Raw genomic sequence first — 72,089 nt, 5'->3', positions numbered from 1 at the left:
GCAGGTTTCTTTGCCAGGCCAGAGCAGTCAGGGTCAGGGAATCACCAGTTTCGTAGTAGGAAACACTGCATCTAGGGCACCGGCGGCAACAATACCATCTCCCACCGTCTCTCAGTCTGCCATGTCCACCGGCACCCCCGCTAGTTCCACGATCTCCAGCTCTCCAGTCCAGCTCACCCTACATGAGACTATGGTTAGAAAAAGGAAGTACTTAGCCTCGCATCCGCGTACACAGGGTTTGAACGCCCACATAGCTAGACTAATCTCGTTAGAGATGATGCCCTACCGGTTAGTTGAAAGCGAAGCTTTCAAAGCCCTGATGGACTACGCTGTACCACGCTACGAGCTACCCAGTCGACACTTTTTTTCCAGAAAAGCCATCCCAGCCCTCCACCAGCATGTTAAAGAGCGCATCGTCCATGCACTCAGGCAATCTGTGAGCACAAAGGTGCACCTGACAACAGATGCATGGACCAGTAGGCATGGCCAGGGACGTTACGTGTCCATCACGGCACACTGGGTAAATGTGGTGTATGCAGTGTCCACAGGGGACAGCAAGTTTGGGACAGTTCTGCCTAGCCCACGGTCTAGGAAACAGTTGGCTGTAGCCGTTCGCACCCCCTCCTCCTCCTCCTCGTCCTCCTGCAGAAGTGAGACCTCGTCCACAGACCGCAGTCGCACAACCACTCCATCCGCAGCTGCCACTGTTGCACACCAGGTCTCCCATTATGGGGCAGCTACTGGCAAATGTCAGCAGGCTGTATTGGCTATGAAGTGTTTGGGCGACAACAGACACACCGCTGAAGTTCTGTCCGAGTTCTTGCAGAAAGAAACGCAGTCGTGGCTGGGCACTGTAGATCTTGAGGCAGGCAAGGTAGTGAGTGATAACGGAAGGAATTTCATGGCTGCCATCTCCATTTCCCAACTGAAACACATTCCTTGCCTCGCTCACACCTTAAACCTGGTGGTGCAGTGCTTCCTGAAAAGTTATCCGGGGTTATCCGACCTGCTCCTCAAAGTGCGTGGACTTTGCTCACATATCTGCCGTTCGCCCGTACACTCCAGCCGTATGCAGACCTATCAGCGTTCTTTGAACCTTCCCCAGCATCGCCTAATCATAGACGTTGCAACAAGGTGGAACTCAACACTGCACATGCTTCAGAGACTGTGTGAACAGAGGCGGGCTGTTATGTTTTTGTGGGAGGATACACATACACGGGCAGGCAGTAGGATGGCAGACATGGAGTTGTCAGGTGTGCAGTGGTCGAAGATTCAAGACATGTGTCAAGTCCTTCAGTGTTTTGAGGAATGCACACGGCTGGTTAGTGCAGACAACGCCATAATAAGCATGAGCATCCTCCTAATGCGTCTGCTGATGCAAAGTTTGACGCACATAAAGGATCAGGCGTCTGCAGCTGAGGAAGAGGAAAGCCTTGATGACAGTCAGCCATTGTCTGGCCAGGGCAGTGTACAGGACGAGGTAGCGGGCGAAGAGGAGGAGGAGGACGAGGAGGATGATGGGGATGATTATATTTTTAATGAGGAAGCTTTTCCGGGGCCACTGGAAATTGGTGGCGCGGCAAGGCCGGGTTCTGGTTTCTTGAGGGACACAAGTGACGTGGATTTGCCTGAAACTGCCCCTCAACCAAGCACAACCGCAGATTTGAGAACTGGAACTTTGGCCCACATGGCGGATTATGCCTTACGTATCCTCAAAAGGGACACACGCATAACTAAAATGATGAATGATGACGATTACTGGTTGGCCTGCCTCCTTGATCCTCGCTATAAAGGCAAATTGCAAAATATAATGCCACATGAGAACTTGGAACTAATATTAGCAACCAAACAATCAACTCTTGTTGACAGTTTGCTTCTGGCATTCCCTGCACACAGCGCCCGTGATCGTTCTCACACGAGCTGCAGGGGCCAGCAGACCAGAGGAGTTAGAGGGGCAGAAATCAAAAGTGGCGTTGGCCAGAAAGGTTTTCTGACCAGGTTGTGGAGTGATTTTGCTATGACCGCAGACAGGACAGGTACTGCAGCATCAATTCAAAGTGACAGGAGTCAACATTTGTCCAGTATGGTTACAAACTATTTTTCATCCCTTATCGATGTTCTCCCTCAACCGTCATTCCCATTTGATTACTGGGCATCAAAATTAGACACCTGGCCAGAATTGGCAGAATATGCATTGCAGGAGCTTGCTTGCCCGGCAGCTAGTGTCCTATCAGAAAGAGTATTCAGTGCTGCAGGTTCAATACTAACAGAAAAAAGGACTCGTCTGGCTACCCAAAATGTAGATGATCTAACCTTCATTAAAATGAACCACAACTGGATTTCGAAATCTTTTGCCCCACCTTGCCCGGCTGACACCTAGCTTTCCTATGAAAAGGTCTTGCCTGTGGACTATTCTGAATGCCTTTTCCAATCTCGTAATTTTCTGCACCTGATTGTCCAGCATACGACATGTTTACACCTCACTAAATGGCCAAACTCCCCACACGGGGCCGTGGTATCGACACTTGGCGGCAGCACCCGTGAGAGTGCACTTTGTCTGAAGAGGTGGGTGAGCCCGCTTTTGGTCGACGGCACTGCCACTGGGTCCCTCCTAGTACAATAAAGTGTCTCTGGCGGTGGTGGTGCGCACCCAACGTCAGACACACCGTTGTAATATGAGGGGCCCTGGGCCTGTACCGCCGGCCACAAGACAGTTCCCCCCCCTCAGCTCAAACAGTGCTCTACCACTTGCAAAATTATCTCACAGCTCCACCAATGTTTAGTCTATGCGCTGACATCCTTCAATGCCTGCCACTGACAATACCATTGTATTGACATTTTTGTTATGTTAGGCCTTCGATGCCTGTCTGTGGTCACTCCTTCCACTAGGCCTCCACTGACCACACCACTGCTGCCCGTGTACCCCTGGAACCAATTTAAAATTGCCTACAGCCATGTGTTATTATTTTAGGCCTTCGATGCCTGTCTGCGGTCACTCCTTCCACTAGGCCTCCACTGACCACACCACTGCTGCCCGTGTACCCCTGGAACCAATTTGAAATTGCCTACAGCCATGTGTTATTATTTTAGGCCTTCGATGCCTGTCTGTGGTCACTCCTTCCACTAGGCCTCCACTGACCACACCACTGCTGCCCGTGTACCCCTGGAACCAATTTAAAATTGCCTACAGCCATGTGTTATTATTTTAGGCCTTCGATGCCTGTCTGCGGTCACTCCTTCCACTAGGCCTCCACTGACCACACCACTGCTGCCCGTGTACCCCTGGAACCAATTTAAAATTGCCTACAGCCATGTGTTATTATTTTAGGCCTTCGATGCCTGTCTGCGGTCACTCCTTCCACTAGGCCTCCACTGACCACACCACTGCTGCCCGTGTACCCCTGGAACCAATTTAAAATTGCCTACAGCCATGTGTTATTATTTTAGGCCTTCGATGCCTGTCTGCGGTCACTCCTTCCACTAGGCCTCCACTGACCACACCACTGCTGCCCGTGTACCCCTGGAACCAATTTAAAATTGCCTACAGCCATGTGTTATTATTTTAGGCCTTCGATGCCTGTCTGCGGTCACTCCTTCCACTAGGCCTCCACTGACCACACCACTGCTGCCCGTGTACCCCTGGAACCAATTTAAAATTGCCTACAGCCATGTGTTATTATTTTAGGCCTTCGATGCCTGTCTGCGGTCACTCCTTCCACTAGGCCTCCACTGACCACACCACTGCTGCCCGTGTACCCCTGGAACCAATTTAAAATTGCCTACAGCCATGTGTTATTATTTTAGGCCTTCGATGCCTGTCTGCGGTCACTCCTTCCACTAGGCCTCCACTGACCACACCACTGCTGCCCGTGTACCCCTGGAACCAATTTAAAATTGCCTACAGCCATGTGTTATTTTAGGCCTTCGATGCCTGTCTGCGGTCACTCCTTCCACTAGGCCTCCACTGACCACACCACTGCTGCCCGTGTACCCCTGGAACCAATTTTAAATTGCCTACAGCCATGTGTTATTATTTTAGGCCTTCGATGCCTGTCTGCGGTCACTCCTTCCACTAGGCCTCCACTGACCACACCACTGCTGCCCGTGTACCCCTGGAACCAATTTAAAATTGCCTACAGCCATGTGTTATTATTTTAGGCCTTCGATGCCTGTCTGCGGTCACTCCTTCCACTAGGCCTCCACTGACCACACCACTGCTGCCCGTGTACCCCTGGAACCAATTTAAAATTGCCTACAGCCATGTGTTATTATTTTAGGCCTTCGATGCCTGTCTGCGGTCACTCCTTCCACTAGGCCTCCACTGACCACACCACTGCTGCCCGTGTACCCCTGGAACCAATTTAAAATTGCCTACAGCCATGTGTTATTATTTTAGGCCTTCGATGCCTGTCTGCGGTCACTCCTTCCACTAGGCCTCCACTGACCACACCACTGCTGCCCGTGTACCCCTGGAACCAATTTAAAATTGCCTACAGCCATGTGTTATTATTTTAGGCCTTCGATGCCTGTCTGCGGTCACTCCTTCCACTAGGCCTCCACTGACCACACCACTGCTGCCCGTGTACCCCTGGAACCAATTTAAAATTGCCTACAGCCATGTGTTATTATTTTAGGCCTTCGATGCCTGTCTGCGGTCACTCCTTCCACTAGGCCTCCACTGACCACACCACTGCTGCCCGTGTACCCCTGGAACCAATTTAAAATTGCCTACAGCCATGTGTTATTATTTTAGGCCTTCGATGCCTGTCTGCGGTCACTCCTTCCACTAGGCCTCCACTGACCACACCACTGCTGCCCGTGTACCCCTGGAACCAATTTAAAATTGCCTACAGCCATGTGTTATTATTTTAGGCCTTCGATGCCTGTCTGCGGTCACTCCTTCCACTAGGCCTCCACTGACCACACCACTGCTGCCCGTGTACCCCTGGAACCAATTTAAAATTGCCTACAGCCATGTGTTATTATTTTAGGCCTTCGATGCCTGTCTGCGGTCACTCCTTCCACTAGGCCTCCACTGACCACACCACTGCTGCCCGTGTACCCCTGGAACCAATTTAAAATTGCCTACAGCCATGTGTTATTATTTTAGGCCTTCGATGCCTGTCTGCGGTCACTCCTTCCACTAGGCCTCCACTGACCACACCACTGCTGCCCGTGTACCCCTGGAACCAATTTAAAATTGCCTACAGCCATGTGTTATTATTTTAGGCCTTCGATGCCTGTCTGCGGTCACTCCTTCCACTAGGCCTCCACTGACCACACCACTGCTGCCCGTGTACCCCTGGAACCAATTTAAAATTGCCTACAGCCATGTGTTATTATTTTAGGCCTTCGATGCCTGTCTGCGGTCACTCCTTCCACTAGGCCTCCACTGACCACACCACTGCTGCCCGTGTACCCCTGGAACCAATTTAAAATTGCCTACAGCCATGTGTTATTATTTTAGGCCTTCGATGCCTGTCTGCGGTCACTCCTTCCACTAGGCCTCCACTGACCACACCACTGCTGCCCGTGTACCCCTGGAACCAATTTAAAATTGCCTACAGCCATGTGTTATTATTTTAGGCCTTCGATGCCTGTCTGCGGTCACTCCTTCCACTAGGCCTCCACTGACCACACCACTGCTGCCCGTGTACCCCTGGAACCAATTTAAAATTGCCTACAGCCATGTGTTATTATTTTAGGCCTTCGATGCCTGTCTGCGGTCACTCCTTCCACTAGGCCTCCACTGACCACACCACTGCTGCCCGTGTACCCCTGGAACCAATTTAAAATTGCCTACAGCCATGTGTTATTATTTTAGGCCTTCGATGCCTGTCTGCGGTCACTCCTTCCACTAGGCCTCCACTGACCACACCACTGCTGCCCGTGTACCCCTGGAACCAATTTAAAATTGCCTACAGCCATGTGTTATTATTTTAGGCCTTCGATGCCTGTCTGCGGTCACTCCTTCCACTAGGCCTCCACTGACCACACCACTGCTGCCCGTGTACCCCTGGAACCAATTTAAAATTGCCTACAGCCATGTGTTATTATTTTAGGCCTTCGATGCCTGTCTGCGGTCACTCCTTCCACTAGGCCTCCACTGACCACACCACTGCTGCCCGTGTACCCCTGGAACCAATTTAAAATTGCCTACAGCCATGTGTTATTATTTTAGGCCTTCGATGCCTGTCTGCGGTCACTCCTTCCACTAGGCCTCCACTGACCACACCACTGCTGCCCGTGTACCCCTGGAACCAATTTAAAATTGCCTACAGCCATGTGTTATTATTTTAGGCCTTCGATGCCTGTCTGCGGTCACTCCTTCCACTAGGCCTCCACTGACCACACCACTGCTGCCCGTGTACCCCTGGAACCAATTTAAAATTGCCTACAGCCATGTGTTATTATTTTAGGCCTTCTATGCCTGTCTGCGGTCACTCCTTCCACTAGGCCTCCACTGACCACACCACTACTGCCCGTGTACCCCTGGAACCAATTTAAAATTGCCTACAGCCATGTGTTATTATTTTAGGCCTTCGATGCCTGTCTGCGGTCACTCCTTCCACTAGGCCTCCACTGACCACACCACTGCTGCGTGTGTACCCCTGGAACCAATTTAAAATTGCCTACAGCCATGTGTTATTATTTTAGGCCTTCGATGCCTGTCTGCGGTCACTCCTTCCACTAGGCCTCCACTGACCACACCACTGCTGCCCGTGTACCCCTGGAACCAATTTAAAATTGCCTACAGCCATGTGTTATTATTTTAGGCCTTCGATGCCTGTCTGCGGTCACTCCTTCCACTAGGCCTCCACTGACCACACCACTGCTGCCCGTGTACCCCTGGAACCAATTTAAAATTGCCTACAGCCATGTGTTATTATTTTAGGCCTTCGATGCCTGTCTGCGGTCACTCCTTCCACTAGGCCTCCACTGACCACACCACTGCTGCCTGTGTACCCCTGGAACCAATTTAAAATTGCCTACAGCCATGTGTTATTATTTTAGGCCTTCGATGCCTGTCTGCGGTCACTCCTTCCACTAGGCCTCCACTGACCACACCACTGCTGCCCGTGTACCCCTGGAACCAATTTAAAATTGCCTACAGCCATGTTATTATTTTAGGCCTTCGATGCCTGTCTGCGGTCACTCCTTCCACTAGGCCTCCACTGACCACACCACTGCTGCCCGTGTACCCCTGGAACCAATTTAAAATTGCCTACAGCCATGTGTTATTATTTTAGGCCTTCGATGCCTGTCTGCGGTCACTCCTTCCACTAGGCCTCCACTGACCACACCACTGCTGCCCGTGTACCCCTGGAACCAACATCAGAAAATATAAAAATAAGTATTTTGCTTATAAAAAAGAAAATACTGGAGAGATATCAAATGCAGACATTTTAACATTAAAAACAAACACATACAACAAAAATCTGGTACAGTACTAAAAATGGCCACCAGCTACAATAACTTTCTCCTGCAAGTAGTTAACTGAAAGGTTTTTTCAATTTTAAACACAGATATGGCATCCACCGAGTGTTGTCCTGTCGCGTCTTCTTTATATTATTGCCAAGAAGATGCAAAACAATGAAAATAATAAAATCATTATTTACCAAAAAAATAGAGTAAGTCAAAACCACATTGCAAATAAACATTCATTACAAATAAAGAAGCAGGGCGCGTCCGAGTGTGAGTATATACCTAATAAGAATATAATCACCCTCGGACGCGCCCTGCTTCTTTCCGACAGCCTTCCTTCCTAAGAATCAGCCCTTCCGTGGTGTAGAGAGAGGGTTTGTTACACTCCAAGGTGTTCCCCAGGTTGCCTTTCCTGAGCTTCGATCTTCCGGCTCTCGTTTAGTAGTTGTTGGAAACTACGCTGCATTAGGCCTACAAATTGGGTATGGGGTGTAGAGAGATGGTGTGTTCCACTCCAAGGTGTTCTCCAGGTTGCCTTTCCTGAGCTTCGATCTTCCGGCTCTCGTTTAGTAGTTGTTGGAAACTACGCTGCATTAGGCCTACAAATTGGGTATGGGGTGTAGAGAGATGGTGTGTTCCACTCCAAGGTGTTCCCCAGGTTTCCTCGCCAATGCTTCGATCATCATGCTCTCGTTTAGTAGTTGTTGGAAACTCCGCTGCATTGGGCCTACAAATTGGGTATGGGGTGTAGAGAGATGGTGTGTTCCACTCCAAGGTGTTCTCCAGGTTGCCTTTCCTGAGCTTCGATCTTCCGGCTCTCGTTTAGTAGTTGTTGGAAACTACGCTGCATTAGGCCTACAAATTGGGTATGGGATGTAGAGAGATGGTGTGTTCCACTGTAGAGAGATGGTGTGTTCCACTCCAAGGTGTTCCCCAGGTTTCCTCGCCAATGCTTCGATCATCATGCTCTCGTTTAGTAGTTGTTGGAAACTACGCTGCATTAGGCCTACAAATTGGGTATGGGGTGTAGAGAGATGGTGTGTTCCACTCCAAGGTGTTCCCCAGGTTTCCTCGCCAATGCTTCGATCATCATGCTCTCGTTTAGTAGTTGTTGGAAACTACGCTGCATTGGGCCTACAAATTGGGTATGGGGTGTAGAGAGATGGTGTGTTCCACTCCAAGGTGTTCTCCAGGTTGCCTTTCCTGAGCTTCGATCTTCCGGCTCTCGTTTAGTAGTTGTTGGAAACTACGCTGCATTAGGCCTACAAATTGGGTATGGGGTGTAGAGAGATGGTGTGTTCCACTCCAAGGTGTTCTCCAGGTTGCCTTTCCTGAGCTTCGATCTTCCGGCTCTCGTTTAGTAGTTGTTGGAAACTACGCTGCATTAGGCCTACAAATTGGGTATGGGATGTAGAGAGATGGTGTGTTCCACTGTAGAGAGATGGTGTGTTCCACTCCAAGGTGTTCCCCAGGTTTCCTCGCCAATGCTTCGATCATCATGCTCTCGTTTAGTAGTTGTTGGAAACTACGCTGCATTAGGCCTACAAATTGGGTATGGGGTGTAGAGAGATGGTGTGTTCCACTCCAAGGTGTTCCCCAGGTTTCCTCGCCAATGCTTCGATCATCATGCTCTCGTTTAGTAGTTGTTGGAAACTACGCTGCATTAGACCTACAAATTGGGTATGGGGTGTAGAGAGATGGTGTGTTCCACTCCAAGGTGTTCTCCAGGTTGCCTTTCCTGAACTTCTATCTTCAGGCTCTCATTAAATTGTGGTTAAACGGAACAACTGCATTTGGCGTACTAGTTCGTTTGGGGCCTACTATCGGTGTCTGCCGCTCCTTGCTGTTCTCCTGGTTTCCTGTCCTGAAATTCCATTTTCAGGCGCTCGTTAAGTAGTTGTTAATGTTAGACTGCATTTGGCCTACTAGTTGGGTTGGGGCCTACTATCGGTGTCTGCCACTCCTTGCTGTTCTCCTCCACTGAACAAAGCTGTGCCGCCTGTTTACTACTGTTGCCAATTTTGAACTGCATTTCGACTACTTACTGATTTGGGCCTACTCTCTGTGTCAGCCTCTCATTCCAGTTGTCCTCCACTGCAATGCCCCCTGGTTATTCCTGTGTTACCAATTTTGAACTGCATTTAGCCCACTTTATTCTTTGGGCCTATATCTGTGTTTCCTCCTCATCCTGCCCATTGCCCAGCCAGTGATAGATGAGTCTGCTGGTACATTGACCCATAACGCAACATTCCCCGTGCACGCTACACAACAACATTGTGACCCTGCTGAAAGTCAGGTTGCTCTTCCCGCATACCATACCACCTTACACGGGGACAAAGAGGAAGGTGCAGATGAAAGTGCAGGTTCCTTCATCAGGTGGGGGGAGGAATACTAGTTGGCGACGTCACTGGCACAGGGCCTCTCATAGTACGCAAAAGTGTTGCTGCTGGTGGGAGGCGCCCCCGCCGTGCAAACACACCGCTGTACTTTGAGGGGCCCTGTGCCAGTGCCAATGCCAACGAGTGGGCCCCCCTGCTTGCTCAGGTTCACAGCACTTGCAAAGTTGAAATACTTACCTCTCCCTGCTCCACTGCCGTGACGTGGTCCAGATTTCCTGGGCCCACTAATTACTTGAACCAGCCCTACCCACCACAACTTTAGCCAAATGACCCCCAATTTCAAATGCCTTCCAATTATTATAAGGTAAATTACGCTTGACAAGCTTCATTAAGAAGAATGGATGGTTTTGACATTAAAATGGGCACTCTAGGTGTTTTCCTGGCCCCCACTCACTGCCGACTATGCTGCCCCATTGACTTGCATTGGGTTTCGTGTTTCGGTCGATCCCAACTTTACGTCATAATCGGCCGATTTCACTCGACCCGACTTTTGAGATAGTCGGGTTTCGCGAAACCCGGCTCGACTCTAAAAAGGTCAAGGTCGCTCAACTCTACTCCTGACTACATCCAGCACATTTCCTTTTTCTCACAGTTCTTTCCAGGAGCCTCTACTATTGTCTACAGCGCGGTATCTACTCCTCTTATTTTTCTTTCCCTTAAAGTTCAGTTTCCCTGTTCACACCTCCCCTAGATATATGAGACATAATGTCTTTGTGCCATGTTTCTGACCACATGCATCGCTGTACATTTCCGTTTTTGCCATGTCAAAACCTACGCCTGCATTCCTAACACAGCTGTGATAGATCTATATACGTATTTTCTCTATGGGCATCTTTGTATATAATTTTGAATATATTTTTGTATTATGTATATATTATGTATAGGATTATTTGTATATAAGGGCACAACTTGTCACCACCCATTGCTTGAGAAAGGCTCAGTGCGAGCCGAAACGTCGCGAGATGTGGGTCTGAAATAAACTTCACAGCCTTTTTTCACCTTCATTTGTTGTTGGAGTGCTGCCTTCTTTTTCTGCTTGGCATATTACGTGGTTGGACATGTGGATGGTCCTATCCAGGAGGCTTGGCACCCACCGGTGAGCATTGTGCTGCTCTCATTTTTTCTTATCTATATATATACATATATATATATATGTATATATATATATATATATATATATATATATATATATATATATATATATATTTGAACATAGCCAATATATTCTGAGTTACCACTGACGAAATTCTTTGCGCACTATTTATATCTGCTGTACAACTACTCCACTTCTCTTGGATTTTAATATATTGTATGTTTATGGTTTTTTCAGTGAGGTTTGATAAAGACCCATCACGGGGTCGAAACGTTACCACTGGGTGCTTTCAATAAATCTCACCTATATTTTGCATATGAAAAATTAATATCTTGATTGCGGCTGTTTTTTCAAGCATATAGTGCTTATCAGTCACTGGATATAGTCCCCATCAGTCACTGTATATTGTGCCCATCAGTCGCAGTATATAGTGCTCATCAGTCACTGTATGTAGTGCTCATCAGTCACATTATGTAGTGCCCATCAGTCACTGTATATAATCCCCATCAGTCAGTGTATATAGTGCTCAGTCACTGGATATAGTCCCCATCAGTCACAGTATATAGTGCTCATCAGTCACTGTATATAGTGTTCATCAGTCACTCTATATTGTGCCCATCAGTAGCAGTATATAGTGCTCATCAGTCACTGTATATAGTGCTCATCAATTACTATAGTGCCCATCAATCACATTATATAGTGCCCATCAGTCACAGTATATAGTGCCCATCAGTCACGGTATACAGTGCTCATCAGTCACGGTATACAGTGCTCATCAGTCACGGTATATAGTGCTGATCAGTCACAGTATGTAATGCCCATCAGTCACTGTATATAATGCTCAAACAAAAAAGGCAGCATTCTGTGTAGCCATAGAATGGAAATATGAATTATGAAAATTGAATTGCATTGCTGCATTAGAAATATGAAAAATTGAGAAAGCTTAGCGCATAAGTTGGCCAATTCATGTGTACCAGGAATCCACGTTAAGGCATTTCTCATTTCCAAGACCTAAACAATGCCATTCCTCTCTTAGAATAAAATCTTCATCTGTATGGGAACCTAAAGTGTGTCCTCTCTTAGACTAAAATCTCTCTCTGTGGAGGGGTAGTGGTCCTGCTTAAAAACACCTGTGGCTAAAAGGCGGAGTGTGTTATGTTTGCTAATGACAGGTGTTATGAAGGCAATCCAGAAACACAGTGTGCTTAGCGATCAGAGCGCACACAGTGATCTGACAAATACCCAAAAATACAAGAACGAGCTCTGAGACGTGGAAACTCTGTAGACTGCACACCTGATCCTATCCTAAACACAACTAAAAGCGGCTGTGGATTGCGCCTAACAACTACCTAGGCAACTCGGCACAGCCTAAGAAACTAGCTAGCCTGAAGATAGAAAAATAGGCCTGACTTGCCCCAGAGAAATTCCCCAAAGGAAAAGGCAGCCCCCCACATATAATGACTGTGAGTAAGATGAAAAGACAAAACGTAGGGATGAAATAGATTCAGCAAAGTGGGGCCCGATATTCTAGGACAGAGCGAGGACAGTAAAGCGAACTTTGCAGTCTACAAAAAACCCTAAAGCAAAACCACGCAAAGGGGGCAAAAAAAACCCACCGTGCCGAACTAACGGCACGGCGGTACACCCTTTGCGTCTCAGAGCTTCCAGCAAAACAAAAGACAAGCTGGACAGAAAAAAAGCAACAAAAAAGCAAAAAGCACTTAGCTATACAGAGCAGCAGGTCACAGGAACAATCAGGAGAAGCTCAGATCCAACACTGAAACATTGACAAGGAGCAAGGATAGCAGCATCAGGCGGAGTTAAGTAATGAAGCAGTTAACGAGCTCACCAGAACACCTGAGGGAGGAAGCTCAGAAGCTGCAGTACCACTTGTGACCACAGGAGTGAATTCAGCCACAGAATTCACAACAGGAGTGCTGTCAGAAGGCTAATGAATGCAAATTTCAAAAATCTGACAAGTCACATACAAACATAAACTAAGTGTGAACAGATGCTGAACCTAGAGTCACCAACTAGTATACACTCAAACAAAAAAGGTAGCACTCTGTGGCGACTTTATTCTAAGAGAGGAATGGCATTATTTAGGTCCTGGAAATGAGAAACGCCTTAACGTGGCTTCCAGGTACACATGAATTGGCCAATTTATGCACTAAGCTTTCTCAATTTTTCATATTTCTAATGCAACAATGCAAATTCAATTTTCATAATTCATATTTGCATGCTATGGTGCCACAGAGTACTGTCTTTTTTCTTTGAGTGTATATGAGTTGGTGACTCTGGGTTAGCACCTGTTCACACTTAGTTTATGTTTGGATGTGATGGTCAGTTTTTTTAAATTTGTATATAGTTACATAGTTACATAGTTATTAAGGTTGAAGGAAGACTATATGTCCATCTAGTTCAACCCATAGCCTAACCTAACATGCCCTAACATGTTGATCCAGAGGAAGGCAAAAAAAACCCATGTGCAAAGAGTAAGCTCCACATTGGGGAAAAAAATTCCTTCCCGACTCCACATACGGCAATCAGACTAGTTCCCTGGATCAACGCCCTATCAAGGAATCTAGTGTATATACCCTGTAACATTATACTTTTCCAGAAAGGTATCCAGTCCCCTCTTAAATTTAAGTAATGAATCACTCATTACAACATCATACGGCAGAGAGTTCCATAGTCTCACTGCTCTTACAGTAAAGAATCCGCGTCTGTTATTATGCTTAAACCTTTTTTCCTCCAACCGCAGAGGATGCCCCCTTGTCCCTGTTTCAGGTCTATGATTAAAAAGATCATCAGAAAGGTCTTTGTACTGTCCCCTCATATATTTATACATTAAAATAAGATCACCCCTTAGTCCTCGTTTTTCCAAACTAAATAGCCCCAAGTGTAATAACCTATCTTGGTATTGCAGACCCCCCAGTCCTCTAATAACCTTGGTCGCTCTTCTCTGCACCCGCTCCAGTTCAGCTATGTCTTTCTTATACACCGGAAACCAGAACTGTGCACAGTATTCTAAGTGTGGTCGAACTAGTGACTTGTATAGAGGTAAAATTATATTCTCCTCATGAGCATCTATGCCTCTTTTAATGCATCCCATTATTTTATTTGCCTTTGTAGCAGCTGCCTGACACTGGCCACTGAATTTAAGTTTGTCATCCACCCATACACCCAGGTCTTTTTCATTGACGGTTTTGCCCAGAGTTTTAGAATTAAGCACATAATTATACATCTTATTACTTCTACCCAAGTGCATAACCTTACATTTATCCCCATTAAAGCTCATTTGCCATTTATCAGCCCAAGCTTCTAGTTTACATAAATCATCCTGTAATATAAAATTGTCCTCCTCTGTATTAATTACCCTGCAGAGTTTAGTGTCATCTGCAAATATTGAAATTCTACTCTGAATGCCCCCTACAAGGTCATTAATAAATATGTTAAAAAGAAGAGGGCCCAATACTGATCCCTGTGGTACCCCACTGCTAACCGCTACCCAGTCCGAGTGTGCTCCATTAATAACCACCCTTTGTTTCCTATCCCTGAGCCAGCTCTCAACCCACTTGCACATATTTTCCCCTATCCCCATTATTCTCATTTTATGTATCAACCTTTTGTGTGGCACCGTAGCAAAAGCTTTTGAAAAGTCCATATACACTACATCCACTGGGTTCCCTTGGTCCAATCCGGAACTTACCTCTTCATAGAAACTGATCAAATTAGTCTGACATGAACGGTCCCCAGTAAACCCGTGCTGATACTGGGTCATGAGGTTATTCCTCTTCAGATACTCCAGTATAGCGTCCCTTAGAATGCCCTCCAGGATTTTACCCACAGTAGAGGTTAAGCTTACTGGCCTATAGTTTCCGAGTTCAGTTTTTGTTCCCTTTTTGAATATTGGCACCACATTTGCTATACGCCAGTCCTGTGGCACAGACCCTGTTATTATGGAGTCTTTAAAGATTAAAAATAATGGTCTATCAATGACTGTACTTAATTCCTGCAGTACTCGAGGGTGTATCCCATCCGGGCCCGGAGATTTGTCAATTTTAGTGATTTTTAGACGCCACCGCACTTCCTGCTGGGTTAAGCAGGTGACATTTAATTGGGAATTTTTATCACTAGACATTTTGTCTGCCATGGGATTTTCTTGTGTAAATACTGATGAAAAAAAGTCATTTAGCATATTGGCTTTTTCCTCATCCTCATCCACCATCTCACCCAGACTATTTTTAAGGGGGCCAACACTATCATTTTTTAGTTTCTTACTATTTATGTAGTTAAAGAATATTTTAGGATTATTTTTACTCTCTCTGGCAATGAGTCTCTCTGTCTCAATCTTTGCTGCCTTGATTTGCTTTTTACAGAATTTATTTAATTTTCTGTATTTATTTAATGCCTCCTCACTACCTACTTCCTTTAATTCTCTAAATGCTTTCTTTTTGTCCCTTATTGCGCCCCTTACAGCTCTATTTAGCCATATTGGTTTCCTCCTATTTCTAGTATGCTTATTCCCATACGGTATATACTGTGCACAGGTCCTATCCAGGATGCTAATAAACGTCTCCCATTTTCTCTGTGTATTTTTGTGTCTCAGGATATCGTCCCAGTTAATTGCACCAAGATCCTCTCTCATCCGTTGGAAATTTGCCCTCCTGAAGTTTAGTGTCCTTGTAACCCCTCTACTACACATCTTTTTAAAGGATACATGAAAACTTATTATTTTGTGATCGCTATTTCCCAAGTAACCCCCAACCCTTATATTTGATATGCGGTCTTGCCTGTTGGTTAATATTAGGTCCCCCTTCTTGTTGGGTCCTGAACCAGTTGTGAAAGGTAATTGTCTCTCATAATTGTCAAAAACCGATTACCTCTGCTGGAACTGCAGGTTTCTGTTCCCCAATCTATTTCAGGGTAGTTGAAGTCCCCCATAATAATGACTTCTCCTTGAGTCGCAGCTTCATCTATTTGCTTTACGAGGATATTCTCCATTGCTTCCATTATTTTTGGAGATTTATAACAAACCCCTATCAGTAATTTATTATTTTTTCCCCCTCCCCTTATCTCCACCCACAGGGATTCTACATTTTCATTAAATTCACCTATATTATCGCGCAGGATGGGTTTTAAGGATGATTTTACATATAGACACACCCCTCCCCCTCGCTTATCTGTACGGTCATTTCTGAACAGGCTATAGCCCTGCAAGTTAACAGCCCAGTCATGGCTCTCATCCAGCCACGTTTCAGATATCCCCACCATGTCATAATTATGCTCCAACAACATTAGTTCTAATTCGTCCATTTTGTTGGCGAGGCTTCTGGCATTAGTATACATGCACTTTATGTTCCTCTCTGTACTTCTATTTCTTAAATTATTAACTGTTCTGACCCCACCCCCCATGCCACCGCCACCCCCAACTTCCTTATTTGTGCCCAGGTCTCTGTCTGCACTATCTTCCCCTCCTATAAAATGAATACCCTCCCCCCCAATTCCTAGTTTAAACACTCCTCCAACCTTCTAGCCATTCTCTCCCCCAGCACAGCTGCACCCTCCCCATTGAGGTGCAGCCCGTCCCTAGCGTAGAGCCTGTAGCCAACTGAGAAGTCGGCCCAGTTCTGCAGGAACCCAAACCCCTCTTTCCTACACCAATTCTTGAGCCACTTATTAACCTCCCTAATCTCCCGTTGCCTCTCTGGCGTGGCACGTGGTACCGGCAGTATTTCGGAAAATACCACGTTGGAGGTCCTTGCTTTCAGCTTGCAGCCTAATTCCCTGAAATCATCTTTAAGGACCTTCCACCTACCTCTAACTTTGTCATTAGTGCCAATGTGCACCATGACCGCTGGGTCCTCACCAGCCCCTCCCAATAATCTGTCCACCCGATCAGCGATGTGTCGGACTCGAGCGCCAGGTAGGCAGCACACCGTTCGACGATCCCTGTCTTTGTGACAGATTGCCCTATCTGTTCCCCTAATAATTGAGTCGCCCACTACCAGCACCTGTCTGGCCTGCCCTGCTCTCCTATTTCCCTCCTTACTGGAGCAGTCACTCCTCCGGCTTTCAGAGGACATGCCTGGCTGCAGCAGTGCTACCCCTGTACTGGCACCCCCCTCATCTGCCAACTTAGCAAACTTATTGGGGTGTTCCAGATCAGGACTAGCCTCCCTGGCACTCTTCCCTCTACCCCGCTTCCTAACTGTCACCCAGCTTGCTACTTTACCATCCTGCAGCTCCATCCCACCATCCCCCCCCCTCATCTGTCCCATTGAGCGTCTGCTCCGTGAGCAGAAGACTCCTCTCCATATTGTCTATGGATCTCAGTGTTGCCAGCTGCACATTTAGAGTCAGAATCTGGGTTTCCAAATGCACAACGTGCTCACATCTCGCACAGCAGTATGCACCCTCGATCGGCTGCTCAAGGACTGCATACATGTGGCAAGATGTGCACTGGATGGCATTAACAATCGTGGAGCACATTTCCTAATGGGGATTGCACCAGACAGAAGAGTTCAATAAAAAAAATAAAAATAAATACAAAGTATTAATAAAAATCAGACAGCAATTCAGTAATTCCTCCCTTGGAAACTCCCTGACTCCAAAGTCACTGAATCACAAGTCACACTTACCGCCGTCCACACTTACACTCAGGCCACACTCAGCTCGCTCACACTCGCTCTGCTAAAGATTTATAGAGATTTTTTTTTTTTTTTCCTAGTTCCCCTCAACAGCAATCAACCTTGCTGTTCAAATGCACTTCCAAAAAGGACTTGAGCCCCAAACAGCTGCCCCTTATAAACCCTTAACTATGAGCCCCCACCCTAAGTTAACTCTTATGAATATAGCTACCCCCGATTCAGCAACTCACACCAATTCACACAGGTATTTGTTAAAGGCTTTCCAAATACCTCTTCACTGAATCACAAGTCACACTTACCGCCATCCACACTTACGCTCAGGCCACACTCAGCTCGCTCACACTCGCTCTGCTGAAGATTTATAGAGATTTTTTTTTTTTTTTTTTTCCTAGTTCCCCTCAACAGCAATCAACCTTGCTGTTCAAATGCTCAGTCACAGTATATAGTGCTCATCAGTCATAATGTATAGTGCTCATCAGTCACGGTATATAGTACTCTTCAGTCACTGTATGTAGTGCCGAGCATTCACAGTATGTAATTCTCATCTGTCACTGTATATGGTGAATCAGTCACTGTATATAGTGCTCAGCAGTCACTGTATATAGTGCCCATCAGTCATTGCATATAGTGCTCATCAGTAACTGTATATAGTGTTCAGTCACTGTATATTGTGCCCATCAGTCACTGTATATAGTGCTCAATCACTGTATATAGTGCTCAATCACTGTATATAGTGATCAGTCACTGTATATAGTTCTTATCATTCACAGTATATAGTGCTCATCAGTCATAGTATATAGTGCTCATCAGTCACAGTATGTAGTGCTCATCACTCACAGTATATAGTGTTCATCAGTCACTGTATATTGTGCCCATCACTCACTGTAAATAGTGCTCATCAGTCACTGTATATAGTGCTCATCAGTCACAGTATATAGTGTCCAGTCACTCTACATAGTGCTCATCAGTCAGTGTATATAGTGTCCATCAGTCACAGTATATAGTGCTCAGTCACTGTATATAGTGCCCATCAGTCACTGTATATAGTGCTCATCATTCACTGTACAGTAGTGTTCAAAATAATAGTAGTGTGTTCAAAACATGAGTTAATCACAAAATCTTTCCCCTAGTTCTTTCCTGCATTTGGAACATCGCACACTTTTTACTACTAATTTTAAACATGAAATGTTTATAATTTGTAACTACTTTTCAAAAAATAACAAAAAATGAACATTGTGCTGTTCCAAACATTAGCAGTGTCTGCATTTGTCTTTACAAACTCACAATATATATATTGTACTTACCTGCACGCAACCTTCGATCCTCACAAGATCTCCTTCTCTACTCCCCTCTTATCTCCTCTTCCCACAATCGCATACAAGATTTCTCTCGTGCATCCCCCCTACTCTGGAACACTCTACCACAACACATCAGACTCTTGCCTACCATCGAAACCTTCAAAAAGAACCTGAAGACCCACCTCTTCCGACAAGCCTACAACCTGCAGTAACCACCGATCGACCAAACCTCTGCATGACCAGCTCTACCCTACCTACTGTATTCTCACCCATCCCTTGTAGATGGTGAGCCCTCGCGGGCAGGGTCCTCTCTCCTACTCTACCAGTTGTGACTTGTATTGTTCAAGATTATTGTACTTGTCTTTTATTATGTATACCCCTCCTCACATGTAAAGCGCCATGGAATAAATGTCGCTATAATAATAAATAATTATATTATTTATCATGATTTAGCATTCATATGAATCACGAACCTAATATTTAGTAACCCAGTTTTTTTTTAGAACTGCTTCAGATCCATGTTGCACAGTCACCAAGTCCTGTCCCCTGTCACCTGTTATTCCAGCCCAGGATGCTTGGACTACATCCCACAATTTTTTGGCATATATTGGCTCAGATGTCACAGATTGAGGTCCGGGGATTGGGCTGGCCACTCCATAACCTCAATTTTGTTGGACTGGAACCAAGATTTTGCTCATTTACTGCTGTGTTTAGGGTCGTTGTCTTGTTGAAGCCCCCATTTCATGGGTATATCCTCTTCAGCATAAGGAAACATGACCTCTTCAGGTATTTTAATATATGCAAACTGGTCCATGATCCCTGGTATGCGGTAAATAGGTCTGGCACCATAGTAAGAGAAACATGCCTATATCATGATGCTTGCACCACCATGCTTCACAGTCTCCAGAGTGTACTGTGGCTTGAATACAGAGTTTGGAGGTCATTTGGCGAACTGTCTGCGGCCCTTCGACCCAAAAAGAACAACTTTACTATCATCGGTCCACAAAATTTTTCTTCATTTCTCCTTCCTGTGGGACTTTGCGGGGACTTCTTGCTAAGAGATTAGCTTCACATAGGCATCTTCTAACTGTCACTGTTACTCACAGGTAACTTTGATCATCCTGGAGCTGATCATTGGCTGAGCCTTTGCCATTTTGACTATTCTTCCATCCACATGAATGGTAGTCGTCTGCTTTTTTCCACGTCTCTCAGACTTGGCTTTCCATTTTAAAGCTTTGGAGATCATTTTAGCTAAGCTGACTGTTAGGGCTAGCGGAACGCACAGAGTAAATATAGATGTTTATTATTATTGATGCGTTCGCAGCCCGCGGTCCACCGTGCAGAAGAACCTGCTGCTAGTAAATGGTGGCACTATATGGCAGTTTAGACTAGCTCTGTTACCTCACAGAGTAGCCGTGAAAGGGAAGCACTGAGCCCTGTTAGACTTCACAGGAGCACAGGCTAACTGCCCAACAGAGAGCAGTCAGTGGTCATGCATGCACACAATCTCCTCACTGGAGGTGCCGGTATTCTAAGGGCTTATTTCAGCCAGGTCCCTGAATACACTCAAACACACAATCTCCTCACCGGAGGTGCCGGTATTCTAGGGGCTTATTTCAGCTGGGTCCCTGAATACAATCTCACATGACCACACTGGCGCAAAGCACATAACTCAGAAAGATACTAGCGCATGGCCTTGCGGTCATGCGCACCTTATATAGCTGCAGCAACTACAGGACCTTCCAAAAAAGGACCAATGGGAAACTGCCACAGAACTTGAGCAACTTCAGGACCTTCCCAGAGTACCAATGGGAATAGCTGCAGTACCTGAGCATGTGACCCTTGATCTCCAATGAGAGATCTTACCCTGGGCATGCTCAGAAGGGGAAAAGTAGGACTTAGTCCCAAAGACGTCTGCTCGCTGCTGACCAGTACTGGCTACAATGGCAGAAGCTGGAAGGACAGCAGTAACCCTTCGCACAGTGTCAGACTGAGCATGACACTGGGACCTCCGCTGAGCAGGCTCCACTGCGGCAGGAGAAGAATGGGAGACCGCAGCGGAGATGGCTCGAGATTCCCCCTGTGCAGAGGCAGGAACTCGACCCCTAACACTGACGATCATTGTTTGCACTTCTTTATAAGTTTATAAGAGGGTAACTCTCCAATCAACTTTTTAATCAAAGTATGCTGTTCTTCAGAACAATGTCTCATATGACCCATATTTCTCAGGCTTTCGAGGAGACATACATGTACAACATGTCTTGGCTTCACCCTTAAATAAGGGCCACCTGATTCAATCCTGTTCTTTCACAGAATCATTGACCTCACTAATTGAACTCCACACTGCTATTATTGTGATCACCCCCTTTCACTTAATTATTCTAATACACATACTCAAAAACCTGCAGATCAGCTGATGCAGGTGGTGACCACTCCCACCATCCTTTAAAAGGTCAACAGATGCATCAGTTGACTGTTGGTGATACAGTTTCCTTCTGGAGACCAGCCTATTAGGAACAGCTATCTGGTGTCAGCCATGTCTGGTGATTGGAATCCAGTTGCTGTTGTTTTCTGCGATGTGGAACTTAGCAGCAGTGTTCATAAGCTAAGTGTGTTTTTTTTACCTTGTCTCTTTGTTTTTGTCCCTTACCCCTGTGTGTATTATCTACAGAGGTGAAGCTAGTGCTCCTTGCCAACCAGTGCACTAGCCAGGACAGTAATAGGTGACTGCTAGGGATAAGGTATCCTGACGGTGGCGGGGGGAAGGACCCGCATAAGGCGTTAGGTGAGTGCAGGGAGAGGCTGAGTATTGAGCTCAGGTGGTGACCATCCCCCATTCCCTACAGGTAGGGCCTTCATCCAACCTTTTCATCCGTTGTTTGTGAGTTGTGCCATCCGTTGACTGACCATCCGTTGGGTCGGGTCACACCGTGACACTTACACTGAAGCTACAGAAGCAAAGACTGGGGGAAACTATATGCAGATGGGTAAGGAATTGACTAAATGACAGGAAACAAAGTTGTCATAAATGGTACGTTCTTTAAATGCGATACTGTCAGCAGTGGGGACCGCAGGGAACTGTACTGGAAGCAGTGGGGACCGCAGGTATTTGTACTGGGAGCAGTGGGGACCGAAGGGGTCTGTACTGGAAGCATTGGGGACCACAGAGATCTGTACTGGGAGCAGAGGAGACCGCAGGGATCTGTACTGGGAGCAGTGGGGACCATAAGGTCTCTATTGGGAGCAGTGGCGTCCGCAGTGAACTGTACTGGGAGTAGTGGGGACTGCAGGGATCTGTACTGGGAGCAGTGGGGACTGCAGGGATCTGTACAGGATGCAATGGGGACTGCAGGGATCTGTACAAGAAGCAGTGGGGACCACAGGGATCTGTACTGGGAGCAGAGGGGGGACTGCAGGGATCTGTGCTAGGACCGATTCCTTTCAATCTCTTTATTAATGACCTAGTGGATGGGATTGAGAATAAAGTGTCAGTCTTTGCTGACATTGATTGAAGGAAGGATAGGCGTATATCAGGCACCAATAGTCCAAAGTAATAATAATATAAGCTAGGATGTCAAAAAAATGAAAAAGATACTTTATTGATAACAAAACATACATAAGAATGAGTATCAAAAGCAATTAAAAACAGACAAGAAGGTAGGGGAATACGTTTTTCTAACAAAGCACAATCACCATGTCATAATAAGCAAGGTAAAAAAGACTGACTTCCAAAATAGCAATAGTGCATGCAAAAATGTTACTACAATAAACAAGTGTTCCCCAAAGGCCCAGATAAGGAATATTTTTTTCCTTTCTTGGTTTGCTCCTCTTCAATTGTTTCCAATTTTTATTTGCCCTATCACTGCACTTCCTTGCTGGCTATACCTTTTGCTGAATGTACAGTTATATGAAAAAGTTTGGGCACCCCTATCTTAACCCCCTAAGCTTAATCTTAAGCTTAATGTTTTATAAAAATTGTTTTTTTTGCAACAGCTATTTCAGTTTCATATATCTAATAACTGTTGGACACAGTAATGTTTCTGCCTTGAAATGAGGTTTATTGTACTAACAGAAAATGTGCAATCTGTAGTCAAACAAAATTTGCCAGGTGCATAAGTATGGGCACCCCACCAGAAAAGTGTCATTAATATTTAGTAGATCCTCCGTTTGCAAAAATAACAGCCTCTAGTTGCCTCCTGTAGCTTTTAATGAGTTCCTGGATGAAGATATTTTTGACCATTCCTCTTTACAAAACAATTCCAGTTCAGTTAAGTTTGATGGTCGCCGCGCATGGACAGCTCTCTTCAAATGATCCCACAGATGTTCAATGATATTCAGGTCTGGGGACTGGGATGGCCATTCCAGAACAGTGTAATTGTTCCTCTGCATGAATGCCTGAGTAGATTTGGAGCGGTGTTTTGGATCATTGTCTTGCTGAAAGATCCATCCCCTGGGTAACTTCAACTTTGTCACTGATTCATGAACATTATTGTCAAGAATCTGCTGATACCAACACCGGAGCTATCGTCTCACCAACACCGGAGCTACCGCCTCACCAACACCGGAGCTACCGCCTCACCAACACCGGAGCTACCGCCTCACCAACACCGGAGCTCCTGCAACCCTCAACCTACTGTCTCCTTCCCCATAATCCTGTAGAATGTAAGCCCGCAAGGGCAGGGTCCTCGCCCCTCTGTATCAGTCCGTCATTGTTAGTTTGTTTACTGTATGTGATATTTGTAACTTGTATGTAACCCCTTCTCATGTACAGCACCATGGAATCAATGGTGCTATATAAATAAATAATAATAATAATAATACTGAGAGGAATCCATGCGTCCCTCAACCTTAACAAGATTCCCGGTGCCGGCATTGGCCACACAGCCCCAAAGCATGGTGGAACCTCCACCAAATTTTACTGTGGGTAGCAAGTGTTTTTCTTGGAATGCTGTGTTTTTTGGCCGCCATGCATAACGCCTTTTTGTATGACCAAACAACTCAATCTTGGTTTCATCAGTCCACAGGACCTTCTTCCAAAAAGAAATTGGCTTCTCCAAATGTGCTTTTGCATACCTCAGCTGACTCTGTTTGTGGTGTGCTTGCAGAAACGGCTTCTTTCGCATCACTCTCCCATACAGCTTCTCCTTGTGCAAAGTGCGTTGTATAGTTGACCGATGCACAGTGACACCGTCTGCAGCAAGTTGATGCTGCAGCTCTCTGGAGGTGGTCTGAGGATTGTCCTTGACTGAGCTCACCATTCTTCTCTGCCTTTCTGATGTTTTTCTTGGCCTGCCACTTCTGGCCTTAACAAGAACTGCACCTGTGTTCTTCCATTTCCTTACTATGTTCCTCACAGTGGAAATTGTCAGGTTAAATCTCTGAGACAGCTTTTTGTATCCTTCCCCTGAACAACTATGTTGAATAATCTTTGTTTTCAGATCATTAGACAGTTGTTTTGAGGAGCCCATGATGCCACTCTTCAGAGGAGATTCAAACAGGAGAACAACTTGCAAGTGGCCACCTTAAGTAGCTTTTCTCATGATTGCATACACCTGGCTATGAAGTTCAAAGCTCAATGAGGTTAGAAAACCCAAAAAAGTGCTTTAGTAAGTCAGTAAAAAGTAGGTAGGAGTATTTAAAACAAGAAAATGATAAGGGTGCCCATACTTATGCACCTGTCAAATTTTGTTTGAATGCAGATTGCACATTTTCTGTTAGTACAATAAACCTCATTTCAAGGCAGAAACATTACTGTGTCCAACAGTTATTAGATATATGAAACTGAAATAGCTGTTGCAAAAAAACAATTTTTATAAAACATTAAGCTTAAGATTAATAGGGGTGCCCAAACTTTTTCATATAACTGTATTTTTAGGAGTTCCAGGCCTTCAGCTAAGGGGCTTACCTTGCTTGGTAAAATCCAGTTGTATTCTTGCAGGGAGTCTGTTTGTTTTCCCTCCAGTACTTTTTCCTTTTAGCACTCTTTAGTTTTCCTACTTTGCCCTATATGAATGTGTTTTAGCATCTCACCCAGGGTTTTCGTATCTTACTTCACACTTTCCTTTCCCCTTGTTGACAGCATGTTGCTGCTTCCTCAGGAGAAATGAGAAACCCCTCAACAACCTATTAGGGAGTTAGGCCAGAGGTGGTATTTTAGTTGTACAGCTAAGCTTCTAGTTTGTACAGAGACCAGTTGAGTAGTTGTGGCGTTCTCCCATGTGTGGGTTCTCCGGTGGCTATCAAGATGCGATTTCTGGTTAAAACATTTCCCACATTCTGAGCATGAAAAAGGCCCTGTGTGAAGTCTTTGCTGTCTTAATAAGGTGTGATTTCAGTGCAAAACATTTTCCATTCTGAACATGAAAAAGGTTTCTCCACTGTGTGAGTTCTCTGATGTGTAATAAGCAGTGATTTCTCTACAAAACATTTATCACATTTTGAACAAGAGAAAGGCTTCTCCCCTCTGTGCGTTCTCTGATGTGTATTAAAATGTGATTTCTGTACAAAACATTTCCCACAATCTGAACATGAAAAAGGCTTCTCCCCTGTGTGCATTCTCTGATGTGTATTAAGATGTGATTTCTGTTTAAAACTTTTTCCACATTCTAAACATGAAAAAGGTTTCTCCCCTGTGTGAGTTCTCTGATGTGTGATAAGCTGTGATTTCTTTGTAAAACATTTCCCACATTCGGAACATAAAAATGGCTTCTCCCCTGTGTGGGTTCTTTGGTGTATAACTACATCCGATTTCTGGCTAAAACATTTTCCACATTCTGAACATGAAAAAGGCTTCTCCCCTGTGTGAGTTCTCTGATGTACGATAAGATTATTTTTGTCTGTAAAACATTTCCCACATTCTGAACATGAAAAAGGCTTCTCTCCTCTGTGGGATCTCTGGTGGCTATCGAGAATCGTTTTCCATTTAAAACATTTTCCACATTCTGAACATGAAAAAGGCTTCTCCCCTGTGTGAGTTATTTGGTGCATAACAAGATTGCATTTCTGTTTAAAATATTTCCCACATTCTAAACAGGAAAAAGGCTTCTCACCTGTGTGGGATCTCTGGTGACTAAGAAGAGATATATTCTTGACAAAACATTTTCCACATTCTGAACATGAAAATGGCTTCTCCCCTGTGTGTGTTCTTTGATGTATAACAACATCTGATTTCTGGTTAAAACGTTTTCCACATTCTGAACAGGAAAAAGGTTTCTCCCCTGTGTGAGATCGCTGATGTCTGATAAGACTTGATTTCTCTGTAAAACATTTCCCACAATCTGAACATGAAAATGGCTTCTCCCCTGAGTGAATTCTCTGGTGACTAACAAGATCTGATTTCTGGTTAAAACATTTCCCACACTTGGAACAAAAAAATCTATTTTCTGCTGTGCACATTTTTTGATGTTTTAGAAAATATTTTTCGAGGGGAAAACTGTTTCCACATTCTGAATGTGAAAATGGCTTCTTTACTTTAGGATCAATTTGTTTTTTAATGCTTATTTCGTGACTTTGATTTTCTTTAGTAGTCGGTAATAAATCAGAACACAGTAACCGTTTCAATGGATCAAATGGTAGATCTTCGCTGTTAAGGAATGATGATATATCTGGAGTAATGGCATTCACTTCAATTGTATCCTGGGGGATCTCAAGATCATCTAATTTAAAAATTGAAGATATCATTTGTCCCTCTGATCTCCAGTTACAGTCATCTAACAAGAATAAAAAAAAATTTTTAAATAAAATATCCTTGAAATTTATATTTCTGAACATTTCTACTTAAACTGTTCGTAAAAATGGCAAGTCATTTAAAAAATATTGAATTATTCACCAAGACAATGACCTTCACAATCTAGTAGAAAACTTTATAGGATGAGCCAGTAAAGGATGGTGATCAACTGTTTGTTGGTTTTGCATTCCAGATTTGGAAGGCAGATTGAACAAACAGTGTTATGTAGGTGAAAATAATACCAATTAAACAGAAGGGAGGGCAGGTAGATTCATAATAAATGAATAAAATATCAGGGTTATAGGAGACCAACAGCATCATTACCTACCCTCCGTTTTCTCTTAGAGGCCATGATAATATTTTTTCTTTAAGTGATTTTCTAATTTGTCAGCACATTCTATGTATGCTGTCATTTGGCTTTGTAGTTTACAGATCTGGGCAGGTAAAGGTCAGCATCTTCTAATTTACGTATGTGGATCTTCCTGGTTGTTAGTTCTCTAGAAAAGGGCTTTCAATACCCAAAGTCATGTAAACAGTTTTGGATGAAGGATAATGTTGTGGTGTACAGGCATAATGGTGAACACATGATTGTGATATGGCCGGACTATACCACTGAAAAAGCAGTCACAGCCAGTGATTGAGAAGAATCTATGACTTCTCAGCATTTAGTGGTCACTACTCACCTGGGTAGTCATATGTAGGAATCTCCTCTTTACATCGCTCATCACCCCTCACATACGTTTCTGTAGTATTAAAATAGGTCAGATCTTCACCCTGAAACAAATATTGTAAAAGTCACAGACATATGGAGAAGTCACATCTATGGTCAGCTCTATTCCTGCCATCTCATTACACAAGTGTAAAACATATAATACTCAGCACAAGACCTTCACAGCTGTCTATACATCAAAGGGTGGATCTCACGACACTTTCTCTCCATCTACCTGATGATCCAGAGGAACATTGGTATCTTCTTGTTTACAGTCCTGCGGAAAAAGAGGGTGGTCACATCTCTCTGGCGTTGTCCCCTCACTGTATAGATCTGGAGGAAACACATGCAAGGATTTAATTATTTTTTTACATGCAGGTAACATATAGGCCATGTGTATTTAGTCCTGTCTACTACCTGGTGATGTGAGGGGCTGGGGAACCTCTGTCATGACGTCCTTGTACAGATCTTTGTGTACTTGTAAATACTCGCATTCCTCCATGGAGAAATAGACAGCGACATCCTGACACCTTATAGGAACCTGGCACATACAATGACACCATCATCCCACTGGTCCCTTCATAGCGTTACTGTATAATGTCCCAGCATTCCCAGTAGTGTCACCTCTCCAGTAAGCAGCTCAATCATCTTGTAGGTCAGTTCTAGGATCTTCTGGTCATTGATGTCCTCATGAATCAGGTTGTGAGGTGGAGGCCCCGTGATTGGGCTTAGGGGTCTTACCCATCCCTCAGATATGGGGTCCTCACAGAGCACACTAGAGGTCTTCTTCACTACTGTGTAATCCTGGTTATTGAGAGATACATTAATAAATCTCACTACAGACAATTCCAGAGTCCTCACCTCTCCAGTTCTGTCCATCTGTTATTCCCATAGATAAGAATGATGTAATGTGACGTCATCAGAATCTCTCACCTCTCCAGTAAGCCGGAAGAGGATCTCTAGGGTGAGGTGTAATATCCTCTCTGCTATCTGGTCTCTGTCCATATCCATCTTTGATGCGAAAATCAGGAAAATGATCTGATATAGAAGATTAAAAGGATCCGATATTGTAGGGACCTGAATGAGAAGATGATGAGCCGATATAATATCATAAATATCCTGTGTAATAATACAATTGCTGGAGATAATAAAGGAAACATGAGTAGATTTATTATTTTACAATATTTAGTTTTCTTTTTTACATCTACTAACAAAACCTATATATTTTAGCCAACAGACAACAAGATTGTTCCTCGGAGACCGCAGCTGAATATGTTTCTCATAGACTCATCTTCCATAACGCTAATTCTCATCTTATTAACCGACACTGCAATCGGCATTAGCAATACTGCAGGAGACATTCATTACACGTGACATGGGAAATAACTACTTCATGATGAGGACGACATCTTCATGTACGGCTCTAGAAACATATTTGGCCAGAGTCCGTCAGTGACTACATCACCACCGGATCTTTCAGGTTTCCGTGATGTCGATAAGCAATATTGAGTTTCAGCTCCTTCCAAATATTGTATATTGGTTTCATGTCTGGAGACTGGCTAGGCAACACCAAGACCTTGAAATGCTTCTTACGGAGCAACTCTTTAGTAGACTAGCAAGTAGCTTCTTGCTTTTTACAGAGCCACTCCTTAGTAGACTAGCCCTGGCAATGTGTTTCGGGTCATTGTCATGCTGGAATACTGAGTCAAGACCTATCTTCAATTCTGTTACTGAGGGAAGAAGGTTGTTAGCCAAAATCATGTGATACATAAGTATCAAGGCAAACTATCAGGAGTAGGGTTGAGCGAAACGGGTCGTTCATTTTCAAAAGTCGCCGACTTTTGGCAAAGTCGGGTTTCATGAAACCCGATCCGACCCCTGTGCGGGGTCGGCCATGCGGTACGCGACTTTCGCGCCAAAGTCGCATTTCAATGACGCGAAAAGCGACATTTCTCAGCCAATGAAGGTAAACGCAGAGTGTGGGCAGCGTGATGACATAGGTCCTGGTCCCCACCATCTTAGAGAAGGGCATTGCAGTGATTGGCTTGCTGTCCGCGGCGTCACAGGGGCTATAAAGGGGCGTTCCCGCCGACCGCCATGTTACTGCTGCTGATCTGAGCTTAGGGAGAGGTTGCTGCCGCTTCGTCAGAAGCAGGGATAGCGTTAGGCAGGGTCCATTAACCACCAAACCGCTTGTGCTGTAGCGATTTCCACTGCCCAACACCACCTTCGGTGTGCAGGGACAGTGGAAGCTACATTTTTTTTTTTTCCTCAGCGCTGTAGCTCATTGGGCTGCCCTAGAAGGCTCCCTGATAGCTGCATTGCTGTGTGTACGCTGCTGTGCAAACCAACTGCTTTTTTCAAAGCACAAATCCTCTTGTTCCTTCCTTTCTGCACAGCTATCTTGTTTGTTTGTCCACACTTTTTATTTAATTTGTGCATCAGTCCACTCCTTATTGCTGCCTGCCATACCTGGCTGAGATTACTGCAGGGAGATAGTAATTGAAGGACAGTTCCTTTTTTTTTTTTTTTGTGGGAGATTAAGATTGGCATTTCTGCTAGAGTGCCATCCCTGTCTGTGTCATCTCTCACTCAGTGGGCCATAGAAAGCCTATTTATTTTTTTGCTTGATTTGGGTTCCAAAATCTACCTGAAAAAATCAATAAATCAATCAGTGGGAGAAAAATATTGGCCTCAGGGCTTGTGTGCCACTCCTGACTCCTGTGTGTGCCATCTCTCACTCAGTGGGCCATAGAAAGCCTATTAATTTTTTTGCTTGATTTGGGTTCTAAATTCTACCTGAAAAAATCAATAAATCAATCAGTGGGAGATTAATATTGGCCTTTGGGCTTGTGTGCCAGTCCTAAGCGTGCCATCTCTCTCTCTCAGATAGTGGGCCATAGAAAGCCTATTTATTATTTTTTTTATTGGGTTTATAAATTTTCCCTGGAAAAAAAAAAAAAAGTGGGAGATTAATATTGGCCTCTGGGCTTGTGTGCCAGTCCTGAGCGTGCCATCTCTCTCACAAATAGTGGGCCATAGAAAGCCTATTTATTTTTTTGGTTGATTTGGGTTCTAAATTCTCCCTGAAAAAATCAATAAATCAATCAGTGGGAGATTAATATTGGCCTTTGGGCTTGTGTGCCAGTCCTAAGCGTGCCATCTCTCTCTCTCAGATAGTGGGCCATAGAAAGCCTATTTATTATTTTTTTTATTGGGTTTATAAATTTTCCCTGGAAAAAAAAAAAAGTGGGAGATTAATATTGGCCTCTGGGCTTGTGTGCCAGTCCTGAGCGTGCCATCTCTCTCACAAATAGTGGGCCATAGAAAGCCTATTTATTTTTTGGGTTGATTTGGGTTCTAAATTCTACCTGAAAAAATCAATAAATCAATCAGTGGGAGATAAATATTGGCCTCTGGGCTTGTGTGCCACTCCTGACTCCTGTGTGCGTCCTCTCTCACTCAGTGGGCCCTACAAAGCCTATTTTTTTTTTATTTGTTTTCTAAATTCTCCCTGAAACAATCATTTTATTTTATTTTGTTTCTAAATTCTTCCTGAAAAATTCATTTTTTTGTATTTTTTTTTTCTAAAGTCTCCCTGAAAAAAAAAAAAAAAATCAAATCAGTGGGAGATTAATATTGCCCTTTCTGCCTGTGTGCCAGTCTTGACTCCTGGGTGTGCCATCTCTCTCTCTCTCTCCAATTGTGGGCCATAGAAAGCCTATTAATTTTTTTGCTTGATTTGGGTTCCAAAATCTACCTGAAAAAATCACTAAATCAATCAGTGGGAGATAAATATTGGCCTCTGGGCTTGTGTGCCACTCCTGACTCCTGTGTGCGTCCTCTCTCACTCAGTGGGCCCTACAAAGCCTATTTTTTTTAATTTGTTTTCTAAATTCTCCCTGAAACAATCATTTTATTTTATTTTGTTTCTAAATTCTTCCTGAAAAATTCATTTTTTTGTATTTTTTTTCTAAAGTCTCCCTGAAAAAAAAAAAAAATCAAATCAGTGGGAGATTAATATTGCCCTTTCTGCTTGTGTGCCAGTCTTGACTCCTGGGTGTGCCACCTCTCTCTCTCCAATTGTGGGCCATAGAAAGCCTATTTATTTTTTTGCTTGATTTGGGTTCCAAAATCTACCTGAAAAAAATCACTAAATCAATCAGTGGGAGATAAATATTGGCCTCTGGGCTTGTGTGCCACTCCTGACTCCTGTGTGCGTCCTCTCTCACTCAGTGGGCCCTACAAAGCCTATTTTTTTTTTATTTGTTTTCTAAATTCTCCCTGAAACAATCATTTTATTTTATTTTGTTTCTAAATTCTTCCTGAAAAATTCATTTTTTTGTATTTTTTTTTTCTAAAGTCTCCCTGAAAAAAAAAAAAAAAATCAAATCAGTGGGAGATTAATATTGCCCTTTCTGCTTGCGTGCCAGTCTTGACTCCTGGGTGTGCCATCTCTCTCTCTCTCTCCAATTGTGGGCCATAGACAGCCTATTTATTTTTTTGCTTGATTTGTGTTCCAAAATCTACCTGAAAAAATCACTAAATCAATCAGTGGGAGATAAATATTGGCCTCTGGGCTTGTGTGCCACTCCTGACTCCTGTGTGCGTCCTCTCTCACTCAGTGGGCCCTACAAAGCCTATTTTTTTTATTTGTTTTCTAAATTCTCCCTGAAACAATCATTTTATTTTATTTTGTTTCTAAATTCTTCCTGAAAAATTCATTTTTTTGTATTTTTTTTTTCTAAAGTCTCCCTGAAAAAAAAAAAAAATCAAATCAGTGGGAGAATAATATTGCCCTTTCTGCTTGTGTGCCAGTCTTGACTCCTGGGTGTGCCATCTCTCTCTCTCCAATTGTGGGCCATAGAAAGCCTATTAATTTTTTTGCTTGATTTTGGTTCCAAAATCTACCTGAAAAAAATCACTAAATCAATCAGTGGGAGATAAATATTGGCCTCTGGGCTTGTGTGCCACTCCTGACTCCTGTGTGCGTCCTCTCTCACTCAGTGGGCCCTACAAAGCCTATTTTTTTTTATTTGTTTTCTAAATTCTCCCTGAAACAATCATTTTATTTTATTTTGTTTCTAAATTCTTCCTGAAAAATTCATTTTTTTGTATTTTTTTTTTCTAAAGTCTCCCTGAAAAAAAAAAAAATCAAATCAGTGGGAGATTAATATTGCCCTTTCTGCTTGTGTGCCAGTCTTGACTCCTGGGTGTGCCATCTCTCTCTCTCTCTCCAATTGTGGGCCATAGAAAGCCTATTAATTTTTTTGCTTGATTTGGGTTCCAAAATCTACCTGAAAAAATCACTAAATCAATCAGTGGGAGATAAATATTGGCCTCTGGGCTTGTGTGCCACTCCTGACTCCTGTGTGCGTCCTCTCTCACTCAGTGGGCCCTGCAAAGCCTATTTTTTTTTTTATTTGTTTTCTAAATTCTCCCTGAAACAATCATTTCATTTTATTTGGTTTATAAATTCTTCCTTAAAAAATCATTTTTTTTTATTATTTTTTTTTTCTAAAGTCTCCCTTTTAAAAAAAACAAAACAAATCAGTGGGAGATTAATATTTACATTTGCGCTTCAGTGACAGTCCTGCGTGTGTGGCATCTCTCTCATTTGTTGCCACCAACAACAGAGTGTGTAACATTGTGCCTGATTTTCGTTGTGGTCTCACCCACCTGTAAAGGGGTAGCTAAATCATACTGAAGTTATAGCTCACCGTGTAAGTTGTGTGACAGCAACAAATACCGTTAGTTTGGTAACGTTTTTAAAACAATGAGGAAGTCTGGTGGAAGAGGTCGTGGCCGGGGGCGTTCATTGTCAGCTGGTAATGAGGGTAGTGGTAGTGGTGGAGAATCAGCTGGTCGTGGGAAAAAAAAATATTGCACCTAAGTCTGGAGCTGTGGAGCCAGGTTCGTCGTCTGGCTACACAAGGCCTCGAACGCTCCCTTTTCTGGGAGTAGGAAAACCGCTTTTAAAGCCGGAGCAGCAAGAGCAAGTTTTGGCTTATCTTGCTGACTCAGCCTCTAGCTCTTTTGCCTCCTCTCGTGAAACTGGTAAAAGTAAAAGCAGCGCGTCGTTAGTGGATGTTCACGGTCAGGGACAAGTCGCTTCCTTGTCCTCTTCAGCAAAAACAACAAAAGAGAAGAATGTAGCAGGCGACACAACGGGTTACTCCATGGAGCTCTTTCCACATACCGTCCCTGGCTTAGAAAGTGAAGCAGTTAACAGTCCATGCCCATTACAAGTTGGATCTGACATGGAGTGCACTGATGCACAGCCACAGCCAGACTACTATGCTGGTCCTTTGACTCAGACCACAACATTGCCCTCGCAGGGTGCTGATCAAGAATCAGACCCTGATGAGACTATGTTGCCCCATCACGAACGCTATACCACCGACCGACACGGTGACACAGACGAAGTTGCACACGAGCTACAAGAAGAGGTAATAGATGACCCAGTTCTTGACCCCGATTGGCAGCCATTGGGGGAACAGGGTGCAGGCGGCAGCAGTTCTGAAGCGGAGGAGGGGCCGCAGCAGGCATCAACATCGCAACAGGTTCCATCTGCCGGGCCCGTATCTTGCCCAAAACGCGTGGCAAAGTCAAAACCTGTTGGAGGACAGCGTGGCCATCCGGTTAAAGCTCAGTCTGCAATGCCTGAAAAGGTATCCGATGCTAGAAAGAGTGCAGTCTGGCATTTTTTTAAACAACATCCAATTGATCAGCGCAAAGTCATCTGTCAAAAATGTTCAACTACCTTAAGCAGAGGGCAGAATCTGAAAAGTCTCAATACAAGTTGCATGCATAGACATTTAACCACCATGCATTTGCAAGCTTGGACTAACTACCAAACGTCCCTTAAGGTTGTAGCACCCTCGGCCAATGAAGCTAGTCATCAACGCAACATCCCTTCCGGCAGTGTAGGGCCAACATTTTCTGCACCAGTATCTGTGCAGGTTTCTTTGCCAGGCCAAAGCAGTCAGGGTCAGGGAATCACCAGTTTCGTAGTAGGAAACACTGCATCTAGGGTACCGGCGGCAACAATACCATCTCCCACCGTCTCTCAGTCTGCCATGTCCACCGGCACCCCCGCTAGTTCCACGATCTCCAGCTCTCCAGTCCAGCTCACCCTACATGAGACTATGGTTAGAAAAAGGAAGTACTTAGCCTCGCATCCGCGTACACAGGGTTTGAACGCCCACATAGCTAGACTAATCTCGTTAGAGATGATGCCCTACCGGTTAGTTGAAAGCGAAGCTTTCAAAGCCCTGATGGACTACGCTGTACCACGCTACGAGCTACCCAGTCGACACTTTTTTTCCAGAAAAGCCATCCCAGCCCTCCACCAGCATGTTAAAGAGCGCATCGTCCATGCACTCAGGCAATCTGTGAGCACAAAGGTGCACCTGACAACAGATGCATGGACCAGTAGGCATGGCCAGGGACGTTACGTGTCCATCACGGCACACTGGGTAAATGTGGTGGATGCAGGGTCCACAGGGGACAGCAAGTTTGGGACAGTTCTGCCTAGCCCACGGTCTAGGAAACAGTTGGCTGTAGCCGTTCGCACCCCCTCCTCCTCCTCCTCGTCCTCCTGCAGAAGTGAGACCTCGTCCACAGACCGCAGTCGCACAACCACTCCATCCGCAGCTGCCACTGTTGCACACCAGGTCTCCCATTATGGGGCAGCTACTGGCAAACGTCAGCAGGCTGTATTGGCTATGAAGTGTTTGGGCGACAACAGACACACCGCTGAAGTTCTGTCCGAGTTCTTGCAGAAAGAAACGCAGTCGTGGCTGGGCACTGTAGATCTTGAGGCAGGCAAGGTAGTGAGTGATAACGGAAGGAATTTCATGGCTGCCATCTCCCTTTCCCAACTGAAACACATTCCTTGCCTGGCTCACACCTTAAACCTGGTGGTGCAGTGCTTCCTGAAAAGTTATCCGGGGTTATCCGACCTGCTCCTCAAAGTGCGTGGACTTTGCTCACATATCCGCCGTTCGCCCGTACACTCCAGCCGTATGCAGACCTATCAGCGTTCTTTGAACCTTCCCCAGCATCGCCTAATCATAGACGTTGCAACAAGGTGGAACTCAACACTGCACATGCTTCAGAGACTGTGTGAACAGAGGCGGGCTGTTATGTTTTTGTGGGAGGATACACATACACGGGCAGGCAGTAGGATGGCAGACATGGAGTTGTCAGGTGTGCAGTGGTCGAAGATTCAAGACATGTGTCAAGTCCTTCAGTGTTTTGAGGAATGCACACGGCTGGTTAGTGCAGACAACGCCATAATAAGCATGAGCATCCCCCTAATGCGTCTGCTGATGCAAAGTTTGACGCACATAAAGGATCAGGCGTCTGCAGCTGAGGAAGAGGAAAGCCTTGATGACAGTCAGCCATTGTCTGGCCAGGGCAGTGTACAGGATGAGGTAGCGGGCGAACAGGAGGAGGAGGACGAGGAGGATGATGGGGATGATTATATTTTTAATGAGGAAGCTTTTCCGGGGCCAGTGGAAATTGTTGGCGCGGCAAGGCCGGGTTCTGGTTTTTGGAGGGACACAAGTGACGTGGATTTGCCTGAAACTGCCCCTCAACCAAGCACAACCACAGATTTGAGAACTGGAACTTTGGGCCACATGGCGGATTATGCCTTACGTATCCTCAAAAGGGACACACGCATAACAAAAATGATGAACGATGACGATTACTGGTTGGCCTGCCTCCTTGATCCTCGCTATAAAGGCAAATTGCAAAATATTATGCCATATGAGAACTTGGAACTAATATTAGCAACCAAACAATCAACTCTTATTGACCGTTTGCTTCTGGCATTCCCTGCACACAGCGCCCATGATCGTTCTAACACGAGCTGCAGGGGCCAGCAGACCAGAGGTGTTAGAGGGGCAGAAATCAGAAGTGGCGTTGGCCAGAGGGGTTTTCTGACCAGGTTGTGGAGTGATTTTGCTATGACCGCAGACAGGACAGGAACTGCAGCATCAATTCAAAGTGACAGGAGACAACATTTGTCCAGTATGGTTACTAACTATTTTTCATCCCTTATCGACGTTCTCCCTCAACCGTCATTCCCATTTGATTACTGGGCATCAAAATTAGACACCTGGCCAGAATTGGCAGAATATGCATTGCAGGAGCTTGCTTGCCCGGCAGCTAGTGTCCTATCAGAAAGAGTATTCAGTGCTGCAGGTTCAATACTAACAGAAAAAAGGACTCGTCTGGCTACCCAAAATGTAGATGATCTAACCTTCATTAAAATGAACCACAACTGGATTTCGAAATCTTTTGCCCCACCTTGCCCGGCTGACACCTAGCTTTCCTATGTAAAGGTCTTGCCTGTGGACTATTCTGAACGACTTTTCCAATCTCGTAATTTGCAGCACCTGATTGTCCAGCATCCGACATGTTAACACCTCCCTAAATGGCCAAAGTCCCCACACGGGGCCGTGGTATCGCCACTTGGCGCCAGCACCCGTGAGAGTACTGTTTGTCTGAAGAGGTGGGTGTGCCCGCTTTTGGTCGACGGCACTGCCACTAGGTCCCTCATAGTACAATAAAGTGTCTGGCGGTGGTGGTGCGCACCCAACGTCAGACACACCGTTGTAATATGAGGGGCCCTGGGCCTGTACCGCCGGCCACAAGACAGTCCCCCCCCAGGTCAAACAGTGCTCTACGACTTGCAAAATTTTCTCTCACAGCTCCACCAATGTTTAGTCTATGCGCTGACATCCTTCAATGCCTGGCACTGTCAATACCATTGTATTGACATTTTTCTTATGTTAGGCCTTCGAAGCCTGTCTGCGGTCACTCCTTCCACTAGGCCTCCACTGACCTGTCTACTGCTGCCCGTGTTCCCCTGGAACCAATTTTAAATTGCCTACAGCCAGCCCAATTTATTATGTTAGGGCTTCGAAGCCTGTCTGCGGTCCCTCCTTCCACTAGGCCTCCACTGACCTGTCTACTGCCGCCCGTGTTCCCCTGGAACCAATTTTAAATTGCCTACAGCCCAATTTTTGTTATGTTAGGCCTTCGAAGCCTGTCTGCGGCCCGTTCTTTCCACTACTACTACACTGACCTGGCTACTGCCGCCCGTGTTCCCCTGGAACCAATTTTAAATTACCTACAGCCAGCCCAATTTATTATGTTAGGGCTTCGAAGCCTGTCTGCGGTCCCTCCTTCCACTAGGCCTCCACTGACCTGTCTACTGCTGCCCGTGTTCCCCTGGAACCAATTTTAAATTGCCTACAGCCAGCCCAATTTATTATGTTAGGGCTTCGAAGCCTGTCTGCGGTCCCTCCTTCCACTAGGCCTCCACTGACCTGTCTACTGCCGCCCGTGTTCCCCTGGAACCAATTTTAAATTGCCTACAGGCAGCCCAATTTATTATGTTAGGGCTTCGAAGCCTGTCTGCGATCCCTCCTTCCACTAGGCCTCCACTGACCTGTCTACTGCTGCCCGTGTTCCCCTGGAACCAATTTTAAATTGCCTACAGCCAGCCCAATTTATTATGTTAGGGCTTCGAAGCCTGTCTGCGGTCCCTCCTTCCACTAGGCCTCCACTGACCTGTCTACTGCTGCCCGTGTTCCCCTGGAACCAATTTTAAATTGCCTACAGCCCAATTTTTGTTATGTTAGGCCTTCGAAGCCTGTCTGCGGCCCGTTCTTTCCACTACTACTACACTGACCTGGCTACTGCCGCCCGTGTTCCCCTGGAACCAATTTAAAATTGCCGACAGCAAGCCCAATTTATTATGTTAGGCCTTCGAAGCCTGTCTGCGGTCCCTCCTTCCACTAGGCCTCCACTGACCTGTCTACTGCTGTCCGTGTTCCCCTGGAACCAATTGTAAATTGCCTACATCCCAATTTTTGTTATGTTAGGCCTTCGAAGCCTGTCTGCGGCCCGTTCTTTCCACTACTACTACACAGACCAGGCCACTGCTGCCCGTGTTCCCCTGGAACCAATTTTAAATTGCCTACAGCCAGCCCAATTTATTATGTTAGGCCTTCGAAGCCTGTCTGCGGTCCCTCCTTCCACTAGGCCTCCACTGACCTGTCTACTGCTGCCCGTGTACCCCTGGAACCAACATCAGAAAATATAAAAATAAGTATTTTGCTTATAAAAAAGAAAATACTGGAGAGATATCAAATGCAGACATTTTAACATTAAAAACAAACACATACAACAAAAATCTGGTACAGTACTAAAAATGGCCACCAGCTACAATAACTTTCTCCTGCAAGTAGTTAACTGAAAGTTTTTTTCAATTTAAAACACAGATATGGCATCCACCGAGTGTTGTCCTGTCGCGTCTTCTTTATATTGTTGCCAAGAAGATGCAAAACAATGAAAATAATAAAATCATTATTTACCAAAAAAATAGAGTAAGTCAAAACCACATTGCAAATAAACATTCATTACAAATAAAGAAGCAGGGCGCGTCCGAGGGTGAGTATATACCTAATAAGAATATAATCACCCTCGGACGCGCCCTGCTTCTTTCCGACAGCCTTCCTTCCTAAGAATCAGCCTTTCCGTGGTGTAGAGAGAGGGTGTGTTACACTCCAAGGTGTTCCCCAGGTTGCCTTTCCTGAGCTTCGATCTTCATGCTCTCGTTTAGTAGTTGTCGGAAAGTAGGCTGCATTAGGCCTACAAATTGGGTATGGGGTGGAGAGAGATGGTGTGTTACACTCCAAGGTGTTCCCCAGGTTTCCTTGCCATTGCTTCGGTCTTCCGACTCTCGTTTAGTAGATGTAGAAAACTACACTGCATTAGGCCTACAAAATGGGTATCGGGTGGAGAGAGATGGTGTGTTACACTCCAAGGTGTTCCCCAGGTTTCCTTGCCATTGCTTCGGTCTTCAGACTCTCGTTTAGTAGTTGTAGAAAACTACACTGCATTAGGCCTACAAAATGGGTATCGGGTGGAGAGAGATGGTGTGTTACACTCCAAGGTGTTCCCCAGGTTTCCTTGCCATTGCTTCGGTCTTCCGACTCTCGTTTAGTAGTTGTACAAAACTACACTGCATTAGGCCTACAAAATGGGTATCGGGTGGAGAGAGATGGTGTGTTACACTCCAAGGTGTTCCCCAGGTTTCCTTGCCATTGCTTCGGTCTTCCGACTCTCGTTTAGTAGTTGTAGAAAACTACACTGCATTAGGCCTACAAAATGGGTATGGGGTGGAGAGAGATGGTGTGTTCCACTCCAAGGTGTTCTCCAGGTTGCCTTTCCAGAGCTTCGATCTTAATGCTCTCGTTTAGTAGTTGTTGGAAACTACACTGCATTAGGCCTCCAAATTGGCTATGGGGTGGAGAGAGATGGTGTGTTACACTCCAAGGTGTTCTCCAGGTTTCCTCGCCATTGCTTCGATCTTCCGACTCTCGTTTAGTAGTTGTAGAAAACTACACTGCATTAGGCCTACAAAATGGGTATCGGGTGGAGAGAGATGGTGTGTTACACTCCAAGGTGTTCCCCAGGTTTCCTTGCCATTGCTTCGGTCTTCCGACTCTCGTTTAGTAGTTGTAGAAAACTACACTGCATTAGGCCTACAAAATGGGTATGGGGTGGAGAGAGATGGTGTGTTCCACTCCAAGGTGTTCTCCAGGTTGCCTTTCCTGAGCTTCTATCTTCAGGCTCTCGTTAAATTGTGGTTAAATGGAACAACTGCATTTGGCGTACTAATTGGTTTGGGGCCTACTAACAGTGTCTGCCGCTCCTTGCTGTTCTCCTGGTTTCCTGTCCTGAAATTCCGTTTTCAGGCGCTCGTTAAGTAGTTGTTAATGTTAGACTGCATTTGGCCTACTAGTTGGGTTGGGGCCTACTATCGGTGTCTGCCACTCCTTGCTGTTCTCCTCCACTGAACAAAGCTGTGCCGCCTGTTTACTACGGTTGCCAATTTTGAACTGCATTTCGACTACTTACTGATTTGGGCCTACTCTCTGTGTCAGCCTCTCATTCCAGTTGTCCTCCACTGCAATGCCCCCTGGTTATTCCTGTGTTACCAATTTTGAACTGCATTTAGCCAACTTTATTCTTTGGGCCTATATCTGTGTTTCCTCCTCATCCTGCCCATTGCCCAGCCAGTGATAGATGAGTCTGCTGGTACATTGACCCATAACGCAACATTCCCCGTGCACGCTACACAACAACATTGTGACCCTGCTGAAAGTCAGGTTGCTCTTCCCGCATACCATACCACCTTACACGGGGACAAAGAGGAAGGTGCAGATGAAAGTGCAGGTTCCTTCATCAGGTGGGGGGAGGAATACTAGTTGGCGACGTCACTGGCACAGGGCCTCTCATAGTACGCAAAAGTGTTGCTGCCGGTGGGAGGCGCCCCCGCCGTGCAAACACACCGCTGTACTTTGAGGGGCCCTGTGCCAGTGCCAATGCCAACGAGTGGGCCCCCCCTGCTTGCTCAGGTTCACAGCACTTGCAAAGTTGAAATACTTACCTCTCCCTGCTCCACTGCCGTGACGTGGTCCAGATTTCCTGGGCCCACTAATTACTTGAACCAGCCCTACCCACCACAACTTTAGCCAAATGACCCCCAATTTCAAATGCCTTCCAATTATTATAAGGTAAATTACGCTTGACAAGCTTCATTAAGAAGAATGGATGGTTTTGACATTAAAATGGGCACTCTAGGTGTTTTCCTGGCCCCCACTCACTGCCGACTATGCTGCCCCATTGACTTGCATTGGGTTTCGTGTTTCGGTCGATCCCGACTTTACGTCATAATCGGCCGATTTCACTCGACCCGACTTTTGAGATAGTCGGGTTTCGCGAAACCCGGCTCGACTCTAAAAAGGTCAAGGTCGCTCAACTCTAATCAGGAGAAATCACCAGGTGGCACTTCCCAGCAGTTTATGCTACCTTGACAGTGAGAGCCCGAAGCCTCAGACAGCCTGTGACAGCTGTACACACAGCGCCCGAGAGCTGGGCAAGAAAACACCAATACAGCAGAGCTGGAGTGAGCAGAACGCCAGATGGTGAGTGTACTGACAAGACCTGTGGTCAGGTGACAACAGGGGTCAGGGCTTAGCATCCTGTAGCTGTAGTATGCAGGACACTACAGGGACATAGGGCAGAGGAGAAGGGAAAGGGAGTAACCGGACACCAGGGAAAGGATGGGGCAACAGAGGGAGACACAATCCAAGACAAGTCGAGGTCAGTAAAAGAGAGAGGTAACGCGGTACACAAGGAGCAAGGTAATCAAGAATATTCTGGGACGTGGCAGGAGTCAGAAAACTGTAGAAGCAGATACACAGTACAGAATCAAAAAGGCAAAATCACACCGGGGAACAGAACCGAGTCAGAACCATACAAACAAGCTAGATTGCAGCACAAAACATAAGCACACAGGGGTCAAAACACTGAGCCAATAGCAAAAGTATAACTGACAGAGATTGGAGCTTCCCAGGGCTATAAGAAGCTCCCCCTGAACCAAAGAGAGGCCAATAATAAGCCCCAGGTGTGCAGGTCAGAGCCTGCACTGTGATCAAAACATTAACCCCTGGCGTGCAGGTCAAACCCTGCACTGGGATCATGACAATGAGCCTATCCATCCTCCCTTCTCTAGGATGCAGTTGTGCTGTCCCTTTTGCAGAACTACACCCCAAAATTATCACAGGGTAAAAGAAAGTTCTACTTCCGCACTGCCCCGATAATCTGACCCCAATGTGCACAACAGCAAAAACCACATGCAAAGGGCGTATATGGCTGATAATTTCCTTTTCATTACCAACGGGGTGCTGCATCCAACAAAAGTATACAGAGTTCATAAAGGAAAAACGAGGAAAAAGATTGGAGCGCACTTACCCAGGTAAAATAGTCACCACTTTATTAGGACTTTGTACAAAAAGCAGGGAAGGGAGTGGATAAAGATCGGACGACGGCCGTTTCGTGCAAAGTGGCACTTCAACGGGTCCTACCCCAAAATTATGTTTCCTCCACCATGCTTCATGGATGGGACAGTGTTCTTGGGTTGTACTCATAATTCTTCTTTCTCCAAACATGGAAAGTGGAGTTTATACCAAACATTTTTATTTTGGTCTCATTTGACCACATGACCTTCTTCCATGCCTTCTCTGGATCATCAACTTGGTCATTGGTAATCTTCAAACAAGCCTGGACATGTGCTGGTATGAGCAGGGGACATTGCATACCTAGCAGGATTTTAATCCTGACGGTGTAGTGTGTTACTAACGGTAATGCTTGAGACTGTGGTTCCAGCTCATCAGATCATTGACTAGGTCCTCCAGTGTAGTTCTGGGCTGATTCCTGACGTTTCTCAGAATCATCCTTACCCACAAGGCGAGATCTTACATGGAATCCTAGACTGAGGAAAATTGGCAGTCATCTTGTGTTTCTTCCATTTTATAATAATTGTGCCAACATTTGCTACCTTATCACCAAGCTGCTTGCATATTGTTCTGTAACCCATCCCAGCATTGTGCAGGGCTATAATTTTGTCCTTGGTGTCCTTAACTCTTTGATCTTGGCCATTGTGGAGAGGTTGGAGTGTGATTGATTGAGTGTGTGGCCAGGTGTCAATCATACAGGTAATGAGTTTAAACAGGTGCAATTAATCCAGGCAATGAGTGCAGAGTAGGAGGGCTTCTTAAAGAAAAACTAACAGGTCTTTAAGAGACAGAATTCTTGTTGGTTGGTAGGTGATGAAACACTTATTTCATGCAGGAAAATGAAATTTAATTGCTTAAAACTAATAATAATACAATGTGATTTTATGTTTTTTATATTTAGATTGTCTTTCACAGTTGAAGTATACCTGCTATAAAAATGACAGACATCTCCATTCTTTGTAGGTGCGAAAACTTGCAAAACAAGCAGTGTATCAAATACTTATTTTCCCCAATGTATATTTGGCGGAGTCATATCTCCGAACTCTGCATGCTGCTGTTGTACTTGAAAGGCCCAGATCAGATGGTATGGAGATGAATGAGGAAGACCAAATTACAAAAAAAAACTTTTACTTACTTAGCAAGAACTTGATGAGAAATATATACATCACATAGCAGGCACAACACTTTGCGCTCTGCCATGCGCCCAAACAGTGGTCCCCCCCCCCCACATATGGGGTATCAGCGTACTCAGGACAAATTGGACAACAACTTTTGGGGTCCAATTTATCCTGTTACCCTTGTTAAAATACAAAACTGGGGGCTAAAAAAATCATTTTTGTGAAAAAAAAATAATTTTTATTTTCACGGCTCTGCGTTATAAACTGTAGTGAAACACTTGGGGGTTCAAAGTTCTCACAACACATCTAGATAAGTTCCTTGGGAGGTCTAGTTTCCAATATGGGGTCACTTGTGGGGTGTTTCTGCGACGCCCCCACATAAGGGCAATGGGGTATTCGGTACCGGGTCCTTCAGTTCCCTCAGCTGTGATGTCACGGTGGCCCGACCCGGTCCATGGCCCTATGAGGGGCGCCCAATAAAAGGGGGTTAGAGAGTTTGTAGGAAACGGTAGTGTTTGTGATGCCACCTGTGGTATTCGGTCAGGGTCCGCTGCTTAGGGGTCCGCTGGGGTGATAGAATGGCAGCTAGATGGTATACCTTCCCACAGGTGAAGTATATCCCCAGGGCTTCCCAGTGTAGATGATGATGGTGGGTGGTGCAAGGCGCGGTGAATAACGAGGACACAATGGGTGCAGTCTCTTCACCTTTACTGAAGGCTTCAGCATCCACAGTCCAGGGTGCCGGATCACAGGGTAGGCAGAGTCCGGCCGGTCTGATGGCAATTCCAGAGTCCCCTTATCCAGGTGGAAATCAGTAGCCTTCCCCTTGTGCACAGTAACGTAGTAGGTCCCTACGTGCATTAGCTCCCATAAGGTCCTCACTCTTGTTACTCTTCTCTCTGTCCCCCAGATGGATAGGACAAACCCATATGCCGGTGGTGGCCTGAGGCTATTTTATAGGGACCCTAGTGTCACCCCTCCTCCGCGTTGCCACCTTGTCTGCTTAGGTTCTTAGGTCGGGCAGCCAACTTGGAATCGACTGTCCTGCCGGTCTCTGAAGTAAAGCGTAGAGTCTATTACTCCTTCAGTGTTCCGGCTATCGGATCTGCGCTCAGTGGGAGGCAGCCTGCTTCTAGCTGGTCTCCCACTGGTGTTTTACTCCTGTTGCTACGACTTCGGTGCTCACTCACTACGGCACACTTCCTTTCTTGTCCTTCCTTAGAAGTCTGCCGCATGGGTTGCAGGCGCAGCTCCGTATCCTTCTTTCCTTCCCTGGGCCGAGCCCAGTCTGCTCCTCTCCTCTCTCCTTCTCCCTCCAGTCAGAACTGACTTCACTACCTAACCAAACCCCCAGTTTTACCCAAGTGTGAGGAGTGGCCTAATAGATAGAACCCTTAGCTCCCCCTGGTGGCCGGCGTGTGAAGTGTGTGTGTGGCTGTGATACCTGGCAGGGTGAACTCCTTCGGTGCCATCAGACGTAACATCGCTCCCCCTGGTGGATGAACGACATCACTGCAATGACCAGGACTCTGGGGCGCTGCATTTCTACTGTTTGGGTACATCAGGGGCTCTGCAAATGCAACGGGATGCCTGCAGACCAATCCATCTAAGTCTGCTTTCCAAATTACGCTCCTTCCCTACCTAGCTCTGCCATGCGCCCAAACAGTGGTTTCCCCCCACATATGGGGTATCAGCGTACTCAGGACAAATTGGACAACAACTTTTGGGGTCCAATTTATCCTGTTACCCTTGTTAAAATACAAAACTGGGGGCTAAAAAAATCATTTTTGTGAAAAAAAAAAAGAATTTTTATTTTCACGGCTCTGTGTTATAAACTGTAGTGAAACACTTAGGGGTTCAAAGTTCTCACAGCACATCTAGATAAGTTCCTTAGGAGGTCTAGTTTCCAATATTGGGTCACTTGTTGGGGGTTTCTACTGTTTGGGTACATCAGGGGCTTTGCAAATGCAACGTGACACCTGCAGACCAATCCATCTAAGTCTGCATTCCAAATGGCGCTCCTTCCCTTCCGAGCTCTGCCAGGCGCCCAAACAGTGGTTCCCCCCACATATGTGGTATCAGCGTACTCAGGACAAATTGTACAACAACTTTTGGGGTCCAATTTCTTCTCTTACCCTTGTGAAAATACAAAACTGAGGGCTAAAAAATCATTTTTGTGAAAAAAAAAGGAATTTTTATTTTCACAGCTCTGCGTTATAAGCTGTAGTGAAACACTTGGGGGTTCAAAACACATTTAGATAAGTTCCTTAAGGGGTCTACTTTCCAAAATGGTGTCACTTGTGGGGGGTTTCAATGTTTAGGCACATCAGGGGCTCTCCAAACACGACATGGTGTTCCATCTCAATTCCAGTCAATTTTGCATTGAAAAGTCAAACGGCGCTCCTTCCCTTCCGAGCTCTGCCATGCGCCCAAACAGTCGTTTACCCCCAGATATCGGTTATCAGTGTACTCAGGACAAATTGTACAACAACTTTTGGGGTCCATTTTCTCCTGTTACCCTTGGTAAAGTAAAACAAATTGGAGATGAAGTACATTTTTTGTGAAAAAAATTTAAATGTTCATTTTTATTTAAACATTCCAAAAATTCCTGTAAAACAGCTGAAGGGTTAATACACTTTTTGAATGTGGTTTTGAGCACCTTGAGGGGTGCAGTTTTTAGAATGGTGTCACACTTGGTTATTTTCCATCATTTAGACCCCTCAAAATTACTTCAAATGTGATGTGGTCCCTAAAAAATATTGGTGTTGTAAAAATGAGAAATTGCTGGTCAACTTTTAACCCTTATAACTCCCTAACAAAAAAAAAAATTTGGTTCCAAAATTGTGCTGATGTAAAGTAGACATGTGGGAAATGTTACTTATTAAGTATTTTGTGTGAGATATCTCTGTGATTTAAGGGCATAAAAATTCAAAGTTGGAAAATTGCAAAATTTTAAATCATTAATCAGGCCGCATACAAGGTTTTCCTAGAAAAACAGTTGATTCCTTGTACTCAGGCAATGTTCCCCAACTCTGAAGACTGTTTTTTTTCCAGCAGGACAATGCGCCATGCCACACAGCTAGGTCAATCAAGGTGTGGACGAAGGACCACCACATCAAATCCATGTCATGGCCAGCCCAATCTCCAGACCTGAACCCCATTGAAAACCTCTGTAATGTAATCAAGAGGAAGATGAATAGTCACAAGGCATCAAACAAAGAAGAACTGCTTAAATTTTTTTTCACCCAAAAGCATGCCAAGAGGCATTAAAGCTGTGATTAAAAATCATGGTTATTCCACAAAATATTGATTTCTGAACTCTTCCTGAGTTATTATAGTATTATTAGTATTGCTGTTTCTAAATGACTATGAACTTTTTTGTTTTTGCATTATTTGTGGTCTGCAAGCAATGCATTTTTTTGTTATTTTGACCATTTCTCATTTTCAGAAAATAAATACAAAGTTTGTTGCTTGGAACTTCGGAGATATGTTGTCAGTATTTTATAGAATAAAAGAACAATTTACATTTTACTCAAAAATACACCTATAAAGAGAAAAATCAGACAAACTGAAAATTTTGCAGTGGTCTCTTAATTTTTGCAAGAGCTGTATATCTTAGAAAAAAAAACCTGCAGGCAGGCGCCAGCCTTGTCACCTGCGCTGCAGCATAAGCACATATGTACTGTGTATATAATTAATATGGTTGAGGTTATCCTGATATTAAAAAAAAATCCATTTGAAAATGGCGCCTGCTGCGCCTGCTAAGTAGCAGCTATCGATGTATATAGAGGTGATCCGATAGCTGCTACTGCACAGGCGCGGTGGGTGCTATTTTCAAATGAATTTTTTTTTTAATTATTACACTGGTCTACAAAAAAGAAATAAAAAATTCTGGCATGGACTTTAAGAACAGTTTTAGACTAATTTGAGGGTGCTGAATTCAAATCTGATCTTATAATTTCTCTATCACATCACGTTTTTGAGCTATAGGTATATAGCCCATTTTCATGAATTCCATGATAAATATAAGTAGTGTATGAAAAGTGCCGGTTTATACGGTTCACTAAGGTAAATTTAGTTTTCATTTAGTCTCCCAATAAATGTGAGAATATCTTTGTTTTCTTTGAACATGCATAATTCCCATTTGTTATGATAACACCCTTGTTTTCTGTGCTACTGGGACAGTAGAGCTACAGCAGAGCATTGGGTGAAAACTGAATGGCCTCAGCGACAGAGTTTGGCATCTGGTGATAAGAATGTCATCCATGATCCTCTAGTGGATAAGAAGGACATTGTCTTTCCTCCCTTATACATAAAACTTGGATTGATGAAGCAGTTCGTCAAAGCTCTCAATCACAGTGGAGAATGCTTTAACTATATATGTTCAACTTTTCCTGGTCTTAGGCTGGTTTCACACTTGCGTTTTTATGTGCAGCGTTTGTACCGCAAAAAAACGCATGCGTTTTTTCCCTATGTTTAACATTAAAAACGCATGCGTTTTTTTATACGCGTTTGGTCGCGTTTTTGAACGCATGCATTTTTTTGCTGCATGCGTTCTTTTGCAGAAATGCAACATGTAGTAATTTTTAGAGGCTTTTTTTTACGCAAAAAAATGCATGCGTTCGTATGCGTTTTTTGCGGCAAAAAATGCATTGGAGTCAATGGAAACGCATGCGTTTTTAAGCACATGCATTTGGTTGCGTTAAAAACGCATGCGTTTTTATAGAAAAAAAAAACAGAAAACACACTGATATGCCATACCCCACAATAAAGGTGATAAAGGGATCCTAACCCTAACCCTAAAGGGATCCTAACCCTAACCCTAAAGGGATCCTAACCCTACCACTAACCCTTACCCTAACCCTAGGGATCCTAACCCTACCCCTAACCCTAGGGATCCTAACCCTACCCCTAACCCTAAGGGTTAGGATCCCTTTAGGGTTAGGATCCCTAACCCTAACCCTAGCTATTTCTGTTCATAGTGGGATTTTTACTTGATTTTGATGATTGGCAGCTGTCACACACTTCTCATCATGCGTTTAAAAAACGCAAACGCATGAAAAAACACATGTAAACGCGTCAAAAGCTGCGTTTTTTTCACCACATCCAAAAACGCATGCGTCTAAAAAACGCAGCGTTTGCACGCGTTTACATGCGTTTTTCCACCATGCGTTTTTTTTTAAAAACGCAAGTGTGAAACCAGCCTAAGTGAAGAGAAGAAAAAGGCAGGAATATTTGATGGACCTCAAATAAGAACACTTATGAGAGACCCAAATTTTATCACATCAATGAATGAGACAGAAGAAAGAGCTTGGAATGCATTTTGTAATGTGGTGCAGAATTTTCTAGAGAATAAGAAAGCAGACAACTATGAAGAGATTGTGGAAGAGCTACTAATGAGCCTGCGAAATCTTGGATGAAGAATGAGCATCAAGATTCACTATTTACACAGCCATTTGGACTTTTTTCCAGAGAACCTTGGGGATGTGAGCGAGGAACAAGGGGAGCGTTTTCATCAGGACATTAAAAAAATGAAACAACGGTATCAAGGCCAGTGGGACTCACATACGATGGCTGACTATTGCTGGAGCTTGAGGAGAGACAACCCAGAAGCCGTACATCACAGATCAGCCAAGAAAAGAAAGTCCAAATAATAACGGCCATTTGTCATTCAGCTCTGTGCCATATATATGTGTTTTTATAATTTGTAGTTTAATTCTGTAAGTATATTTGATTTGCTGTACATAGACTTTGTAATCTTTGTTATTCCTTGATTAACCCCTTCATGACCATGGGATTTTTCATTTTTCCGTGTTCGTTTTTCACTCCCCTCCTTCCCAGAGCCATAACTTTTTTATTTTTCCGTCAATTTGGCCATGTGAGGGCTTATTTTTTGCGGGACGAGTTGTACTTTTGAACGACATCATTGGTTTTAGCATGTCGTGTACTAGAAAACGGGAAAAAAATTCCAAGTGCGGTGAAATTGCAAAAAAAGTGCAGTCCCACACTTGTTTTTTGTTTGGCTTTTTTGCTAGGTTCACTAAATGCTAAAACTGACTTGACATTATGATTCTCCAGGTCATTACGAGTTCGTAGACACCTAACATGACTTATTTTTTATCTAAGTGGTGAAAAAAAATTCCAAACTTTGCTAAAAAAAAAAAAAAATTGTGCCATTTTCCGATACTCGTAGCGTCTGCATTTTTCGTGATCTGGGGTCGGTTACGGGCTTATTTTTTGCGTGCCGAGATGACGTTTTTAATGATAGCATTTCGGTGCAGATACGTTCTTTTGATCGCCCGTTATTGCATTTTAATGCAATGTCGCGGCGACCAAAAAAAACGTAATTCTGGTGTTTCACATTTTTTTCCCGCTACGCTGTTTAGCGATCAGGTTAATGCTTTTTTTAAATTGATAGATCGGGCGATTCTGAGTGCGGAGATACCAAATATGTGTAGATTTGATATTTTTTTTATTGATTTATTTTGATTGGGGCGAAAGGGGGGTGATTTAAACTTTTATATTTTTTTTATTTTTTTAACATTTTTTTAAACTTTTTTTTTTACTTTTGCCATGCTTCAATAGCCTCCATGGGAGGCTAGAAGCAGGCACAACGCGATCGCCTCTGCTACATAGCAGCGATCTGCTGATCGCTGCTATGTAGCAGAAATGGAGGTTTGCTGTGAGCGCCGACCACAGGGTGGCGCTCACAGCCACCGGCAATCAGTAACCATAGAGGTCTCTAGGACCTCTATGGTTACAATGGAGACGCATCGCTGACCCCCGATCATGTGACGGGGGTCGGCGATGACGTAATTTCCGGCGATTCTGCCCGCGCCTATTACGGGCACATGTCAGCTGTTCAAAACAGCTGACATGTCCCGGCTTTGGTGCGGGCTCACCGCGGAGCCCTGCATCAAAGCAGGGGATCTGACCTTGGACGTACTATCCCGTCCAAGGTCAGATAGGGGTTAAAAATATACAAAATGCAGTACCGAAAATCATGTGTTTTTATCATAAAACATTAGGAGTAATATTCAGCAAAAATTGAAAATATGTCAAAATCCTGATGTGATAGCCAAAAACGGAGATCATATTCGTAATCAACAGGCAAAATTGACATAAAATATGTTTTAAAACCTTTTGCCAGAAAAATTGCGTTGACCAGTGTTAGCAGGATACCCTCAACCATATTAATTATATACACAGTACATATGCGATTATGCTGCAGAGCAGGTGCAGGAAATTTTTTTTTAAATAAAATGGTGGTGCTTCTTATAAACCATGCGTCTTATTGCTTACCGGGGGTGGTGGCTGCGGTCCCAGCGCTGAGATCTCATCTACTGAGATCTTGGTGCCGAGATCTCCATCTGCGCATGCACTGCCCCCCGGCAGCCATTTTCCCGAAGTCCACCGCATAGGAAACCATGTAACTGAGGGGGAGCTGTGATTTCACAAAATGTCATCAGAGCCCCCATAGCACCAAACACCCGCAGTGGCACGCCGTACATCTGAACACCCCCTCATCCCAGCCTGCAGCAACACTCCACTCTTGCCTCCTCCCGCAGCGACTCTGGGACCTTGCTCCACTGCGGCCGGTAAGATATATCCGCATTATAAGATGCACCCCCTTTTCCCCCCAAACTTGGGGGGGAAAGTGTATCTTATAATCCGAAAAATACGGTATATACAGTATATGTATAATATTCATTAGGTAAACTAGGGGGCAGGTCACTGAGGGATCAGTGACCTGTCAGAATCCATACTGGTGAATACCTAAACAGAGCACCACATAAAGGCCGCCCCGGGGCGGGGCATGAGCATATCATTAATTCAAAACTGAAATTAAAGATTAACCAACAATCACAAGACGGATTTCATCAACCAAGGTGTCATTTTAATCAGTATAACGGCGCCGACCTCACACTGTCTGTAGGTTGCTGAGCACAATCCTGCTGACAGGTTCCCTTTAAAAAAACTTTCAGTTTTGGGGTACTGAAAGGGTAAATTGTTCATCCATAGGGGGAGACCGCAGAAGAGCATTGCTGAGCCATGAAGCAATTCACCTGATCCTCCGGCTTAATACATCGTACCAGAGGGTTTACGCAGAGGACGGATCTGATCCCACATTACACAGAGGAGGGATCTGATCTCACATTACACAGAGGACAGATCCGACCTCACATTACAGAGAGGATGGATCTGATCTCACATTACACAGAGGACGGATCTGATCTCACATTACACAGAGGACGGATCTGATCTCACATTACACAGAGGACAGATCCGACCTCACATTACAGAGAGGATGGATCTGATCTCACATTACACAGAGGACGGATCTGACCTCACATTACACAGAGGACGGATCTGATCTCACATTACACAGAGGACAGATCCGACCTCACATTACAGAGAGGATGGATCTGATCTCACATTACACAGAGGACGGATCTGATCTCACATTACACAGAGGACAGATCCGACCTCACATTACAGAGAGGATGGATCTGATCTCACATTACACAGAGGATGGATCTGATCTCACATTACACAGAGGAGGGATCTGATCTCACATTACACAGAGGACGGATCTGACCTCACATTACACAGAGGACAGATCCGACCTCACATTACAGAGAGGATGGATCTGATCTCACATTACACAGAGGACGGATCTGACCTCACATTACACAGAGGATGGATCTGATCTCACATTACACAGAGGAGGGATCTGACCTCACATTACACAGAGGACAGATCTGACCTCACATTACACAGAGGACGGATCTGATCTCACATTACAGAGAGGATGGATCTGATCTCACATTACACAGAGGATGGATCTGATCTCACATTACACAGAGGACGGATCTGATCCCACATTACACAGAGGACAGATCCGACCTCACATTACAGAGAGGATGGATCTGATCTCACATTACACAGAGGATGGATCTGATCTCACATTACACAGAGGACGGATCTGATCCCACATTACACAGAGGACAGATCTGACCTCACATTACACAGAGGATGGATCTGATCCCATATTACACAGAGGACAGATCTGACCTCACATTACACAGAGGACGGATATGATCTCACATTACACAGAGGAGGGATCTGATCTCACATTACACAGACGACGGATCTGATCTCACATTACACAGACGACGGACCTGATCTCACATTACACAGAGGACGGACCTGATCACACATTACACAGAGGACAGATCCGACCTCACATTACAGAGAGGATGGATCTGATCTCACATTACACAGACGACGGATCTGATCTCACATTACACAGAGGACGGACCTGATCTCACATTACACAGAGGACGGATCGGATCTCACATTACACAGAGGACGGATCGGATCTCACATTACACAGAGGACAGATCCGACCTCACATTACACAGAGGACGGATCGGATCTCACATTACACAGAGGAGGGATCTGATCTCACATTACACAGAGGACGGACCTGATCTCACATTACACAGAGGACAGATCCGACCTCACATTACAGAGAGGATGGATCTGATCTCACATTACACAGACGACGGACCTGATCTCACATTACACAGAGGACGGACCTGATCTCACATTACACAGAGGACGGATCGGATCTCACATTACACAGAGGACAGATCCGACCTCACATTACACAGAGGACGGATCGGATCTCACATTACACAGAGGAGGGATCTGATCTCACATTACACCGAGGACGGATCGGATCTCACATTACACCGAGGATGGATCTGATCTCACATTACACAGAGGCCGGATCTGATCTCACATTACACAGAGGACAGATCCGACCTCACATTACACAGAGGACGGATCGGATTTCACATTACACAGAGGAGGGATCTGATCTCACATTACACAGAGGAGGGATCTGATCTCACATTACACAGAGGAGGGATCTGACCTCACATTACACAGAGGATGGATATGATCTCACATTACACAGAGAAGGGATCCGACCTCACATTACACAGAGGACGGATCTGATCTCACATTACACAGAGGACAGATCCGACCTCACATTACACAGAGGATGGATCGGATCTCACATTACACAAAGGACAGATCGGATCTCACATTACACAGAGGAGGGATCTGATCTCACATTACACAGAGGCCGGATCTGATCTCACATTACAGAGAGGATGGATCTGATCTCGTGTTACACAGACAACAGATCCAATCTCGCATTACACAGAAGATGGACCTGATCTCACATTACACAGAGGACGGGTCTGATCTAACATTACACAGAGGACAGCTCGTATCTCACATTACACAGAGGACGGATCTGATCTCACATTACTAGACCGGTGAAGGACGATATTGTAATGGTTGTAGATGGTTTTGTTTTCAGCATTGTCTTTCTTTGTATAATATCTATTATATCTATTACTGAAACCGTTCATCACATGTGTAAAGGTGCAACTCCTCCAGAGAGGTTTATATCGGGTTCGGATCTCATTGTTACCTGAAGTTATGAGTAAGAAGTATCACTTCACAGCTCGGCACCATGGACCTTTATTCTCTACAAGATTTTTGCCTCCAATTATGTTGTCAATGTTCTGATGATGAAAAATCATTTTTGTGACACAAGTTTTTTAAAATGAAGGAATAAAAGTTAATAAAAAGATAATTGAAGTCCCGGATCATCGTCTATTTGTTGAGTCATTAAATTGTATCTACATTACTGTGTTGGAATGGAACTAGAAGAGAATTAGTTACATTTTGTGAGAACTTATTTTGGCTTCTGTCCTTTCATCCTGCAGTTGTCTGAATGGATCAAATGTGTACTTGGGAACCAGCTACGCCACATTCTGTCCACAAATGTAACGTCACAGTTCACACCACAGAGACCTCAAAATAGTCTCACTGATGAAGGGGTTAATGTCCCCTGCTCCCAGGGATGGCATTAGGGGCAGGCACACTAGTCATCTACCTAGGGCCCCCCACTACCATAGAGGCTGCCAGCCAGTGGCGTGCCACTAATAGCGGCACACTGCAATGTCATTTTGGGGCCCGTGAGTCAGAGGAGCCAGATCGCGATGGAGCTGCTGAGGTGAGGAGATGCACTGCAGCAGTGAAAGAGGAGGAGAGAATCAAATCAGTGAGTACGTGGTGGCCATAATACTGGTGAACCATAGGGGCTGCATTATACTCCTGGGGGGGGGGGAGGCTGCAATATGCTCTATGGTACTGAAATATATGCCTATTGGGTGTTAGGGCTAGCGGAACGCACCGAGTAAATATAGACGTTTATTATAATTGGTGCGTTCACAGCCCGGGGTCCACCGTGCAGGAGGAACCTGCTGCTAGTGAATGATGGCACTGTTTGGCGGTATAGACTAGCTCTGTTACTTCACCGAGTAGCCATGAAAGGAAAGCACTGCACCCTGTTAGACTCACAGGAACACAAGCTAACTGCTGAACTGATAGAAGTCAGTGGTCATGCAAACACGCAATCTCCTCACCGGAGGTGCCGGTATTCTAGGGGCTTATTTCAGCCTGGTCCCTGAATACATTCACACATAACCACACTGGCACAAAGCACATACTTGGATTGATACTAGCGCATGGCCGTGCGGTCATGCGAACCTTTTATAGCTGCAGCAAGTACAGGACCTTCCCAGTAGGACCAATGGGTAGCTGCCACAGAAGTTGAGCACCTTCAGGACCTTCCTAGAGGACCAATGGGATTAGCTGCAGTATCTGAGCATGTGACCCTTGATCTCCAACGCGAGATCTTACCCTGGGCATGCTCAGAAGGGAAAAAGCATGACTTAGTCCCAAAAGCGTCTGCTCGCCGCTGCCCAGTACTGGCTACAATGGCAGAAGCTGGAAAGGCAGCAGTAACCCTTTGCACAGAGTCAGACTGAGCAAGACGCTGGGACTGACGTCTCCGCTGAGCAGACTCCACTGCAGCAGGAGAAGAATAGGAGACCACAGCGGAGATGGCTCGAGATATCCCCTGTGCAGAGGTGGGAACTCGACCCCTAACATGGGGCTGTATTACACTCTATGCGGGGCTGATTTATACTCTTATGGGACTGCATTATACTCCTATGGGGGGTCTCCCTTATACTCCTATCGAGGGCTGCATTATACTCCAGTGGGGGCTGCATTGTAAAATATTGAGGACTATTGTGTGTACTGTGTAGAGCACTATGAGGTGTGTATTATACTACATGGAGGACTATGGGGAATGTATTTTACTATATATAGAGGACTATGGGGTGCATTGTACTATGTGGAGAACTATGGGGTGCACTATGCAATGTGGAGGACTATGGGTGCATTATACTATATTGAGGACTATGGGGTGTATTATACTAAACAAGCAAAATGCCTATTCATCGAGCGATTGGATTGTTACTGCTGGAACAGAAATCCTTGTTCTCTGCAGCAAATCGCTGGTGATAACATGATACTGTACGGGGACAGATTGATCTAACAGTGATTGTTCAGTTCCCATCATTGTTCCTCAGTCGGTGTAAAGAGGCCGGGAAACAAGATATGAGCGACTTCAATACTGAGGATCACACTCAGCTAACGGCCTGAACTCCGTGCATGTAACTACAACCGACATGTCTGTGTGATGTGAAATGTGTGAGCATTTGTGGCCCCACTTTAAACGTTTTCCCATGGCCCCTCTTTGTGTAAAACCGGCTCTACCTGCACCCAGTAATGGGGAATCTCCACCTACCTCCACCTGCAGAGCAGCACACCACATATATGGCTGTGCAGGACCTGTGATGAGGTCACAGGAGGGGAGGAGTCAGGGGTCACATGATATCCGTAGTGAAGACGCTACATGGAAACTTCTCCTCAGTCAGTGACATTTCCGCCATTATTTCCCCTCACTACTGGCACAATTACCCCGCGCCGCCTTTTCTACAGTGTTATGTGTGGAATGTAACGTGTGATTTCTCTGCCTGGAGACGAACAGACCCCACACATGAGGGAATTATCACCAGTTACCGGACAGCTACTATATGGCGACATATGATTGTGCTATGGGCTCCCTACCAGGAGCTAAAATGCTGAAATCTTGTCTGTTTAACCCCTTCCAGGGAGGGTGGCCTTCCCAGACTATATTCAGAGTCCGGCTAAGGGCACGATCACTTCAGCGTATTAATAAATCGCTCCGAGGTTCCTCCCGGAGAGTTGGACGAGTGTCGAGCGAGTGTGCGATGTTTTCTCTCCTACCATCCATATACAATGTGTTTCTATGTAGCGTGAAGCTGTTTACAGAACTAAGAAAGCAATCGTATATACAGGAAGAGATGATGGAAATATATTACATATATAATACATAGATAATGGAATACAAAGGGAAAATAAACTCATAGCGAATGTGGCGCTAATCACCTTAGGATTTTTTAATACATCCACTTCCAGTGAAAAACTGTTAATAAAAGGTCATTTATTTATTAACTTTTATTAACATTTTTTCACTGGAAGTGGGTGTATTAAAAAAAATCCTAAGGTGATTAGCGCCACATTTGCTGTGAGTTTGTTTTCCATTTGAATTCACCACCTATGTGGATCTGAAGCAGGATCAACACATAGTTCTCCAAAGTGAGCTGCACACCTTATAGGATTATACAAGGCACGGAGGAGAGTTGCCTAAAGATTTGATTCCTTGAGAATCTCAACGTGCATTTCTTACCGATTCAAGGTGAGAATAAACACTACTAAAAGATTTTGTTACTGTTGATAAAAACGTATTACGCTCAGAGGAAGTGCCGCACTTTTTTTTCCCTTCTTCCCGAAACCAGGCTATTTCTAAAGGCTAATAGATAATAGAATAGACCAATGTCCTGCAGATATATATATGTCACATTCCCCTACATACTATAAATTTGCACCCTTTAGATCCTTTCATGTGCTCCTGGTTATTGGGCCCCTCCCTGCCTATAAATACCAGCCTGTAGCCGCCCCAGAAGGAGGGCGTCGCATGAGATGCACAAATTATGACATTTTGCCCTGATGCATTGACAATTGGTGGAAAGGGTCTTGGGGTTGATGTGAGCTGTGATTTGTCAAAAATCCCAGAAAAAAGGCAGACATGATTACTTGCTAAACATGAAAACAGAGCTCACCGATACAAAAAGAGTGCCTGACTTTAGTGTTAGGACTGGCAAATGTAAGGACCTATGACGTGGGTTGCCAGCTTATGTATTGTGGCCCCAATATTAACCAATACCTTACATATATTGATATATTTTTTGCACTTTATCTTTGCAGTTGGACCCAGATGGCTCTGTAAACTGTAGGCATCTGTTCACACTGTGTACATTTTGTAGCACTGGGCGGCCCGCCTGTATGTGCGCTACTAATAGGCTGTTAGCCATATGTTCTGCATTGCCTGTGTGAATAACGCCGCACACAGATTAATATCTTTTGTGCACTAATATACCAAACAAACAACACTATATTGAAAATGGTTGTTTCATCGGTATTGCTGCACCTGTGTTTCTGCCATCATTAATCGGGTCCGCTACACCCTGTCAGTGCATTTGCTTGGAGGCCTGATCAGGTAATCATGTCTGATCTATGATTTGTCAAAAATCCCAGCTGGCATCTGTTAGGTCTCGAGTTCCCGCTTCTGCACAGGGGGAATCTCGAGCCATCTCCGCTGCGGTCTCCCATTCTTATCCAGCCGCAGTGGAGTCTGCTCAGCAGGGACGTCGGTCCCAGCGTCTTGCTCGCTCTCACTCTGTACAAAGAGTTACTGCTGCTTCTTCAGCTTCTGCCATTAAAGCCAGTGCTGGTCAGCAGCGAGCGGACTTCTCTGGGACTAAGTCCTTGTCTGCACACACTGAGCATGCCCAGGGCAAGATATCCCGTTGGAGATTGAGGGTCATGTGCTCAGGCTCTGCAGCACATTCCATTGGTCCTCTTGGCAGGTCTTGGAAGGGCAAAGTTTCTGTGGCCACTTCCTGTGCTGCAACTATATAAACTGCGCATGACCGCACGGCCATGCGCTAGTATACAATTGTTAATGTGTGTATGTTGTGAGTGCAAGTCGTCCTTGGATACCCCTACCCTATTGAATGTCTGTTCGCGGAAGGTGTATGGTTGCTATCTAGCGCCCGACTTAGCCTACAGCATTAATCACACATTACAGCGTCCAGTTGCTGTGACCGCCAGTACAGCGCCGTGCACTTCCTCTGTGCTTTCCTTACCCAAGCCTGGGTGGTTAGTGGCGTTCGTCAGTGCGGCACCGCATGCACTCTTGTGCCTTAAAATTGTTCCTTACACACCCAGTTGTGGTGTTGTGCCAGCAAGGGTCTAATCGGACTTCAATCCTAGTTGGGGTTGAGTTCGCTGACTACTTGCTCGCGCTCTATGTGCGGTACCGCGGTCCTGTGACGCAACAGGATCGCTTCCTTCACGCTGGGTGAAGTTTAACCCACGTGTGCATACTTATGAGTACCGCCATATAGTCCGTCATTACTTGGCAGCAGGTTCCATCTCTGCACGGTGGACCCCGGGCTGCGAACGCACCATACTCAATCTGTCTTATTATTTGGTGCGTTCCGCTAGCCCTAACAGCATCAAGCCCTGGTGTTAGTAATGGAGAGGGGTCTATCAGACACCCCCATTACTGACCCAGTAATCAAAAATAAAAGATACACACAAAAAAAATTGGTGAATAAACACTTCCCAACACTTTTTCTGGCCCACTAATTTATTAACCCCTTTCTGACATTAGACGTACTATCCTGTCGAGGTGGGGTGGGCCCCTATGACCACCGACGGGATAGTACGTCATATGCGGTCGGCTGCGCTCACGGGGGGAGCGCGGCCGGTTGTCAGCTGCCTATCGCAGCTGACATCCGGCACTATGTGCCATGATCGCGATGTGCCGGCGGTACAGGGAAGCATCGCGCAGGGAGGAGGCTCCCTGCGGGCTTCCCTGAGCCCCCCGCAGCAACGCGATGTGATCGCGTTGCTGCGAGGGTCTCCTACCTCCCTCCCTGCTCCAGACCCGGATCCAAGATGGCCGTGGCATCCGAGTCCTGCAGGGAGGGAGGTGGCTTCACAGAGCCTACTCAGAGCAGGCGCTGTGAAGCCTGCAGTGCTGTAAGTCAGATCGATGATCTGACAGAGTGCTGTGCAAACTGTCAGATCACCGATCTGTGATGTCCCCCCCTGGGACAAAGTAAAAAAGTTTAAAAAAAATTTTCCAAATGTGTAAAATAAAAATAAAAAAAAATATTCCTAAATAATGAAAAAAAATATATATTATTCCCATAAATACATTTCTTTAGCTAAATAAAAAATAAAATAAACACACACATATTTAGTATCGCCGCATCCATAACGACCTGACCTATAAAACTGGCCCACTAGTTAACCCCTTCAGTAAACACCGTAAGAAAAAAAAAAACGAGGCAAAAAACAACGCTTTATTATCATACCGCCGAACAAAAAGTGGAATAACATGCGATCACAAGAAAGACAGATATAAATAACCATGGTACCGCTGAAAGCGTCATCTTGTCCCGCAAAAAACGAGCCGCCATACAGCACCATCAGCAAAAAAATAAAAAAAAGTTATAGTCCTGAGAATAAAGCGATGCAAAATAATTATTTTTTCTATAAAATAGTTTTTATCGTATAAAAGCGCCAAACATAAAAAAAATGATATAAATGAGGTGTCACTGTAATCGTACTGACCCGAAGAATAAAACTGCTTTATCCATTTTACCAAACGCGGAACGGTATAAACGCCTCCCCCAAAAGAAATTCATGAATAGCTGGTTTTTGGTCATTCTGCCTCACAAAAATCGGAATAAAAAGCGATCAAAAAATGTCACGTGCCCGAAAATGTTACCAATAAAAACGTCAACTCGTCCCGCAAAAAACAAGACCTCACATGACTCTGTGGACCAAAATATGGAAAAATTATAGCTTTCAAAATATGGTAACGCAAAAAATATTTTTTGCAATAAAAAGAGTCTTTCAGTGTGTGACGGCTGCCAATCATCGAAATCCGCTAAAAAACCCACTATAAAAGTAAATCAAACCCCCCTTCATCACCCCCTTAGTTAGGGAAAAATTTAAAAAATGTATTTATTTCTATTTTCCCATTAGGGCTAGGGTTAGGGTTAGGGCTAGGGTTAGGGTTAGGGCTACAGGTAGGGTTGGGGCTAAAGTTAGGGTTAGGGTTGGTGCTAAAGTTAGGGTTAGGGTTGGGGCTAAAGTTACGGTTAGGGTTTAGATTACATTTACAGTTGGGATTAGGGTTGGGATTAGGGTTAGGGGTGTGGTTAGGGTTACTGTTGGGATTAGGGTTAGGGGTGTGTTTGGATTACGGTTTCAGTTATAATTGGGGGGTTTCCACTGTTTAAGCACATCAGGGGCTCTCCAAACGCGACATGGCGTCCGATCTCAATTCCAGCCAATTCTGCGTTGAAAAAATAAAACAGTGCTTCTTCCCTTCCGAGCTCTCCCGTGCGCCAAAACAGGGGTTTACCCCAACATATGCAGTATCAGCGTACTCAGGACAAATAGGACAACAACTTTTGCGGTCCAATTTCTCCTGTTACCCTTGGGAAAATACAAAACTGGGGGCTAAAATATAATTTATGTGGGAAAAAAAAATATTTTTTATTTTCACGGCTCTGCGTGTAACACTTGGGGGTTCAAAGTTCTCACAACACATTAGATATGTTCCCTGGGGGGGTCTAGTTTCCAATATGGGTTCACTTGTGGGGGGTTTCTACTGTTTAGGTACATTAGGGGCTCTGCAAACGCAATGTGACGCCTGCAGACCATTCCATCTAAGTCTGCATTCCAAATGGCACTCCTTCCCTTCCGAGCCCTCCCATGCGCCCAAACGGTGGTTCCCCCCCACATATGGGGGATCAGCGTACTCAGGACAAATTGGACAACAACTTTTGGGGTCGAATTTCTCCTCTTACCCCCGGGAAAATACAAAACTGGGGGCTAAAAAATAATTTTTGTGGGAAAAAATTTTTGTTTTATTTTTACGGCTCTGCATTATAAACTTCTGTGAAGCCCTTGGTGGGTCAAAGCGCTCACCACACATCTAGATAAGTTCCTTAGGGGGTCTACTTTCCAAAATGGTGTCACTTGTGGGGGGTTTCAATGTTTAGGCACATCAGTGGCTCTCCAAACGCAACATGGCGTTCCATCTCAATTCCTGTCAATTTTGCATTGAAAAGTCAAATGGCGCTCCTTCCCTCCCGAGCTCTCCCATGCGCCCAAACAGCGGTTTACCCCCACAAATGGGGTATCAGCGTACTCAGGACAAATTGTACAACAACTTTTGGGGTCCAATTTCTTCTCTTACCCTTGGGAAAATAAAAAAATTGGTGGCGAAAAGATATTTTTTGTGAAAAAATGATTTTTTATTTTTACGGTTCTGCATTATAAACTTCTGTGAAGCACTTGGTGGGTCAAAGCGCTCACCACACATCTAGATAAGTTCCTTAGGGGGTCTACTTTCCAAAATGGTGTCACTTGTGGGGGATTTCAATGTTTAGGCACATCAGGGGCTCTCCAAATGCAACATGGCGTCCCATCTCAATTCTTGTCAATTTTGCATTGAAAAGTCAAATGGCGCTCCTTCTCTTCCGAGCTCTGTCATGCGCCCAAACAGTGGTTTACCCCCACATATGGGGTATTGGTGTACTCAGGACAAATTGTACAACAACTTTTGGGGTCCATTTTCTCCTGTTACCCTTGGTAAAATAAAACAAGTTGGAGCTGAAGTAAATTTTTTGTGAAAAAAGTTAAATGTTCATTTTTATTTAAACATTCCAAAAATTCCTGTGAAGCACCAGAAGGGTTAATAAACTTCTTGAATATGGTTTTGAGCACCTTGAGGGGTGCAGTTTTTAGAATGGTGTCACACTTGGGTATTTTCTATCATATAGACCCCTCAAAATGACTTCAAATGAGATGTGGTTTCTAAAAAAAAATGGTGTTGTAAAAACGAGAAATTGCTGGTCAACTTTTAACCCTTATAACTCCCTTAGAAAAAAAATTTTGGTTCCAAAATTGTGCTGATGTAAAGTAGACATGTGGGAAATGTTAGTTATTAAGTATTTTGTGTGACATATCTCTGTGATTTAATTGCATAAAAATTCAAATTTGGAAAATTGCAAAATTTTCACAATTTTCGCCAAATTTCTGTTTTTTTCACAAATAAACGCAGGTACTATCAAAGTGTTTTTACCACTATCATGAAGTACAATATGTCACAAGAAAACAATGTCAGAATCACTGGGATCTGTTGAAGCATTCCAGAGTTATAACCTCATAAAGGGACAGTGGTCAGAATTGTAAAAATTGTCCCGGTCATTAACGTGCAAACCACCCTTGGGGGTAAAGGGGTTAAACTCCATTTAAAAACAGCAATGCAGGTCCTAGATAGTCTATCTTATCTAATGATAATGGGCATTCCCACCATATATGTAACATAGACCCGGCTGCACCACCACACCGCCAGCACAAGTCCGTCACAGAGGGGAAGATCCTATGTAGCATAGTAGGACAACGGTGTCATCTAGATATAATGTTATAGTTTTTCTTCTGAGCACGGCAAGTGATAGATAATTTGTGGGAGAGTAAGAATGCTTTGTGCCAATCGTACTCTGACATTTGACTACACAACTCCTTCTCCCGAGCCCCCAGTAAAGGGTAGAGGTCACTGCAGGTGTCCCTTTGTGTTGCTTTTTGTATACAAGATAGACATTTAGTACAAGGAGCTACTTGAGTGATTAAGGTTTCTAACAGAACGAGTTCATCCTTTATACTAGCCAGAGATATGAGAATCTCGAAATGACCTGAGCTGGAAATTAGGCAGCCAGGATAGACAACTGCACAAACCAAGGGGAGAACCAGCTACAGGTAAAACCAATGCGTTTATTTGAAGATTATTATTATTATTTTTTTTTAAATACATCCTTGACATGGAGAGTAGAGAAGGGGTGTGTGTAGAGGGCAATTCAAAGCGTTTCGAGAGCTACTTTGGCGTTCTTTGTTACAGCTTCCTTTGTGGGGTCAACCTTTAAAAATATGCATTTATTAATGTCTCCTATTTTACATAATACTTAGAATATTGTTGGCTTTGAAAAAAAAAAAAAAACTTCAGCAAAATGGCTCCGGTATATGTGCAGTAGCATCTATCACTTACCGATAGATTCTACTGCACAAGCGCCACCACCATTTTGCTGCAGTCAAATTTTTTTTCCTCCAAGAAAGTGGGACTTGCCGATAGATGATACTGCGCAAGTACAGCAGCCCCATTAAAAAAAAAAAAATTTGGCTGCAGCAAAATGGTGACTGCCGTGGCGCTTGCGTAGTAGCATCTATCAGCAATTTAAATTTGCTAGCATTATGTAAAATAGGGGAAGGCCACTGAAGGATCAGTCACCTGTCATAAGCCCATAGAGATGCATATGAAAGCAGAGCACCATATAAAGCCCCGCCCACAGATCGCCCTGGAGCACGAGAATCTCATTAACTGAAAACTGCAAATACAAAATAAAAAAACCCCACAAGACGGATTTCATCACCCCAGGTATAATTTTAATCAGAATAACAGCGCCAACCTGACAGTGTCTGTAGGTTACTCAGCACAATCCTTCTAACAGCTTTGCTTTAATCTATGAGCCCCTGCTCAGATCAGGCTGAGAATAAAAATTGTAACAAAACCAGGCAACATCATATAAAGATGAGAGGAGAAGAAGGCGCTAAATAGCGCCAAAGGACCCCTCACCAAACACCAGAACCAACTCCATAGAACTTATGAAGAAAGGAGTACAAGAGGAGCATATAGGTAATCCAAAGAATAACAATTTTTTATTAAGTCACAAATATTAATTTACAAGTGTAAATAGTACCATATAAAAAGATCAGACATGACAGTGTGCAAGGATGATAAAAACCATACATGAGTGGATGTCCCCCCGGTGCGCACTGACTATAGGGCCAGTATACAGATAGATAATAGAGGCGTGCTGCGATAAGTACAAGATATAGTTCAGTAGATCACCAGAGCCTAGTGGCATAAGAATAATTAAATAATTGACTTGTACTGAGCAGCGCTTACCAGTATAGAGTCCCAGAGCCAGGCGCACCGGTTGAGATCCACGAACGCGACCCCCGACGCGCGTTTCGCCCACAAGTAACTTAGCTTTATCAAGGGGAGATAGCGTTATCCGGGTATGGCGTCATTAAATAGGGCCGGCCTGTCGTAACATGGGACCTCACATGCTGTATCCCCGCCAATGGCCGCGGGATATTCGGCGCATGCGCACGTCCTACCCACCACGCGCCGCGTCGCAGAGGGCGTCATGCGTCGCGAGGGCGCCTGGGACATAGCCCAGAGCGCACGCGCAACGCAAAAAAGACGCCACCGCGACGGAGGGCGAGGGGAGAGGCGCAGCGCATGCGCACCACTGCTATCAGCCGGCTTAGGGATACAGAACCACCCACTATTATGAGCCCTAACGCCGGATCTCGCAGGAGAGTGAAAAGAGCAGAATATGGAAGACGATACAAGTATACCAGCTCAAAATATTTAAACACTGCATAAGACCCGGCGGTGAAGTCCAGAATGCTTGTCCAAAAACGGTATAAGCCGCAACATACATAGGGCTCGTGTGGTCAGTTGTATATTAAGGATGAGGTAGTAATGTTCCCATATAGCTTGAAAAGGGAGGTCCATTCCGGCCCATGATGTTAATAACCCGGTTATTGCTAGAAATGGCTAAAAGAAACAATAAACATATAACAATGAATAAGTAACAGATAAAAAACATTAAAACCAAAAACACACAAAGGATCCCAAAAAGGGGGACCCACTCAAAGGGGGAGATGTAAACAGAATAGAGGGGCGACGAATGCATCTCCGCAGATTACTCATTATGATATTAAGGCAGGTGAATACAAGGTATCAACAGTAATGTTCTAAATCTAGGAGGTGACCAAGCACTACAATACAGGCCCATGAATGATTTAGAGGAAAGAGGAAAAACTCAGGGACTCATTCAGTCCTTTAGGTACCATAGTGTCAACCCGAATAATCCAGCCTGCTTCCCGTTGGGCAAGGATCTTCTTATAATTACCACCCCTAGCTCCGAGGTGAATACTCTCAATGCCCCTGACCTGAAGAGACCCCGCGTCACAATTATGAAATTGTTTAAAATGGCGGGGGATAGTCTTCAGGTCAGAGGCATCATCCAGAGTCCGCGCTGCCCGTATGTCCCTAACGTGTTCACGGACACGTACCCGTAGCTCCCTAGATGTCAGTCCAATATAGATTAAATGGCACCCACATGTGGCATAATAAACCACATTGGATGTGCCACACGTGATGTGCTGCCTAATCGAGAATTCTTTCCTGCCATCAGAAGATTTAAAAGTTGTGGCCCTCACGATATTCTCGCATGCCCGGCAGTGACCGCATTGGAATGAGACAAGTGACGGGCCCCGTGAACCAAAAGGGTTAGCCATGGGGGGGACATAATGACTGCGGACCAGCAGACTATTAAGGTTAGGAGATCTTTTAGCGGTCATTAACGGGAAGTCACCGAGGGCTTGGGCCAGAGAGGGCTCAGTCATCAAAACCGACCAGTGTCTCTTCAATATGTTCCTCATATTGAACCATTCATGGTTATATGTTGTAATAAACCTAGTCTTATCTACATCGGTTTTCCTCCTCCGTCCGCTATCATTCATATACAATAGGTTCCTACGAGGTGTTCTCCTGGCCCTCTCAAAGCCTCGTCTAATGCTTCTGCGGCTGTATCCACGATCTATGAAGCGCCCCTCGAGATCACCAGCCTGTGCAAAAAACTTTTCATCCGTAGAGCAAATCCGCCTCATTCTTAGGAACTGTCCGACCGGGATAGCCCCAATGGTGGTAGAATTATGTGCAGAATCAGCATGCAGGAGAGCATTGACAGCAGTCGACTTCCTGTAGACGTCAGTCTGGATCCGACGCATGTCGTCGACCTCCAGCTTGACGTCCAGAAAGTCGATCTGCTGTGGATCGAAATTATATGTCAGTCTAATATTAAGAGAGTTCTCATTGAGTTGACTCATAAAATCCTCGAGCTGCTGCGCCGTACCCCCCCACAAGAACAGGACATCATCAATATACCTGAGCCAGCACAGCACATGGTCCGCGGCCCGCACACCTCCGTCGCCAAAAATATCCCTCTCCCATGAGCCCAGGAAGAGGTTGGCGTACGAAGGCGCACAGGCCGCGCCCATGGCTGTGCCACGCCTCTGCAGGTAAAACCAGTCCTTAAAAATAAAAAAGTTGTGGGTCAGGATAAAGCGCAGCAGCTCGAGGATTAACTCACACATGGGGCCACCCAAGTCGGAGGTCCCCAAGAAGAGGCGGACTGCAGCCAGACCGTGTTCATGGTCAATACACGTATATAATGTCTGCACATCGGCGGTGACCAAGAGGACGCCAGGGTCCACAAGGACGCCGTCAACCCGTGAAAGGACGTCCGTCGTGTCTCTGACATAAGATGGTAGTACCTCGACCAATGGTTTTAAGTAGAAGTCGATGAATTTACAGATGGGATCACATAATCCCTCAATGCCAGACACGATCGGACGCCCCGGTGGATTGACGGCGTCCTTGTGGATCTTTGGGAGCAGATAAAAGGTTGGTACCCTCGGTGACCTCACCGTCAGACCCTCCAAGACCTTCCTATCTATAATCCCCTTATCAAAAGCCCTCCCAAGGATAGCCTGCAGCTGAGATGCGAAGGAAGGTAGAGGATTAAAGGACAGCTTCGTGTATGTGGTGGTATCCCTCAGCTGATGAAAGGCCTCTTTTTCATATTTGTCGCACGGCCAGATGACTATGTTCCCCCCTTTGTCTGCCGGCTTAATGACAATGTCCTAAAAGGACTGTAGCTCTTTAATTGCATTTCTCTGTTTGGATGAGAGATTGTCAAATTTACGTCTTGAAGATAAACGTTTGAAATCTTCAGTGACCAGTCTAGTGAATATGTCCACGGCTGGACACAGAGACAAAGGGGGGAACCTAGTCGATCTGGGCATGCATGCAGGCGGAAACCTACCTTGAGGAGTACTGGATTGTTCCTCTAGGAGATCTTCTAAAGCCTGTAAAGCCTCCCTCTCCGTCTCAGATGCAGGCCCCTGGGCGTAATGGCTTTTATAGTGTAATTTTTTTAAAACGAGTTTCCGGGAGAACAGATGGAGGTCCTTCATGGCTAGGAAAAAATCAAAAGAATTAGTCGGAGAAAAATTTAGCCCCTTGCTTAGAACCTCGATCTGAACATCCGAGAGGGACCGTGTCGATAGATTTAGTACCTGAAGGTCTGTATGATTACTTGTACCCTGTTGCTTGCTGGCCGCAGTCATGGCCTTAGAGGCCTGTCGTGTGACGATTTTTTTGGCATGTGGGTTAGGTCCGGATGGTTCACCTCTAGTTTCCATATGTGACGTATACCTATCCTCAGAGGGAGCATTAGACCGGGTTGATCTAGAGCGGGATCTGGAGCTTGAAAAATTTCTAAAATGGGGGCGTGACCGATCATCCAGGCTCCGCCATCTGTAGACGTTGGAGGTCTGTTTGTCATTCACATCCCGTTTAAATTTTTTTGCCTTTAATCCTTGAATTTCATTAACCCATTTTTGCAGTTCTATATCCATATCATCATTTAGTTTTTTAATGGCATCCCCAGACATATCTTTTTTAAGTTTAATTTGAACTGCTTCGATCTCCGCTTCTATCTCCCCAAGTTTAGAGGAATCCAGGCCTTTCAATAGGGTCATAAAACCAAACGAACAGGTATTCGAAAGTTCCTCCCACTTATTTTTAAAGTCTTCATCGATAATAGGAAAAGAGGGAAAAACCTGGATTCTCAGTCCACGTGGGATAAGTCCCCCTTCCAGATATTTTTCAAAGTATGCATGGTTCCACCAAACCTTGGTCCTCTTTTTCAAGAGATCCTTAAAACGCCCAATAGTCTCCTGCAGGTCAGCACTCGACCCCTCCACACCCCCGTTAAAACCATCCTTGAAAGTATCATTTATTTGAGCACGCCATGTAGAATCACGTGCCCTGAAGTCCATAATAGGCCTGTGGAGAACTGTGATAAACACAGAAATAATAATAGTAACAAAACCAGGCAACATCATATAAAGATGAGAGGAGAAGAAGGCGCTAAATAGCGCCAAAGGACCCCTCACCAAACACCAGAACCAACTCCATAGAACTTATGAAGAAAGGAGTACAAGAGGAGCACACAAAGGATCCCAAAAAGGGGGACCCACTCAAAGGGGGAGATGACCTGAAGACTATCCCCCGCCATTTTAAACAATTTCATAATTGTGACGCGGGGTCTCTTCAGGTCAGGGGCATTGAGAGTATTCACCTCGGAGCTAGGGGTGGTAATTATAAGAAGATCCTTGCCCAACGGGAAGCAGGCTGGATTATTCGGGTTGACACTATGGTACCTAAAGGACTGAATGAGTCCCTGAGTTTTTCCTCTTTCCTCTAAATCATTCATGGGCCTGTATTGTAGTGCTTAGTCACCTCCTAGATTTAGAACATTACTGTTGATACCTTGTATTCACCTGCCTTAATATCATAATGAGTAATCTGCGGAGATGCATTCGTCGCCCCTCTATTCTGTTTACATCTCCCCCTTTGAGTGGGTCCCCCTTTTTGGGATCCTTTGTGTGTTTTTGGTTTTAATGTTTTTTATCTGTTACTTATTCATTGTTATATGTTTATTGTTTCTTTTAGCCATTTCTAGCAATAACCGGGTTATTAACATCATGGGCCGGAATGGACCTCCCTTTTCAAGCTATATGGGAACATTACTACCTCATCCTTAATATACAACTGACCACACGAGCCCTATGTATGTTGCGGCTTATACCGTTTTTGGACAAGCATTCTGGACTTCACCGCCGGGTCTTATGCAGTGTTTAAATATTTTGAGCTGGTATACTTGTATCGTCTTCCATATTCTGCTCTTTTCACTCTCCTGCGAGATCCGGCGTTAGGGCTCATAATAGTGGGTGGTTCTGTATCCCTAAGCCGGCTGATAGCGGTGGTGCGCATGCGCTGCGCCTCTCCCCTCGCCCTCCGTCGCGGTGGCGTCTTTTTTGCGTTGCGCGTGCGCTCTGGGCTATGTCCCAGGCGCCCTCGCGACGCATGACGCCCTCTGCGACGCGGCGCGTGGTGGGTAGGACGTGAGCATGCGCCGAATATCCCGCGGCCATTGGCGGGGATACAGCATGTGAGGTCCCATGTTACGACAGGCCGGCCCTATTTAATGACGCCATACCCGGATAACGCTATCTCCCCTTGATAAAGCTAAGTTACTTGTGGGCGAAACGCGCGTCGGGGGTCGCGTTCGTGGATCTCAACCGGTGCGCCTGGCTCTGGGACTCTATACTGGTAAGCGCTGCTCAGTACAAGTCAATTATTTAATTATTCTTATGCCACTAGGCTCTGGTGATCTACTGAACTATATCTTGTACTTATCGCAGCACGCCTCTATTATCTATCTGTATACTGGCCCTATAGTCAGTGCGCACCGGGGGGACATCCACTCATGTATGGTTTTTATCATCCTTGCACACTGTCATGTCTGATCTTTTTATATGGTACTATTTACACTTGTAAATTAATATTTGTGACTTAATAAAATATTGTTATTCTTTGGATTACCTATATGCTCCTCTTGTACTCCTTTCTTCATGAGAATAAAAATTGTAGCATGCTGCGACTGTCCTCTCATCTTGGACGAGACTCGCCAATGCAAGTCAATGGGTGTGATAAAAAAAATCAGACACCACTCAGACCATGAGAGTGTCATCTGATTTTTACACACCCGTGTCCTTGAAAACTCAACATTTCATCTGCCGCGCAAGGTAAAATCACAACTACATACATGCCCAAAGACATATTAATTAGAAAGGAACCTTCACCATAATAGCGATTTCCATTGTGTTGAGAATTCATAGTAAAAAAGTTGGATCACAAGTATCCATACACACCACTCAAAAAGAGGTATAATAAGAGTATAAATTTTATTAAAAAGCTCGTATATATATCTACTATATAATTGTCTACGGGTTACTTCCGTCTGTCTATCTGTCACGGATATTCATTGGTCGCGGCCTCTGTCTGTCATGGAAATCCAAGTCACTGATTGGTCACGGCAAAACAGCCACGACCAATCAGCGACGGGCACAGTCCGGAAGAAAATGGCAGCTCCTTACTCCCCGCAGTCACTGCCCAGTGCCCGGCGCCCGCATACTCCCCTCCGGTCACCGCTCACACAGGGTTAATGCTGGTGGTAACAGACCGCATTATGCCACGGGTAACGCACTCCGTTACCGCCACTATTAACCCTGTGTGTCCCCAACTTTTTACTATTGACGCTGCCTATGCAGCATCAATAGTAAAAAAATGTAATGTTAAAAATAATAAAAAAAACAAAACACCTGCTATACTCACCCTCCGTAGTCCGCCGAGCCGCTCGCGAGACCGCTAAGTCATCTGGGTAATTTCGCAATGCATCCTGGAAACGGTAGATGGCAGCATTGCCTGCGCCAGAGCCTCGCTGGATTCGATCCCGGCGGGTGAGTATATAATTATTTTTGATTTTAATTATTTTTTTTAACAGGGATATGGTGCCCACACTGCTGTATACTACGTGGGCTGTGTTAGATACCACGTGGCTCTGTGCTGTATACTACACAGGCAGTTTTATATACTATGTGGGCTGTGTGATATACTCCGTGGGCTGTGCTAGATATTACGTGGCCACTGTTATATACTGTGTGACTGGGCAATATACTACATGACTGGGCAATATATTACGTGGCTCTGTGCTGTATACTACGTGGCTCTGTGCTGTATACTACGTGGCTCTGTGCTGTATACTACGTCACTGGGCAATATACTACGTGGCTCTGTGCTGTATACTACGTGGCTCTGTGCTGTATACTACGTGACTGGGCAATATACTACGTGACTCGGCAATATACTACGTGACTGGGCAATATACTATGTGACTGGGCAATATACTATGTAGCTGGGCAATATACTACGTGGCTGGGCAATATACTACGTGTCTGTGCTGTATACTACGTGGCTGTGTGCTGTATACTACGGAGGTGGGCAATATACTACGGAGCTGGGCAATATGCTAAGTGACTGGGCAATATACTATGTGGCTGGGCAATATACTACGTGACTGGGCAATATACTACGTGGCCGGGCAATATACTACGTGGCCGGGCAATATACTATGGAGCTGGGCAATATACTACGGAGCTGGGCAATATACTAAGTGACTGGGCAATATACTATGTGGCTGGGCAATATACTACGTGACTGGGCAATATACTACGTGACTGGGCAATATACTACGTGGCTGGGCAATATACTACGTGGCTGGGCAATATACTACGTGGCTGGGCAATATAGTACGTGACTGGGCAATATACTACGTGGTTGGGCAATATACTACGTAGCTGGGCAATATACTACGTGGCTGGGCAATATACTACGTGGCTGGGCAATATACTACGTGGCTGGGCAATATACTACGTGACTGGACAATATAGTACGTGACTGGGCAATATACTACGTGGTTGGGCAATATACTACGTAGCTGGGCAATATACTACGTGACTGGGCAATATACTACGTGGTTGGGCAATATACTACGTGGTTGGGCAATATACTACG

At 45.0% G+C, this 72,089-nt stretch overlaps 1 pseudogene; it reads right to left on the bottom strand.

The window, feature by feature from the left end:
- Positions 1-22,946: 22,946 nt before the first annotated feature.
- Positions 22,947-56,082, bottom strand: LOC138651787 (oocyte zinc finger protein XlCOF6-like; annotated as a pseudogene).
- Between the last annotated feature and the right edge of the window lie 16,007 nt (positions 56,083-72,089).

The sequence above is a fragment of the Ranitomeya imitator genome, chromosome 10 (assembly GCF_032444005.1).
Source record: "Ranitomeya imitator isolate aRanImi1 chromosome 10, aRanImi1.pri, whole genome shotgun sequence".
In the NCBI taxonomy this organism is placed as follows: domain Eukaryota; kingdom Metazoa; phylum Chordata; class Amphibia; order Anura; family Dendrobatidae; genus Ranitomeya; species Ranitomeya imitator.
This window is presented reverse-complemented; position numbering and strand designations above follow the sequence as displayed.